The sequence below is a fragment of the Arachis stenosperma genome, chromosome 2 (assembly GCF_014773155.1).
Source record: "Arachis stenosperma cultivar V10309 chromosome 2, arast.V10309.gnm1.PFL2, whole genome shotgun sequence".
NCBI classification, from domain to species: domain Eukaryota; kingdom Viridiplantae; phylum Streptophyta; class Magnoliopsida; order Fabales; family Fabaceae; genus Arachis; species Arachis stenosperma.
The window spans coordinates 4,377,321-4,449,409 of NC_080378.1; the positions used below are offsets into that span (position 1 = coordinate 4,377,321).

Below are 72,089 nucleotides of genomic sequence, written 5' to 3' on the forward strand. Positions count from 1 at the left end.
CAATGCCAAAAGGGGCATTGGATGTACTGAGTGTTCTGCTACATGACAAAACTATTTTAAGAATTTCTATTTTGTTTCTTATGCCTTTTCATCATAATATTATGCTGGGGCAGCATTCACTGAACTGAATTTCCAGACATTCAGTTTATCCCCATTTTTTGCATGTTGTAGGGTTTGTATTTTATATTTTTGGCGAAGTCTCTGGTGTAGAAGGTGCTGCGCTTTCTACATGTGTAGACATGGCGTGGTCGCTAGCAGCTTGTGACAAGTGTATGAGTTGAGGGACAGATGTGACATGTTGCAGTATTGGTCTCCTCTCATGTTTAAGTCTACTGCTAACATGACGTGATATGAAAATATTGTTAGCTTCTGTAATTACTAATTACATTAACGATAATTTTTTTTTTGGAACGATAGTTAATTAGTGTGAGATGAAGTTGGGCCTAGTTTTGTTGGAATTTTTTAACTTTTGAAATAACTATGGTAGTGAAACAATAGAATAAAGAAACATGACAAATTTATTAACGGACTAAAACATTAGTGAACTTAAAAATATAATTTAAAAAATTCATTCTAAAATTTAAAAGAAAAAGACAAGTTTAGACTTTTGCTTTTAAATAAAAAACATATAAATACATACCCAAAAAAATATTTTATAACATTAATTATTGTGCAATAAAATTTTAATATTAAAAAAATATACATTTTTTTTGAATTTTAAAATATAAATACTTAAATTAAAAAAATGATTACAAAATATTATTATGTACTCTTCTATCATTCAGTATAATAATAAATAATAATGATGGTTTCATAAACCCAAATTAAATTCTTATACCAAAAATTTAACTAATTCAATTTAACTGATTAAAATTTTTTTAGTCTATTTATTTTAATAAAAACATCGTAAAATGATACATAGATATTGAATCAACAAAATACAACAAGATAGTGGAGCAAAATAAAATAAAATAAACACATAAATGTTATATTTCTAGCCGTTTATAATGGTATTCAATTTTTCATAAATATTTATACATTATAAATTTATGATTGTAATTAATTTTCACATACATTTTTATGCTATATAGCGATTTATGTATAAATTTTGAAACATCTACACTCTATAGCAGAATATTGATACTTTCTAAAATTTATATAATTATATAATTTATATATTTCGTTTTCTATATACTACGAGTTAACCCTAAAATAGTCCATGAGATTGGTGCTGCATTAAAAATCATTCTTAAGGATGTTATTGGTGCAATTAGAATCTCAGGAATGATTTTAATGCACAATACTAATCTCATGGACTATTTTAGGATTTAGCTCTTTAGTATATAGAAACGAAATGTATGAATTATATAACGAAATGTATGAATATATAAATTTTAGAAAGTATCAATATTCTGCTATAGGGTGTAGATGTTCAAAATTTACATAAATCGCTATATAGCGTAAAAATGTATATCAAAATTAATTACTATCATAAACCCCTATAATATGTAAATATTTGTAAAAATTGAATACCATTATAAATGCCAGAGGATATAATATTTATGTGTTTATTTTATCTTCTTTTACTCCACTTATTGTATCTCGTTGATTTAATCTATGTATCATTTATATTTTTTATTAAAATAAATAGAATAAAAGTTTTAATCAATTAAATTAAATTAGTTAAATTTTCGATATGATAAGAATTTAATTTGAGTTTAGGAACCATCATTATTATTATATTATATATAATGATAAAGGAGTGTATAATATTTTGTATATTATTTATAATTTAAGTATTTTATATTTTAAAATTAAAATAATATGTATATAAATTTTTTAATACATTAAAATTTCATTGCACAATAATTAATGTTATAAAATATTTTTTTTGGTATGTATTATATGTTTTTTATTTAAAAACAAAAGTCTAAACTTGCTTTTTTTCCCTTAAATTTAGAATGATTTTCTTAAATTATATTTTTAAGTCACTAATATTTTAGTCCCTTAATAAACTTGTCATGTTTTTTTATTCCATTGTTTTACTATGGTAGCAAATTGAGCTCCACTAGTTTTCCCTAGTCATTCCAAAAATTAAAAAATCCCAACAAAACTAGGCCCAATTTTATCTCACACTAATTAACTACCGTTAATCTTATGTCCAAAAAAATTACCGTTAATGTAATTAGTAATTACAGAAGCTAATAACATTTTCATATCACATCATGAGAGGAGACTAATACTACAACATGTCACATCTGTCCCCCAATTTATACACTTGTCACAAGCTGTTAGCGACCACGCCATGTCTACACATATAGAAAGCACAGTACCTTCTACACCATAGACTTGGCCTATATTTTTATTCTGTTTCTTATTCGTGGGGATGCTCAATCTATAATAAAGACATTGCTCAAAAGGTAGAGGTTCAATTTTGATTGTAAGTAGGCAAGTTAAAGTTAATATCACCCTTTTTTTTTTACTTGAACGAAAAAAAAGGGGGTAAAATACACACACTAAACTTAATATTACTTATCTCTAAATAATTGTTAACCTTAAAAACGCATCTGGATATTTATATTCGACGAATAGGTTATAAAATATATTGATTTTGTGAAGAGAATGTATCATTTACCTCTAAAGTTATCGGTTGTTCATCTCCTTTACAGGAAGAAACTTAAATAGACTTTTTTTTACTTTTTACCAATGCATTATAAAAAACAAAGTTAAAGAAAACGTTTGCTTCAATTAATTGATGATAAATATGCTTATGATTGAGAAGTTCTTTCCTTCTAATGGAGGAAACTAACCATCATCTATTTATATTAAAAATGAATAAACAAGGCTCATTAGAATTACTTCATACTAATACCTACAGAGCAACAACTTGCCTCAAAGTGAAACCCTTGATTGAAGAACCGAAATTTGATGATCAAAAAGGCTCAAACCACAACCTTAGATGTACATGATCTAATTCATGAAGTGAATTAATTGCCCAGAACTGAATACTAACCTTTCAACAGCACTACTAGATCAGGCATCAAACCACACCAACATTCTTTCTAATGATACAAGATGAGATAATCAATCACCAGTGACCACAAAACTAGAACCAAACCTATGACTATGCTAATAAGGGTCTTATGGCAGAGGGGTAGATTGATAGTTTCCCTTCTCTTCCTCCCAAACTATCCAAACACACATAATCTATGTCAATTAATCAACTAAAATTGAAATACAATCTCAAAACCATACAACAAACATCACAAACAATCGCATCATCAAACGCTCCAAAACATACCATATCACAAAAAATCCAAACATCAAAAAGATAACAACATAACTCAGCTATTATTTCATTCAAATTCCACCAAATCCATATCCATATCTCACAGTACACAACTAAAAAAAAGCTCCAAGCATTACACGAAAATTAAAAAGTAACAGCAGCAGCAGTAATAATAATAATAGTAATATTAATAAAAGTAACACAATAGTAATTCTATTGTCGTCTTCTTCTCATTCCCAATTTGCGCTATTAGGGTATCCCCAATTTCAATTTCAATTTCCCGAAACCCTAAAAACCAAACCTTTGTTTCCATCCCCTCAAATCTTATCGATATCCTCATCCTCAAACTCGATGTAATCATTACCAGTACCATCATCCTCCTCATCAAGGCCACCACCGATTCCTTCGTTAAGCCTAACACCATCGGGAAGCTCACCGTACGCCTTCAGCAACCGAGCCTCGTCGGGCATGTACTTCAAGATGACGTCAGCCTTATCGTCCTGATAATCCCTGAGACCAACGAGGATGATGTCACCGGCGGCGATCCAAACCTTCTTGTGCATCTTACCACGGATATGGCAGAGACGCTTGGTTCCGTCGATGCACATGGCTTCGCAGCGACCGTTACCGAGCATGCGGAGAACCTGAGCGTATTCCTGACCGTCTTCTTTGAAAACAAGCTCGCGCTTCTCGTCATCGGCTTCGTTCTTTCCTCTCTTGCGGTTCTTTCCTCCCTTTCCCTTGTTCTTCGGCATGCTTGTTGTGGATGCTCGAGGTTCTCGAGCTTTCTCTCTCTAGAAAATTGAGGGGATTCTCTCTCTGTTTCTCGCTCGCTCGCTCTTTCTGTGTTTGCGTTTGTGTGTTTCTCACTTTCTCTCTCTCTGAAACCCTAAATTTTTACGATTGCGGAATTTGGGGATTGTGTTTGGGGTTGACGCGATTGTTCTCGCTTTTGTTCTCTTTTCCGTGAGTTTGCGTAAGGAATAATAATAATAATAATAATAATAATAATATTATTATTATTATTATTATTATTAAATAATTAAATATTGACACTCTTGTTTATTTTATTTGTTATAAATTTATATAAATATACCATATAAAATTTATCGGTTTCGGGATTTTTCTAAGTGGATGAAATTGGGCATGTATTTTGTGGATGGAAAGACGTTTTTGCCCCTGGTTTGCATCTGGATTTAACTTATTTTGGGTCTAATGAATACAATTTTCGCAAGATGCTAGGAACTTTAGTCTTTATAAAAAATTATTTATGTAAATTTTATGAATAAAGATAAATTATAGATGTTAATAATAGGAAAATTGGGACAAAGTTCTCTCATAGTATTTTTTTTGAACAGTACAGTAGTATGTTATTATCTTACAAACTTCTTAATCGTAATTTAGCTGCATTTTGGATAGAATATATTTTTATAAGTTCTTTTATATTATCACCTAAAATTGATGCTTCTCATAATTACCTTTACAATAAACACATTTTAATTTTGTTAGTGAATTATATCTCAAATAATAAGTCTTTTCATACTTATCAAAAAGTTACGGATTCAAGTCTCACTCCTAATTTTAAAAAAAAAAATATACGTTATAATTTCTAATAGAATTAAGTATGATTTTGGTCCTTATAGTTTAGATCAAAAAAAAATTTTGTCTCCAACTTTTTTGTATATATAAAATCGTCCTTACAGCTTAACGCAGTTTTAAAATCATCCAAAAAGACAGATTCATTTTTTAAATGATAAAAATATCTCTTTTTTTTTACCACCCTATTCACTACCACTCCACCCATAACCATCTCATCACCATTTATACCACCCCATTCACTACCATCCCATCACCATTTGTTAATGAATCCAACAAGAAAACCCAATCTTTAACAGCAGTCTCAAATAAATCAAAAGCAAAATAACAATTTAATATCAAAACAATTATCATTAGCAAAAAACAAAAAAAATTACCATCGTCATCGTCATAACAAATATTAACAAGAAAATTAGACATTAAAGAAAACAACAAACATATTATTTTTTTTCTCCAATTTCTCTCAAAAACCAAAGAACCAAGAAAAACAACAACAATCCATGTTCGAAAAATTGAGTTTGTGAAGAAGGAAAAGAGAGAGAAAAAAAGGGAATTAAAATTTTTCAGTTAGCTCACTCATATTCTACAAGAATCACAATGGATAATAGGAAGGGATGAGAAGGGGAAGGGGAAGGAAGGCGTGGCGGTGATGCTGAAAACGAAAGAAACACGACTACTACCACTACCTCCCCGACAATGACGAGGAACACGAGACAATGGCGAGGACCAGGCGCGTCGCTACGAGGCGAGGGCGAGTCGCAACGGGGGGAGGGAGCGAGTTTTGCAACACCTCAATAGCTCAACTAATACCCCTGCTCTAGTAAGCTTTTATATATATATATATATATATATATAGAGAGAGAGAGAGAGAGAGAGAGAGAGAGAGAGAGAGAGAGAGAGAGAGAGAGAGAGAGAGAGAGAGAGAGAGAGAGAGAGAGAGAGAGAGAGAGAGAGAGAGAGAGAGAGAGAGAGAGAGAGAGAGAGAGAGAGAGAGAGAGAGAGAGAGAGTCTTGGCCTTTCAGCAAGAAGTTTTACTACTGTGAAGTCCTATTGTATCAATTCATTCTTCTAACATGGTATCAAGAGCAAAGTTGTGAAGATCCATAACGTTTCTTTTTCCAAATTCAACCTCTACTATCAAGAATGTCCTAAACCCTAAACCTTAAATACTTGACTATCATTCGAAAATTGGTGGATTCTCTTTTAGCCATTGGATATCCTCTCACTGAGGATGATCCATGATCATATTCAAGCTATCTTAGATGGTCTTACAGAAGAATATCATGGATATATTACATCGGTAATGTCAAGGATGTCAAATTTTACAATTTAAGAACTTGAGTCCTTTTTACTTGGCTATGAGGATTTACTTGAAAGATACAAGAAATCTGACCAAGGAATTGTTTTGGTCAATTTAGCATATACTCCTTTAACTCCTTGGTATAACTTTAACAGAGGAGCTGGTGGAAGAAGAGGGCATGAAGGTAGGCTTGGCCGTGGTGGAAAGTTTGGTACTCAACAACCACAGTGTCAATTATGTGGCAAACTTGGCCATATCAATATGGTGCAGAATTGCTTCTTTAGATAAGATCCTCAATACCAGAATTCACAACCTCCAGTAACTAACTAACCAACACTAGCTAATCATACAAAACTAATTTCTTGAGTCTTTACTTCTCAACAAGGGCAACGGCGAGGTGCGGCAAGGGCGACGGCGAGCCTTCCTTCTTTGTTTTTGAGTTTCTATTTCTCTCTCTTCTGAAGGTGTGATGGAGATGATGACATTGATGGTATAATTATCAAGGACGATTTTAAAATTAAGTTGAATCTCAAGGATGAAATTGAATGCAAAAAAAGTTAGAGACGAATAAAATTTTTTATCTAAACCTTAAGAACTAAAATCGTACTAATACATTTAAAAATTAATTGCTTTAATAATTTAGAGTATTTACTCATTTTAGTCCCCAAAGAATTTTGGACCAGACACTTTATTCTCCAATTAAAATTAATTATTTGATTTGTCCTTAACAATTAACTCCGTCAGTCACTTAGGTCCTTTGCTCTGTTAATCCTAACAGAGGATAAAATGGTCCCTAACCCCCTCTGATAGGAAACGGCACTGTTCTCCCTCCAATTTTTATCGTATCTCGCATAACCCTAATAGTCTAATACTGCAACTTCAAGCTACAGAAAGCACACTCTGCAATTTCAATGTTCACAAGAAGAAAAATCCTTAACTTGTTCTCAACAAATTCATACTAAGAAAACTAATGACTATGTCGCTCAAGTACTTGTCGCCTTCGATGAATCTCATGAATCTAGACAGCAAGTCCGATTTGTTAAGACCTGTCGTCTTTGTCGTCGCCATCTCCCTCCTCCTTTGCCCTATTATCTGCATGACCACATTGTCCACTACTCCGATCGCTTCCTTTAGCTTCTTCTCCAAACGTTCAATAATCGCTTTAGTTTTCATATGAGCGGCGAGAACAACATTGGTCACTGTACTGATAGCTTGGATGCGAGGTTGAAGTTGTCTGCCAGTTTGGACTCGAGAGAGAAAGAATGAAGCACTCGAGGTCCATTCCAAATGAGAATTTGCATATGATGTCGAAGGAGGAAGGAGAAGACAGAGAAAAAGATTGTGAAGGAGAAGAAGAAGAATATAAATGTTAGGGTTAATCAAGATATGATGGAAATTGGGGCAGAACGGCGTCATTTCCGAATAGAGGGGATATGGACTATTTTATCCTCTGTTAGAGTTGTCAGGGACTATTTTGTCTCCCATTAAAGTTGACGGAACAAAAAACCTAAGTGACTGATAAAGTTAATTATTAGGAACCAATCGATTAATTAATTTTAGTTGGGAGACTAAAGTGTCTGATTTAAAATTTTTTGGGACCAATAATTTATGATTTTTTAAGAAAAATCTTATTCAAATGGCGTAGTGAAATTTGCAAAGTAACCCCGATAAATTGAAAAAAGACTTCTCCAATCACAAACTAGCAGCTCCTTATCAAAGCATTCGTGTTTATTTTTTCCAAACAAATCTCTAACAATATACCCATGACGTGTTCACTAAGAACGAATCAAATTCCTCATTGAATTTTATTTTTCCATCAACAGCACTCGCATGTTCCATAGGCTTGGTGTGACTACAATTATTTAAGCATTATTTGTGATTTTGTTCGAAGTCGCATTTTCTTTATCCTTTTTTATTTTTTTGTGGTCATTAGGAACTTCCATTTCATTTCGCATAAAGAATCAGATTCTACATCGTTCACCACAGACTTCCCGAATTTGAGATCCTTAATCCTTAGTTTGAGCTATTATTAGAGTAGGACTCAAGAATAGCATAAAAAAAAGCATGGTTAATTTACACAATATCCTTGTCGCCAAGTATAATATATAATATAATATTCACACTATTCTCGAGTCTAAGGCATAGATAGTCATAGTCCTAACTTTGCAAGAATGACTAGTTTCTAACTATGAACATAGATAGTTAGATACACTAATCATCATTCAAGTAACTAATCAAAAGTTCCAATGAATACTTTGATCTCATGCAGCACTAGCCACCTATTTCCCATTGCCTGCATGTATTAAACTTACAAAATGGTGAATATACTATAGCTAGTCATCAGAAGACTAAACCAAAGAAGGTTTTCAGTTTCTGATGGTTAGCTCAGCTCTAAGGTGTAGGACACCATTAATGAAGTAACGACAATCCTCAGCCATGAATGAAGTCCATGGAATGGCAAACAAATTTCTATAGCCAACAGCCTTTCCTCCTGTGAATGTATAGCTGCCTTTGTATTTGCTTCCGAAATCCTCCATCGGTTTAGACCTCACCGCAAATTCATACTCGACGGTAAAGCCAACTGAACCCTTTTCCTGCATTCCAAGAAACAGCCCAAAGCAATGGAAAGAACTCTGTTGATCCATGTTGCAATGTGCTGACAGAAAAAACCCTTGTCCGCCTAAATGGAATGCCTGAGAATACACCCGGCCGGATGGGAACAAATTCGCACATTCCTCCCGCTTCAAGTCCAAGTATACAATACACTGCTTATGGGGAAATTCAAATTCTACTACCTTAACTGGGCGATACTTGAATGCCCGCTCAACAAAACGATGGTACAATGAGGAAGAATCTCCTGCAGCTAGTGACCGTTGGCGGTGTGGAACCTCAACCTTGTAAAAAAGGGCCTCAAGTACAAGATTGGATGCAACCTCATAATCAAAGTCCTTACACGTTAAGACCTTTCTAAGTTTCCGGGTGCTCATGTGAGGGAACCGGATAAAATGTGAGAGCCGATTACTCAGGACTTGTCGCCTTTCTTCCAGTTTGCCGTAGCGACTTCTAGCCCATTTCAAGATAAAGTCATATACAACATCTTCAGATGCAACCTGGAGATCATCACTAGAAATTACTGCTTCTATACCAGCTAATGGCAAGGTCATTAGCTCCTCTTGATACCTGCATGAGTTAGCATTCAAAGCGAAAAGCAACATTAGACAGAAAAGCATGCAGAATGGCATGAAAAGAAACAAGTGTTCTACAAAAGAATGGACGGAAACAAATTGAAACTGAAAATTTCACCAGCAAACAAAATGGATGTACAGGAGGAAATAGTAAATCACAGATACAAAAAAAGAATAATAAAAAACAATTCACGGTTCCCGGAATATAAGATAACACAATCTTCTGTAAAATAGGGTAACCCTTACTTGGCTATATCCTTGAATTTATTAACAAGAAACAGCTTTGCTGCATCACACAATGGTTGGACTGTTTCAGCCATTTCGACACTAGAAGGAAGATCTATATATAGCAATGCAGAGTCAGCTGTCATGGGCATATTCCGCAACAACGAGCTACAGTGTCTCATGCATGATGCAACTTTAAATTTATCAGCAACCATCAACACATCCAGCACAGCTGGCGCTGAAGTATTGGTCAATGTACTACTATACATAAAATTCAGTAACTGCATAAGAGCACCTTCTTCTGTAACAAGCGAAAGAAACATGGCATTTGTAAGAAAAAATTATTTGGGGGAACGCTCAATAAATAGGTACTATAAAGCTTTTATGTTTTATACCAGAGGCATTAATTTTCAGGGTGACATGTCTTTGTTCTGACTGCTTCGTCTTATTTGAAAAAAGCTGCAACATGGAAACAAATAGCTCTAAGCAATTGAAAATATTTTTAGCAAAATTAGGTTTGGTTTGGTAAAGCTTTTCCAAGAGGTGCTTATGCTTTTAAAAATAGTAAAAAGCACAAGCACATCATTTTGCGTTTTGGTAAATTAAAAAGCCCAAGTGCTTGTGCTTGCGGCTTTTAAAAGTTAGGGGTGCTTTTGAAAGCACCTAAGCAGGAGCTTTTCAAAGCTGGCTTGTCCTTACCAAATTTTATTTATTTTCACGCACATATTTCTCGCTATTGTATTGCCATTGAAATCCTTGTATATTTCTAACTTCTCATCCTAACCTTTACAAATTCTAATAGTCTTCATATATTTTTTATTTTTCAACCTAATCTTCACAAATTTCAACACAAATACATCTCTATCACATATTAAGTATGAACTTCTATCTATTTATATTATTTTTTTGTGCGTCGTTTTTGTATTTTTTCATAGATCTATTATGTTTGTTTTTTTTCTGTTCTTTGAAACATGAAGAGGTAGTTGACTTGATTTATGAAAACCAATCATAAAATTTTACTTGCATGAACATTAGTTAAAATTATAATAACATGTATATACATATGTAAATATAGATATATAATCATAAGAATAGTTTATTTGAGATATGTGTCTTATTTTCTGTGATCTGTAAAGGTGAGCCAATATATATAGGTGGGTAATGGACGTACCTAGTACTAACATTGGATTACATACAAATTTTATTATTGACTAATGATAATTCAATTTATATTAGTACAGAGAGTGAATATTTAAACTATTGGTCTCTAGAATTTTAGTTAGTATCAAAATAAAGTTTCCATCGATTCAATTAGAACTCCAAAATTTGATTCATGAATCATATTATCAGTTTATTGTTTCTCGTGGTTTTTTTAAGTAATGTTAATTAATTTATCTTATTATTCTTTTGTTTTTATAATATATCTGGTTCCTGTGTTATTATTGGCCTACTAGAATAGAATAATATTGTATGTTTATTAGTCTTATACAAAATTTTAAAGTTAAAAGATAAAAGAGTTTATTTATTATATTTATGTTTATTATAAATTTTTTATTTTAAAATTATTTTATTTTAAAATATTATATGAAATTTTAAAGAATTTAAAAAAAACATTATTCTTCGTTATAAACATATTTATTATAATTTTTTTAAGTTTTAAAATCTGTTTTACCAAACGCAAATACAATAACTTTTATACTCGCTTATTAAAAGTCATTTATAATTTGATTTTGCCAAACGCAAATACAGTAACTTTTAAAAAGTACTCTAAAAAAATAAAAGCTTTACCAAACCAAGCCTTAATGAGGACAAAAGAAAATCTACCTCGTAGAAATAGGGACTTTTAGCAGCCAAGATAGGGGAACTCATATGTAATGTTTTCACAGAGCGAACAAAATTCCAATCTGCATCAACGGTTTCATCACCTACATTAGCAAAAACCATAATTAAAAAAAATTGTAAATTAGTGCAGAACCAACAACTTCATTATTAAGCAGAACATATCTATTATCTAGTCAATAGGTGACATTTATACTCTTTGCAAAACACTAATTTCTAGTTCCAGTTATACTCTTGTTTATATCAAACAATACATTTATAATTGATTAATGTTTCAATGCAATAGACTCAATAATCGATAACTGAGTACAGACTCCCCAAACCTCTTTTTTTCAATGCAATAGAAATACCTGAAGGGGATTCTTCAACAATCACAACAAGATCATCGTCTTCCTTTTCACATTCCAAAAAATCATCTGCATCAGGTTGATACTTGTTCAAAACTTGTTCCTCTGGCAACATAGCATGATCCACATCTGCCACAACAGAAAGCACAATACTTTATTCTCAAAACACTGTGCCTCAAATTTTCTACAAACAGTTGGCATGCATGTAGCAAATTCGAAGTCATGAATGATTAACATTTGTTCTATTTTATTTTTTATATAATGAAAATTTTCATAAATTTTCTGGCTAAGAAATATTTTCCAAGAGAAAAAAAAAATTACGAATTTTCCACTTCTTAATTTTTCCGAAAAAACAAGTTACGCATTTCACCCTATACACCTAAAACGCGTAACAAGCAGGCACAAAAGCATAAAAATTCAGTTAATTTTCATCATCGACCAAAAAAAGGATTGCAGAAGTGATTGTGGTTTTAGTTTAGGGTTTTTCCCATGCCGTTTTCCTTTTTGATGTCCTTGCGGCGGCGCTTGCGGTGGCGAACCCAGTCAGCGATGGTGGCGCATGCATCGGGGTCCGGTGGGGCGTCGACAGGTCCGTCGTCTGTGATCTCGATGCGGCGGATACGCTCGTCGACAGGCTCGTCGTCGGTGATCTCAATGCGTAGGATACGGTCGGAGAAGTTAATGTCGTTGAAGGCGAAGCCAAAATCGGCTTCAGAGGCCATAACGGCTTCGAATAGATCAGAATTCGAAACGCTAACAATCCACCGAATTAAGAAGAAGAGGAAGAATAAACCCTACAAATGCATTAATAAGGTGAAGAAGAAGGTGTATCAGAGAGAAAGTGTGACAGAAGAAATCAGTAACTGCTTATTTTTTTTTTTGGTGACTCAGTAACTGCTTATTTTGTATTTATGCGTAATTATTGACTCATTCTTAAAACGTTTCTTACTTGCTTATTTGTACAAAAAATACTTATTTATTAAATAACAATATTATACTTTTTGCTAATTAAAAATTTTAAATTTATAGTTCAAAATTTAAAGTTTAAAATTTTATTTTTAAGATTTAAATTTTCGGAGAGTTCATAATTTAATTTTAAGAATTTAAAATATGAATAATACTATACATCTATGTCTTTTTGTTAACCAAATTCAATTAAGTTTGTCTAACATAAAAATAAGTTATAACTAGTATTATTCCAAGTCTTATTGTTTAACTTGGTTGAACTTGGTTCATAAAAAAACTTAGATGTGTAGCATTACTCTTAAAATATATTGTACTACTTACTCGGCTTGGAAAGTGTTAGAAAGATAAGAGAGCAGTAGAAAAAAGATTTGTGTCTATTCAAATTGTATGAAAGGATACAATATAAAAAGATATTTATAAGTGTTAAGAGAATCCAAATAATCAAATAATAAATACATGATATCCTATAATAAATATTTAGATATACTAAATAATTCTAATCAATGTTAATTGATTCTAATATATTCTAAGTTCTAACACAAAGTATTAGTATTCGTTGTAATTATTAATTGACTTAATCATCTAAAATATTTAAAAAATAAAAAATTTTTAAAAAATAGATTTTTATAAACGGTTAGTATAAAATAATTCTATATAAACAAAAATTATGAATTAGCAAATCAATAAAAATTAATTTTTTAACACATTGTTTAAACAGTCATCTAAATGCAATAATAACGTCACCAAAAAAAATGCAATAATAACCAAATTTTAAATTTTTTTATGAAAAGTCATTACCTAAGTTATGTTTGGTTAGAAAGAAATAAAACAAATCAGAAAAGAGAGAAGAAAAGATATAAATTTTTATGTGTAATTTATGAAAGAAGTTTTATAATTTTTCTTTCCTCCCTTTTATTTTCCCACTACTTCTCTCCAAACAAATATAGGCTAATTTTTTTTATATGAGACCAAGTTTGGTGTAATGCTGGGTTATGGAATTTGGGGGAGTTTTACATCGTTGTGACGGCGTTCAGGTGAAGGGAAAAAATCGGACGGTCCGATCTATTGCAGTTGAAAGGGGACACAAATCGGACCGTCCGATTTGTGGTTTATGAAAGGCAGTGCATGGAAATCGGACCCACCGATTTCATGCTTTACATTCAAATTTTTTTGGGTCCAAAGAAATCGGACCCAACAATTTCTTTGCTGGATGAGAAAAAATTTTACAAGTCATGAAATCGGACCCAGCGATTTCCAAACCATCACACTTACGTAAAGAACCATGTTCTCTCATACTCATGAGATACTCCATCTTTCCAATATGAAAAATAAAAAAGTGACAAATATAACCTTGGAATTGGAGAGAGAAAAGATCACAATGTCTCTTTTTTCTTTTTTTAAGGTTGTTTATCCCAAACATGTGTTAACAATGCCATGATTCCAATCATTCCATCACCATGAGTCCATGGAAGTAGGAAGGTAGCAACCCATTATCTCTAAAGATGAATATTTAAGAGTCTCCATCTAATTATCAGTGAACATAATACAAACACTTTTAGATATCCATAGAAAGCACACAATATGTTGAAATAGCATTATTGCTGATCATATATCAACATGCATTCGTGAAGAATTAGATTCCACAGCCTTCACCTCAGAATTATGTTTTCCTATCCTTTATTCTATTAATAATCAGAATAAGATTCCCCCATCCAGCAATGAGAATAGCATAGCATAGAATCAGAGTTTGCTTTCTTAATTCTTCCACAACCTTGCCTCTTACAGAATACTAACATTTTCTCTCTTAATAATAATATAACACATAATTAGATGCAAGTGCAAAACAATTAACCTCATTTTATGAAGAAAACACATTACCTGCCAAATTAAGAATAGCTCAATGACAACATCTTAGTGTGAAATCAGATCAAAGATTTGGATTTTGAGATTCCAGGATCATTTGGAAACCTGGATTGTCTAAACATTATCTAAATAATGTATCAGTAAGTCCTAATTGACCCTTTGATCTCACACAGCATTAGCCATCAATTGAACATTCCTTGATATTGAGATACAAAGTACTATAGCTAGTTACAGAAAATGAGATACTGATGGCTGAAGAGCATAGACAGGTCAGAGCTACCCATTGAAACAAAAGATTATTAAATAAAAGGAAGGACTCAATGTCTGATAGTGAGCTCCGCTCTAAGATGTAGGACACCATTGATGAAATAAAGGCAATCCTCGGCCATGAATGATGTCCACGGAATGGCAAACAAGTTTCTATACCCGACGGCCTTTCCTCCTGTGAATGTGTAGTTGCCTTTGTACTTGCTAACAAATTCCTCTGCGGGCCTAGACCTCGCTGCAAATTCATAGTCCACAGTGAAGCTAACAGAACCCTTTTCCTGCATTCCCAAGAACAGCCCAAAGCAATGGAAAGAACTCTGCTGATCCATGTTGCAATGTGCTGACAAGAAAAACCCTTGTCCCCCCAAATGGAACGCTTGAGAATAAACCCGGCCGGATGGGAACAAATTGGCACATTCCTCCCGCTTCAAATCCAAGTACACAATACACTGCTGACGGGGAAGTTCAAATTCTACCACCTTAACTGGGCGATATTTGTATGCTCGCTCAACAAAACGGCGGTTCAACGAGGCAGACTCTTCTGCTGCCAGCGATCGTTGCCGGTGTGGAGCCTCGGCCTTGAAAAATAGTGCCTCGACTACAAGCTTGGATGCAACCTCATGATCAAAGTCATTACAGGTTAAGACCTTCTTTAGTTTTCGGCAGGTCATGTAAGGGAAGCGAATCAAACGTGCCAACCGTGCACCCAGGACCTCCCGCCTTTCTTCCAGTTTGCTGTACTGATTTCGAGCCCACTTCAACACAAAGTCATATACAGCATCTTCAGATGCAACTTGGAGATCATCACTAGACAATATAGCTTCTATTCCAGCTAATGGCAAGGCCATAACCTCTTCTTGATATCTGGACACATAACGTGACATGACTTAGTATTCAAATGGAAATGCCAACGTTGAGAGTGAAAACAATCTAGAATGGCATGGAAAGAAACTAATGTTTTCCAAAAGAATTGACAATCAGAAATTTATGTTGTAATTTCATTGGTAAACAGAAAGGTGGGCCCCACTTAGTATAAAGGAAAACAATAGTCACTACAGAGCTTATAATGTTTGTGTCATATATGAAGTGATTGAAACTAATCAAAGAACTAAACACTTACTTGCTTATATCCTTGTATCGACCAGCAAGAAACTGCTTTGCTGCATCAGTCAATGGTTGGACTGCATCAGCCATTAAGACACTAGATGGAAGCTCTAGGTAGAGCAATGCAGAGTCAGGTGTCATGGGCATATTCCGCAATAACCTGCTACAATATCTCATGCATGACGCAACTTGAAATTTATCAGCAGCCATCAACACATCCAGCACATCGGGTGCTGAAGTATTGGTCAAAGTGCTACTGTACATAAAATTCAGTAACTGGATGAGAGCTGCCTCTTCTGTAAAAGGCAAAAGAAATAAAGCATATGTAAAACAAACTATTTGAGGGGTCACAGAAATGACTGAAAACATTCTATGGAATTTCTACATATGTTAATACCAGATGCGTTAATTCTTAAGGTAACATGCCTCTCCTCTGATTCCTTCATCCCATTTGAGAAAAGCTGAAAAGAAAAAGCAAATAAACTTGCCTAAGCAAACATAACTTCCAAAAAACAGGAAAAAGAAAAACCAAAGTAAAGAGACATCTACCTTATAGAAGAAGGGGCTTTTAGCAGCCAAAATAGGAGAACTGATATGCAGTGTTTTAACTCTCACAACTGAAGTGCAATCCATGCTCCAGTTTGAATCAACACTGGTCCCAGCTTCATCACCTACATTAGCATTAACCAGAATTAACAAGCGAACAAACAAGTTCACACTTGAGAAAAAGATGATACTCTATTCACTTTACAGGATCCAAATCCATTTCCATAAATATCATATTCCATATTTGACCATTACAAAGAGAAAATAGAGAAAACCAGAAAAAAACACTATCAGAATCCTAAATATAAAAGACTCCATATATGTATACCTGAAGGGGATTCCTCAACCATTGCAACAGCCTCTTCGTCTTGATTTTCACATGCTGCAAAATCATCCATATCAGGTTGATTCCCGTTCAAAACTTGTTCCTCTGGCAACAAAGCAAGATCCACCGCTGCAGCCAGAAAAAGAAAGCCATATGCACAAACATCAACAAACCCGAAAGCGGAACCAAGAAAAACAAAACACAAAACAAAACTTTCTAGCTTCTACGTTCTATCTCACAAACAACTACCCAAAACAGCAAAACCATACCTGATACCGCTTCTTTTGTTCCTACATATTGAAAACACTTGCCCAAAATATGAAACACAAAGCACCTAGCACTTATACTGAAGCCATAACTCATCTTCTATAGATAGTAGCGTTTTCCATTATAAGAAGAACCAAGAAAAGTTGAACAATTCACACAGCACAATTCAATTTGAATTTTTTATCCCCCTTAATCTCTCCAAAATTAGGCTAATCATGTCACAACTAAACTAACCCTAGAAACCTAAGAGCTACAGCAAGCACAAAAACTCATCTAATTTTTCAAAACCGAAGAATAATTTTGCAGAAATAGATAGTTTTCTAGGGTTAGGGTTTTATTATTATACCATTCTCCTTTTTGATATCTTCGCGGCGGCGCTTACGGTGGCGTGCCCAGTCAGCGATGGTGGCGCAGGCATCGGAATCTGTTCGGGCGTCCACTGGATCGTCCATGATCTCAATTCGGAGGATCCGGTCGGAGAAGTTGCTGTCGTTGAAGGCGAACCCAAAATCAGCTTCCGATGCGGCGTCGCCGCCGCGAGACCACTCTGACTCCATAACCATAACCGGGTCGAATAGATCCGAATTCGAATCCTTCATTTACGCTAAGAGGAACTAGAAACAACGACGAAGAACAAAATAAAGAAGAAGAAGAAGATGAAGAAGTAGTTTCTTTTTCTCTTTTTTTTTTAGTTTAAAGTTTAGTTTTTTTTGTTAAGGGTTTGGTTTGAAAGAGGTTAAAGAGAGAGAAAGTATGACGAGGCAGAAAATGATAATAAGCTGGCAGTTATGGTTATTTACAATTTAGTACCTGCAAAAAAAATATTTATATTTAGTAGCTGAAAATAAATAATAATAAATTCGATAGTAATTTATTAATTTAAATTGGAAGCGAGAGAGTAATAGATTTTAAATTTTTTAATTCAATAAATACATAATAAAATTTTTTGAAAAATTTAAACTTTATTTTTCTTATAAATTATTTTTTAATTATTTATTTATTATATTTTTTTAGAATATATGTTAATTAAATCTATAATAAAAAGTGTAAATTTGGTCCATATAATTGTATATGACTCTTATTGATAAGAGCCGTTAAAAAAAAAACAGCGCATACACGTCTTTTATTATAATCCTTTCTTTTTAGTGCCTAAAATTTGTGGAATAAGATAATTTGATGTTTGACTATTTAAAATGACTAATTAAATCTTCAATTTTTATAAATGTAACCTTTATTAATTTTTATCTGTCTTTTTTGCCAAATTTTTTGTTTCACATCTTGGTTTAATACTAACGTAAAATACCTTGACAATTATTTTAGATAAATACTTTGTGGTTTATAATATGGTATTTAAAATTGGTTTATAACCTTAATTAAATAAACACTAATTAAATTACGTGAACTAATTTCAAATTTCATATTGATTACACTTTGAAAAAATATCAGTATCTACTAATTAGTATAATGTTATGATAATATTTAACTATTTGCATTATACTAACAGTTGTGAAAGGAAAATTTATCGAGCAACTAATTGGAGTCAAAATGAGAAATTTAATAAAATAATTTATCTTTGGTAAAAAATTTCTAAATAATCCTCTAAATATTATTAAATAAATAAACAAATAAACAGTTACAATCAATATATATAAGTGCCTCTTCAAAGATAATTAATTTCTTCTTTATTTAATAATTTTGACAATATATTTTAGATGTATCGATTAGGAGGATATATAGAGTCTGTTTAGGGATAGACCCATTTAATTGAATGGTTCTGATTTAAGAGAAAAAAAAAACTTATTATAAAAAAGAATTAGTCTCATTCTCTAATGACATAGGGAGGGTAATACCCCTGAGAAAGAAAAAATATGTATTAATTAGTTTTATATAAAAAAAAGCATAATATATATATTTACAATCATTTGGTTCAATGTGAAATGTGAATATGTGATTATGTGAGTGAAGTTACACATAAAAAAATAAGGATGTATTTAATTTGCGTTTTTATTTTTTATTTTTATGTTTAGTATTTTTTTATTTTTTTCATAAAATTTAAAATATAAAAAATATTAAAAATTAAAAATAAAAACACAAAACAAACGCATCCTAAACAATTCGATATGCTTATTAGTTTGAATAAATTTACATTGCTAGTCGACAAGAACCTATAGAAAAATAATATCACAATATGTAATTACTTATCATAATTGAACACTTAAACCACAATAATCATTATTTAATTTTGGCACCCACTGATTCTAGACGAACTGACTTTGTATAAATTCGGGTAAAGAGAAAAGAATTGTGATGAATGAAAAACAAACGAACTCCAAATAAAATCAAAATACAAAATGTAAACTTAATTACTTAAGATCATACTAGTATACTACAGTGCTGAAATGAGTTGGACACACTGTATAAAAGACGTGTGTTGGTTTTACTGTGACAAGGAAAACATTAGCTGAGCCGAAACAATAGTAAACAGAATGTTTATCGAAGTGTAGGGAGGTAATTATATGAGGTAGTGTGTTAATTTGAGAATTTAATCCTTTGTAAAAATTGAATTAATCTTTTTGTTGCAGTTGGACTTTTTTACTAGTAGATGGACTAGATTCGTAAAATAAAAAATTGATTCAATGGTCAACTTACTTATATATTAAGTGTAAACCCCGATTAATTAGTAGATAATTAGTTAATAAATTAGTTTTTAATAAGGAGGATTAGAAATGTGAATATTATATCAAATTAGGACAGAGCTCATCGAAACGAGAATTTTGACACCAATTTCGAAGAAAACGGTCCAAAATTAGACCGAACGGGCCGGACCGGTTGAACCGGACCCAAACCGGGCCCGTGGGCCCAACCGGCCAGCATTTAAATGAGCCTAAAAGCTCATTTCTCTTCATTAACGTAACAGAAGCAGCAACGCTCCCAGGGAGGAAGAGAACGCCAAACCTAACGGCAACCTTCAACATGCCGTAACTCCTCCGTCCGAACTCCGATCGCCGCACCGTTTGCGGCCACGCGTTCACCGCGTCGAGCTCTACGTTTCTACCGGAACAATTTCATAGGTAAATTGCTATTTCACTTCAGCCTCTCATTTCCCCAATTTTCGAGTTTTGAGAAGGGGTATTGAATTTCTTTGATTTCTGATGTTTTAGGATCCAATTAGCTTGAGAGAAACGTTCACTCTTGCTTATGTGAAGCTTGGGTAAGGTGAGGATACGATAATTCTATTTTATTTTCTTTGAATTTGAGCTTTGAGTATTAAATTGGATATATATGTGTTATGAATGTGTATTAGGTTGTGAATAAATAATTGGAGCTTGAAATTGTGAATATTGGAACTTGGAGGAAGCTGATTAGTTGAATTTTGAAGGGGCTGCCTTGGTTTTAAATAATTTGCTTTGGTCGTTACGGGGAAATCGGCCAAGGTATGGTTTAGGTTTCTTGCATTTAATATATAATGTTCTGTGAAAACTTAGGCTAGATGACCATAGGATAAGTTGGAATGCAGGTGTATGTTTAATGTTTAGTAATTTGTTGATGAATATATTTAGTTGAAGTTTATTGGATAATTAGTTACTAACTTTGGATGGTGAATGTTGTTATGTTAATTTGGAGAGAATTATGGTTGAATATTATTGTTGATGAACATGGTTGGTTTGGTGTTTGTTGATTAACTAATAATTTGGTGAATTATTAATTTGAGGTATTTTATGTTAAAAGCCTAGGATTTGTGAACTATGACTCTTAGTTGAATTTTGGTTGTTGGATTTGAATATTGTATGAGTTTAATTGTTGATCTGAAGTAGATTTTTGTGGAGATTGTTATGATAATGAGGAAGGGTATGTTGAATTGAAAAGAAAGCAGGTTTGGACCCGAAAAGGGTGGCAAAGTCCGAGTTTTAGAGGAGATGCTGCCGAAATTTTATAAAAATTAGAGATTTTGTTTATATGATTATTTAAAAAGATTTAGATTCAAAGGTTATATGGTTTGATTTAGAGTTATTAAGAAAATGAGCATGTTTTAAGTTTGATTCATTTAGAAAAGAATGAATTATATTTTGAATTGGAACTATTGATGGACGGAATGGGAGGTGTGATAATGAAGGATAAGGATTGATATGATTGATGTATGATGATGAATGAGATGTGAATGAAAATGATGTGGTTGTTGATGAATTATAATTGAATTATTTATATGGCTTATGAATTTGAATGATCTGAGATACGAGATTCCCTGGATAAAATGCCGTGGCTTGCCACCACGTGTACCAGGTAGAAAACTCGATACTCTGTTGACCCTACGACGTAAGTGTGACCGGGCACTATATAAATTCCCGGGAATGTTACCCCCATTGAGCAATATTGATTATTTGAGAAAAAATCTATGCATAGACTCTTGGGGATGCACGTCGAGGGACAGTCTAAGGACAATTCAGACTTGTCGGGTTGGCTGGATAACCGACAGATGAGCCTCATCAGCCATAGGACAGGCATGCATCATATGCATATTACTTGAATTACTTGCTTGTGTATTAACTGGGTGTGCCTAAATGTACTTGCCATGTTAAATGTATATTTGTTATCTGCAGTAATTGTAACCTTCTTGTGTTTGCCTTTATCTGTCTATTTGTCTGTGAAAATACATGATGGAACTGGAGGTATGGAGGAAAGGCAGTATGGGACTTAGAGATTTAAGGTTAAGTTAAGTTAGGTTTAAATATCCTTAGTAAACCACCTTTTATGGCTTCTGTTTAATACTTTAAGCTCTATAATCTGAGTGTCGGTGTTCTAGGATTGCCTCTGGCATTCCCAGGACCTTATATATTATGTGTGTGGCACCTTTACCATACTGAGAACCTTCGGTTCTCATTCCATACTATGTTGTTATTTTTCAGATGCAGGTCGAGAGGCATCTCGTTAGGCGTCTGGACTCTTGAGGCGGAGTGGTTACTGGGATATTTTGTTATGCTATGATGTATATATATGTACTTAGCTTTCTCTCCGCATGACTTATTCTTTTTTATCCTCTTAGAGGTTTATGGAGAGGCAGGATTGTGTATATGTACTTTTGGGTTTTTGATATGTATGTATATATGTGTAAATATTCTCCGGCCAGTCTTGACTTCGCAGGCTGAGTTAGGAGCTTGTTATTTTGTATCTTTGGTATTCTACCCCTACTTCTGTTATCTTATGTTTAATAGTTATGGTTTTCTTAGCACGCAGGTTAACTCGTTCCTTGAGTGTTGCGCTTTTATTTCGCGATTTTTGTTTCCTCTATTCTTCAAGGCTCCTAGCATATTATAATTCTTCCGCTATTATATGTACTTATTTTATTCAGAAGTCGTAATACCACACCACCTCTGTTTTACGACTTAAGCGTAAAACTTAGTGTGGTAGGGTGTTACATTATGGTATCAGAGCAGTTCGTTCCTATAGAGCCTGAAAGACGGACTGATTGTACTTCTGTGCATTCTCTGTATATGTGTTTATGTGCTATTAGGATATCTGACTGATATATATGGCATAAACGTTTGTGAGCATGCATTTGGAACTTAAAGCATTAGACCTGCGATATTGAGACTGATCAACTTAATATCACTTGTTTGGTGTGTATAAGGACCAGATGTCGACTCGCAGACGCGGTCGCGGGCGAGGTAGAGGTAGGATAGGCATCGTTACTCCTAGCCCGGTAGGGAATGATCCAGTAGACTTTATGGCTGCCCTGGGAAATATGGCTGCAACTATGCAGGTGACAGCCAAGGCACTGGGTAATAAGATAAACCAGGGTAATCACGGGAACAATAATGATGAGGACGGTCCTATGACACTTGCAACGTTTCTGAAAGTTCACCCTCCTACTTTTAGGGGAACCTCAAATCCCACTGATGCAGATAATTGGATCCAGGCTATGGAAATGGTGTCGCAGGTTCCTGAGGAGCATTGGGTTGAGTTTGGAACTTATCAGCTGCAAAGCGAGGCTCAGCATTGGTGGTAGGGAATACGACGTATCCTGTAGACAGATGATGCTAGGATAACCGGGAGGTTGGTTATCCAAGAATCATGTTTTGCTTGATTGTTCTGAGAAGTTAGTACAGTTTATGCCAGAAGGGTCAGAAGCACCGGTTGTGGTGAATAGTTACTATTTGAATTCTATGATAGTAAACTGTTCTGGAACTGGATGTCAGGGTGTTATGTTATTAACTGTGGGAGTACCAGGTGATGATCAGAGTTTAGAGCAGATTTCGGTTGCATGTGAATTTCCAGATGAGTTTCCAGATGATATTAATGAATTTTCATCTAACCGAGAGGTTGAATTTGCAATCGAGTTGGTACCTGGATCTGGTCCAATTTCAATTACTCCTTATAGGATGTCACCTTTAGAAATGGCTGAACTGAAAGCTCAACTGGAAGATCTATTGGGTAAGCATTTTATTCGACCAAGTGTTTCTCCGTGGGGAGCACCAGTGTTACTAGTAAAGAAGAAGGATGGGAGTATGCGATTGTGTGTCGACTATCGGTAGTTGAATAAGATCACTGTGAAGAACAAATATCCATTGCCTAGAATCGATGATCTAATGGATCAGTTACAGGGTGCCGGTGTGTTTTCTAAGATTGACCTGCAATCCGGGTATCATCAGATAAGAGTTAGAGATGAGGATATTTCAAAAACTGCTTTCAGGACACGTTATGGTCATTATGAATATACGGTGATGTCTTTTGGATTAACTAATGCTCCGGCCGTATTTATGGATTATATGAACAAGATTTTCCGACCGTATCTGGACAAGTTTGTTATTGTCTTTATTGATGACATTCTTGTTTATTCTAAGTCTGAAGAGAAACATGCTGAACACTTGCGAACTGTGCTGCAAATTCTGAGAGATAGGAAGTTATATGCTAAGTTATCTAAATGCGAGTTCTGGAAGAGTGAAGTGAAGTTTCTCGGCCACGTGGTGAGTAAGCAGGGGATAGCTGTGGATCCTGCTAAGGTGGAAGCAGTGATGAATTGAGAGCGATCAACTTCAGTGACAGAGATCAGGAGTTTCTTAGGTTTGGCGGGGTATTATCGCAGATTCATTAAGGGATTTTCACAGCTCGCCATACCTTTAACTAAATTGACTAGGAAGGATACGCCTTTTGTCTAGACTCCGGAATGTGAAGAGAGCTTCCAAGCATTAAAGCACAGGTTGACTACTGCACCTATATTGGTATTACCTGAACCAAGTGAACCGTTTGAAGTGTATTGTGATGCATCTCTGAAAGGTTTGGGGTGTGTTCTAATGCAGCACCAAAATGTTGTAGCATACGCCTCACGGCAGTTAAGGCCGCATGAGATGAACTACCCGACACATGATTTAGAACTTGCTGCTGTTGTGTTTGCTTTAAAGATCTAGAGGCACTACCTCTATGGCGTTAAGTTTCATGTTTTCTCAGACCATAAGAGTTTGAAGTATCTTTTTGAGCAGAAAGAGTTAAATATGCGTCAGAGGAGGTGGATGGAGCTTCTGAAAGATTATGATTTTGAATTGAATTATCATCCAGGAAAAGCGAATGTTGTGGCGGACGCTTTGAGTCGGAAATCTTTATATGCAGCTTGGATGATGCTACAGGAGGAAGAGTTACTGAAGGCATTCCAAGGTTTGAATTTGGGAGTTAGAGAAGAATCTGGAATCCTGTGTTTGAGTCAGTTGTAAATTTCTAGTGATTTTAAATCAGAACTTCTGAAGGCTCATCGAGATAGTGAAGCGTTACGTAAGGTATTACCAGCAGTTGAACAGAAAAACAGTGGAGAGTGTCAGAAGGTCAGGATGGTTTATGGAGGTTCAAGAACTGGATTATTGTGCCTAATATTGGAGACCTGCGACAGAGAATCTTGAAGGAAGCTCATAAGAGCGGGTTTTCAATTCATCCAGGGAGTACTAAAATGTATCAGGATCTGAAAGCGATGTTCTGGTGGCCAGGGATGAAGAATGATGTGGCATTACATGTATCTAAATGTTTAACGTGTCAGAAGGTTAAGATTGAGCATCAGAGACCATCAGGGACCCTTCAGCCTTTAGAGATTCCACAATGGAAATGGGAGAGTATCGCAATGGACTTTGTGATAGGTTTGCCTAGGACCCGATCTGGTTGTGACGCTATTTGGGTGGTTGTGGACCGATTGACGAAATTAGCTCATTTTCTTCCTATCCGAATAAGTTGCACAATGGAAGAATTAGCTCGAATGTATATTAAAGAGATTGTCAGGTTGCATGGCGTGCCTTCTACCATTATATCTGACAGGGATCCTCGGTTTACATCAAGGTTCTGGGGAGCTTTTCAACGTGCATTTGGAACTCAGCTAAGCTTGAGTACTGCGTATCACCCTCAGACAGATGGTCAGTCAGAAAGAACTATTCAGACCTTGGAGGATATGCTAAGGGCTTGTGTTTTGGATCAGCCTGCGAGTTGGGATCGGTATATGCCATTAATTGAGTTTGCTTATAATAATAGCTATCATGCGAGCATCGGAATGGCTCCATATGAGGCTCTGTATGGCAGAAAATGTCAGTCTCCACTATGTTGGTATGAAACTGGAGAAAGGAGTTTGTTAGGGCCTGAGATGATAGCTGAAACTACTGAATAGATAAAGAAAATTCGTAGTCGAATGCTTATAGCCCAAAGCCGCCAGAAGAGCTATGCTGATCAAAGGCGGAAGCCTTTGGAATTGGAAGAAGGAGAACATGTCTTTCTGAAAGTTACACCAACCACTGGAGTGGGAAGAGCTATTAAGACTAAGAAGCTGAATCCCCGTTATATTGGACCATTTGAGATCCTGAAGAGAATTGGGCCAGTGGCTTATAGAATCACCTTACCGCCATATCTTTCGAATTTGCACAACGTGTTCCATGCATCACAGCTTAGGAAGTACACTCCTGATGCAAGTCATGTTCTAGAACCAGAACCAATCCAAGTAAGAGAAGATCTAACACTTCCAGTAATCCCAGTGAGAATTGATGATACTAATATTAAACGATTACGCGGAAAGGAAGTGTCATTGGTAAAAGTAGCTTGGAGTCGAGCTGGGATCGAAGAACATACTTGGGAACTCAAATCAGATATGCAAAAGGACTACCCACATCTCTTTTCAGGTAACTGAATTTGAATTTTGAGGGCAAAATTCTTTGTTAGGTGGGTAGAATGTAAACCCCGATTAATTAGTAGATAATTAGTTAATAAATTAGTTTTTAATAAGGAGGATTAGAAATGTGAATATTATATCAAATTAGGACAGAGCTCATCGAAACGAGAATTTTGACACCAATTTCGAAGAAAACGGTCCAAAATTGGACCGAACGGGCCGGACCGGTTGAACCGGACCCAAACCGGGCCCGTGGGCCCAACCGGCCAGCATTTAAATGAGCCTAAAAGCTCATTTCTCTTCATTAACGTAACAGAAGCAGCAACGCTCCCAGGGAGGAAGAGAACGCCAAACCTAACGGCAACCTTCAACATGCCGTAACTCCTCCGTCCGAACTCCGATCGCCGCACCGTTTGCGGCCACGCGTTCACCGCGTCGAGCTCTACGTTTCTACCGGAACAATTTCATAGGTAAATTGCTATTTCACTTCAGCCTCTCATTTCCCCAATTTTCGAGTTTTGAGAAGGGGTATTGAATTTCTTTGATTTCTGATGTTTTAGGATCCAATTAGCTTGAGAGAAACGTTCACTCTTGCTTATGTGAAGCTTGGGTAAGGTGAGGATACGATAATTCTATTTTATTTTCTTTGAATTTGAGCTTTGAGTATTAAATTGGATATATATGTGTTATGAATGTGTATTAGGTTGTGAATAAATAATTGGAGCTTGAAATTGTGAATATTGGAACTTGGAGGAAGCTGATTAGTTGAATTTTGAAGGGGCTGCCTTGGTTTTAAATAATTTGCTTTGGTCGTTACGGGGAAATCGGCCAAGGTATGGTTTAGGTTTCTTGCATTTAATATATAATGTTCTGTGAAAACTTAGGCTAGATGACCATAGGATAAGTTGGAATGCAGGTGTATGTTTAATGTTTAGTAATTTGTTGATGAATATATTTAGTTGAAGTTTATTGGATAATTAGTTACTAACTTTGGATGGTGAATGTTGTTATGTTAATTTGGAGAGAATTATGGTTGAATATTATTGTTGATGAACATGGTTGGTTTGGTGTTTGTTGATTAACTAATAATTTGGTGAATTATTAATTTGAGGTATTTTATGTTAAAAGCCTAGGATTTGTGAACTATGACTCTTAGTTGAATTTTGGTTGTTGGATTTGAATATTGTATGAGTTTAATTGTTGATCTGAAGTAGATTTTTGTGGAGATTGTTATGATAATGAGGAAGGGTATGTTGAATTGAAAAGAAAGCAGGTTTGGACCCGAAAAGGGTGGCAAAGTCCGAGTTTTAGAGGAGATGCTGCCGAAATTTTATAAAAATTAGAGATTTTGTTTATATGATTATTTAAAAAGATTTAGATTCAAAGGTTATATGGTTTGATTTAGAGTTATTAAGAAAATGAGCATGTTTTAAGTTTGATTCATTTAGAAAAGAATGAATTATATTTTGAATTGGAACTATTGATGGACGGAATGGGAGGTGTGATAATGAAGGATAAGGATTGATATGATTGATGTATGATGATGAATGAGATGTGAATGAAAATGATGTGGTTGTTGATGAATTATAATTGAATTATTTATATGGCTTATGAATTTGAATGATCTGAGATACGAGATTCCCTGGATAAAATGCCGTGGCTTGCCACCACGTGTACCAGGTAGAAAACTCGATACTCTGTTGACCCTACGACGTAAGTGTGACCGGGCACTATATAAATTCCCGGGAATGTTACCCCCATTGAGCAATATTGATTATTTGAGAAAAAATCTATGCATAGACTCTTGGGGATGCACGTCGAGGGACAGTCTAAGGACAATTCAGACTTGTCGGGTTGGCTGGATAACCGACAGATGAGCCTCATCAGCCATAGGACAGGCATGCATCATATGCATATTACTTGAATTACTTGCTTGTGTATTAACTGGGTGTGCCTAAATGTACTTGCCATGTTAAATGTATATTTGTTATCTGCAGTAATTGTAACCTTCTTGTGTTTGCCTTTATCTGTCTATTTGTCTGTGAAAATACATGATGGAACTGGAGGTATGGAGGAAAGGCAGTATGGGACTTAGAGATTTAAGGTTAAGTTAAGTTAGGTTTAAATATCCTTAGTAAACCACCTTTTATGGCTTCTGTTTAATACTTTAAGCTCTATAATCTGAGTGTCGGTGTTCTAGGATTGCCTCTGGCATTCCCAGGACCTTATATATTATGTGTGTGGCACCTTTACCATACTGAGAACCTTCGGTTCTCATTCCATACTATGTTGTTATTTTCAGATGCAGGTCGAGAGGCATCTCGTTAGGCGTCTGGACTCTTGAGGCGGAGTGGTTACTGGGATATTTTGTTATGCTATGATGTATATATATGTACTTAGCTTTCTCTCCGCATGACTTATTCTTTTTTATCCTCTTAGAGGTTTATGGAGAGGCAGGATTGTGTATATGTACTTTTGGGTTTTTGATATGTATGTATATATGTGTAAATATTCTCCGGCCAGTCTTGACTTCGCAGGCTGAGTTAGGAGCTTGTTATTTTGTATCTTTGGTATTCTACCCCTACTTCTGTTATCTTATGTTTAATAGTTATGGTTTTCTTAGCACGCAGGTTAACTCGTTCCTTGAGTGTTGCGCTTTTATTTCGCGATTTTTGTTTCCTCTATTCTTCAAGGCTCCTAGCATATTATAATTCTTCCGCTATTATATGTACTTATTTTATTCAGAAGTCGTAATACCACACCACCTCTGTTTTACGACTTAAGCGTAAAACTTAGTGTGGTAGGGTGTTACATTAAGTAAGTATTGAGAATTTGAATCTCGTTCTATACAGCAACTTATTGGATAATAACAAATCTTTAAATGAAACTTAAAATTGCGATGAATTAGTTCTTAACTTGTCGAGTTGAAGGATACTGTAGATAACAAAAAAATTTAAAAAATAATAATAATAATAATAATAATAATAATAATAAAAAGTTATCAGAATTTATTATTTTTAAACAATCAACTCAATTCTTTTAATTTAGTTATTTTAATCTAATAATTTAATAACGTATTTTATCCTATACTTTTAAATATTAATGATTGATTGATAGCCAAAATAATAAATTTTGATAATTTTTAATATTTTTTAAATAATAATAATAATAATAATAATAATAATAATAATAATAATAATTCCAAAAAAACTATCACCTTTATCTAGATTCTAGTGAAAGAAAAGAATGACCCTAAATGCTAATCCTAACTTCCAAATATGCCTTCACCATGTCACATAATGCTTTTTTTTTATTACCTTCTGTTAGGAAGCTATTCACGACAAAGTTAATTAGCAATAGTTTCAAATTTAAAAAAAAAAATTTAAATTTTTTTAATTTTAATAATTTTAAAGTTTAAAATCTATTTTACTATTCTACTTATTTTAAATGTTATAATTTTACACTAATAATACTATTAGCTTTATATTTTGGCTTAAAAAATTACAAATTAACATCAACTTTAAAAAATTTTAAATTTTAAATTCTAAACCCACGTTGATTAAATAAAATTTGTGAGATCTTTAATTAACTAAACACAATTTAATTTATTGTATTTTTAAATTACAATATCAAATTTTTTAAATTATTTATTTTTAAATAATTTAATTTATACTAATTTTTTAATTTTAAATTAATATTCACTAATTTAAACTTTATAAACTAATTTAAAAAAATCAAATACACATCACTAAACTCTTAAACATAAATCATAAATCTTAAATGTAAACCTTAGATCTTAGAATCTAAACTCTAACACATGACCCCTCAACCTAAACTCTCAAGAACATGTCCTAAAACCTAACTACAAATTAAAAACCTAATCCTAAAGACCTAAACTATAAATTTTAAACTACAAATCTTAAACACTAAATATTAAATAAATAATTCTTAAACACTAAACCCTAACATATAATTTAAGTCTTTGAATTTACTCATAAATTCTAGTCCTTAGCTCTAAAATTTAAATCCTTAATCTTTCAAATCTAAACCAGAAACTATAAACCATGTAACGACAATAACAAAAACAACAATAATAATATTTTTTGTTATAGAAATGAAAATCTTCATTAATTAATTTTACAGTTATTTATATTTTTACAAATAAAATATTATTTTAATCCTATTTATTTTTATTTTTATTTTTTTAATTTTGTCTAGAAAAAACACTCCCACCACATATACTCATCACTTTCATAAATTTTTTTTGGCTGAAATAAACTAAACAAAGAAAAACAAAACTAATAAAGAGGGACAGTCCCATTTAAAACTTTTCTTAGACTTTTTTCAAGGTGAAGAAAGTTCTACATGAGAAAATTATAACTTCATTGTCATCTTTGTCATAGTATCTGCCACCGTGTTTGCATCTCTCATAATCAAACGAAAGTCAACACGCCAATTCCAATACATGATATCTCTTATTTTAAGCACTAATGGATCGATAAACCCAAAACCATCTTGGTGATTAGTAACAAGATTAAATGCTTCCACACAATCCGTCTCACAAATAACATCTCATTGACCCACATCCCAAGCTAAGAGATATCCTCTCAAAATAGCAAACAATTTCCCTTGAGAAATACTATTACTCTCAATCATTCCCAAACATCCCCTTTTGCCAGCTCCCATTACAATCTCTAATAACATAAGAAAAACCAACACTATCACCCGAACCAAGATAACTAGCATCACAATTAATCTTAAAAGTACCAATGGACGGGGAATTCCAAAAATCATTTAGAGTAGAAGGAGGGGACATACGTTGTAATTCAAAAATATTCCTAAACTCCTTTTCTGAAGTTAATGCCAGACAAATCACTTTTTTTGGAGGTCAAGTTTCATGAGAATTAAAATGTCATTATTCCTTACTCGCCATATCCACTAAAATTCTGAAAAGAACTTGAACGGATGCTCTTTGCCATGATACAAGAACCAGTTCTTCAAATTCAAAGAATGACAAAAAATATCTAATTTATACCATACAAGCTGAACTTTTGAACAATCTCAAATACAATATAAAACTGATTCCTATCTACTCCACTGCATAACATACATGTATTGTTAAGTATTTGAAAAATTTTATAATTGTCTGAGTGAGTTTTAAAGAAGAGAAAGACTTGATGGCGGCGGTGGTGATTATGTCTTGAATTTCTTCCTTGGAAGGAGGTTTAGCTGCGGTGGGTTCCGCTTTCGAAGTACCTGTCCGTTTCCACGAAATAGCTGAAATCATTATGAGACTCAAAATCAAATGAAAGAGGAAAATGGTGTGCATGTGTGTAGAACGGTGGTGGCAGCAGTTGGTTAGCAAAAGTAAAGAGTAACGAGGAGGGAGAGTGGATCCTCTTCAATCTCTATTGGAAAAAAATTGGATGATATTCAGTGTTTGATCTCATTTTTTATTATTCTCTCTTTTTTATTTATTTTTGGCCCCACTTATAAAATTAAAAGTAAAAAATTATACTTTATTCTTTCAAGTGTTAAAAAAATTAGAGAGAATCTATTTCCACAAGGAGGAGGAGGAAACAGGCCTTCAAACAAACTCAACCCAGCCCAATAAAAGCCCAAATGTTTGGAAGCCCAAACTGATTCGGCATCGGAAATTTCTTTCCTCTTTTCACTTTTCATTCCCCGCTCCTTCGCTCCTTCCTCCCTCCCTCTTCCCTCTGTTGTTAAGTTGAGCTGCTTGGTTAACTCTCAGTCTCAGTAGCTGCGTCCTCTTCCTTTCTATTTTTTCTGTGAGTATCTTTTTATTCATTCAGCTTCTAGTTTCCAACCGCTGTTACTTCATATTTAGTTACTCTGCAATTTTACTGCCATCTATTTTCTTTTTGCCGTCTCAAATTGATGTTGCGATTCCGCTCAATGTCTTTGTAAATCTAGTTTTATTGTTCGTTTTTATTTCCCTCTATTTCTACCACTATTAATATATATTATTTCTGTTTGTGTATTTCTCCCTTGTCTATTGGTATAGTGGATTTGGGTACCGCAAGTAATTGTGTAAGAATTATTCATTCATGAGATTCGTTTGATAAAGGATCAGGTGCTTTTTTGTGTAGTTGTTTTACAAATTTAATTTTTCTAGTATAAACCTTATAATATAATCCCTTTTTTGTTAGTATTATTAGTTTGATATGCACTATACCTTGTGTGTCTTGTAGGGATGTCTTTTTTTTTTTCCTTCTTACTATTCTGTCCTAGAGGTTGTTGTGTAGGTGCTTTTTTTTGCAAAGTCCAATCTGATATGCTTTTTGTATATCAGGAAATTGTGTTGGATTTGTAACTTTTGAAGAGCAACATGTCAGTTGTCACTTTGAGATGGAATTTGATGCAGGAAGCTTCTTTGATTTGTGCACTGTGCATAACTGCAAAAAAAAGAAGGGCTTCAAAGGGCTTAATTACTCCACTGAATGAGAGCGTGAGAGAAATGGAAGCTTCCTTGCCAATTTTGCACTCTCTGGTATATAAATGGGTAATGAGTTCAAGCCCTAAACACCAGATGATATAAACAATCGGCTGAGAATTCTGGTAAAAATGAAAGGCTAAATTTACATGAAGTTGTTTAAAATTATATGGTACATAGTCTATATGGTGCATACAACAAGAATTCACTTTATATGAAGAATGAATCACATTCAAAGTTTTATTTCAAAAAATTTAGGCAGCAAACACTCATTAATGAAGTCGAGTTTTTTAAATATAGGCGTACTGACGAACTATGAAGAAAAAAAATGTGTATTAGACAATAAATTTATTGTTCCGTATAATTCAAAATTGTTGCTGAAGTTAGGGTGCCATATAAATGTGAGCCAAACAAATTTAATTAAGTATCTATTTAAATATGTATATAAGGACAATGATCATGTAACAGTTAGTCAACCACCCTATACAATACTGGTGATTTATCAAAAGCCACACAAGTTGTTGATAAAATTAGAAATTACTATGATTATAGGTACATTTCAGCATGTGAGATAGTTTGGCGTTTATTTAAATACAAAATCCAAGAGAAAGAATAATTTGTGATTAGACTTCCATTCTATTTGGAGGATAAGCAACATGTGATTTATAGTGAAACTTCTAATGTGAATGATATCGTTGAAAGAGCATAATCTCATAAGTTTATGTTTTTGGGATGGATGACGACGAACATATCATATTCTTATGCTCGAAATCTGACTTATGCTGAGTTTCCAACCAAGTTTGTTTAGAAGGAAGATGCTTCAAAATGGTTCCCTCCAAAGCAAGGCTTTACCATTAGAAGGTTCACTCATCACATTTATTGTTTCTTTCATAAACAAATAAACAATAATATAACAAATTTAAAAATTATTTCTTTTTCATTCTTTTTGCTAAAATGTCATATACTTTAGGAATAAGGGTGCATATGATCTGGCCTGGCTTGAAGATCCGACCCGACCTCAAATATTTTAGGAACTAATTTGGTATGATTTTACTATATTTAGGATCAGGTAAGGGTTTCAAAAATAAATTCGGTCATTATTTCGGGCCGGTTTCGGGTCAATATGAACATGGCTTTACCCGACCCTTGTGGATCCTAAAGAAACTAAAAAAGGTATATATGTTTTAAATTAATTTTAATATTATGTTATATTAATTATAAGCTTATTATTTTATTTTTAATCACACTTGTTGAATTAGAAAACAGATCAAAGAAGCATCAAATTAGAATTTATGAATAAATTCAAGTTCAAATATGGATATCAACTTTTCGGTAACAAGTTTCTTCTTTATAAATAAGTGCATCATAAATAAGTTTATTTGTAAATTATTGTTAAAACTTTAAAGATCCGGTTTTCATCTAGTTTGAATCCGGTATAGTTATGGTCCAAAAATGTTTAGGTTTCATTAGATCTATGGTCGAATTAAGATTTGAAAAATAGGCCCGGTATATATTTAAGGTCGAGTATGAATTCGGACAAATCCGGTTTCACCCGACCCATAAACACCCTTATTTAAGAATATATTTAATGTATTAAGCGCAGGAAAAGGACTCTCTTACCCACACGGCCACACTAATTCAAAACCAATTAATCCTTTTTTTTCTAAATGGTAATTTTTTATTCACAATGACATAGAAAAGAACAAAAAAAAAAATCTTTTTCAAGATCTGAGATTTTAAAAGTTATAGGGCTCCCAATACTTTTTTTCAAATTCTTCACATCCTAATATGACTTCTTATCTTACATAAATTTTGAAAATGAAAATAAAACAAATAAATAAATAAACAATAAAGACAGAGCATAATCAAAATTAAGCATTGAGTAAAGGTCAACTATAGAATTAACCATCACCAAGACTGAAAACAAATTCAAATAATAAATCCAAACCCTAAAGCTACCATTATATATCTTTTCAAATATGATTGTGTTGTAACTAAGTTTTTAATTAAAAAAAAAAAGAATTGAGCTTTTATGCAACTGTATAAATTGATGATAAATAAGAAAATCATGGACGCAGCACAAAACATTAGTAGTCATCACCAAAACCCAAATATAGTATAATGAATAATTTAGCTCAGCTAACCAAAACTGCTAATTAATACAATGTTACCTACCTAACATATATATGAAACCAAGAAGTAAGTCAATGATAACTTAAATCTCAAAGGGACATTAGTCCATTCTAGTCACACTTGTAGATAAAAAGGTGTAGATTATTATTAACTACTACTAAAAGAAACACATATATTAAGGAAGAAATTATTGAAGCCTAAAAAAGATTTAAGAAGGGATTATTACATGAAATTATCTATGACATATGCGATATATGGAAGGAATTACATGAATTAAAATACAAGAGTCATTCAACACAACTTGAAACACAAAATATTGCATGAAATAAAATAATTTAAAAAGGAAATACCTTATTTATTGCAACGAGCAAAAGCATTCTGGATTAGAGTCATTATCTCATATGGTATTGTTCGAGTAAACGACTTCAACTTTTGGTTTTGCCTATTATTGTCTATGATTTTTTGGTTTTTAATACATTGAAAGCAATGAATTCAGTTTTTTGTTTTGCACTTTGATATTTGACAATCAAATCAATTCTTAAGGCATCATGTTATAAAAGTTATGTAACTAATTTGGTTATATTTTTTGGACTAATAATTTTTTTCTGTTTGAAAAATAATAAACAATTAATGCAAATAAATATAAAAATAAAATTTATACAGAATATAGATAACAAGACAAATAAACTTTTAAATATAAAAATAAAATTTATATTAAATATTAGATAATAAATTTACAAACTTATCAAAATAATAAATAATCCTCTAACATAAAGACTCAAGACAAGATAAATAACTAAACTTAGACTTATATTCGTTTAAATTGTAATCCACTAATAATACTTAATATTCAACGTAACGTAATTAAATAACCTACTCATACTCGTCTAAATAATCATCCGAGTTATCATGATCGTCAGAATCGTCCTCCCTAAAAAATAGGCTCTGCTGACCACTCGATAATGCATGATCTGCCAAAAGCTTCTGAAGGACAACACCCAAGCTATGTAGAGCACTCTTAGCATTCAATTTCCCACTCATTGCATATCTGCAATAATAGTAACATAAAAAGAATAATATTTCATTATTATTTCTCCAAATTGTTCCAAATTGGTACTACTAGTCTTTTCTAGGTATTGCACATAAAGCATGAGACTAAATTCATATTAAATGAAAGGGAATTGATACGAAGAACTTACCCTGGTGCATCATTTTCATCTCCAGAGTTAACTGTAGTTTCTTTCAGTTCATCCCCAGAGTTAACTGTTGGAAAATCAGCATTTTCTACAGCAAATACATGATTTGATGATCCTATTGAAATCAAGAATATCATCAGAATTTAAGAACTTAATTGAAAAATGTCATCAATTAATGATTACCATCAATTTAGCAAATCAAAACCCCACTCTATCCCTTGTTAATGTTTTTATTTTCTTAGATTGTTTCGAATACCATTTTTATTTTTTAAAATAATTTATTAAATTTATTATATATGAAATTATATTAAATTTTTTAAAAATAAATCTAGTAAGACAACAATTGTGTTTGAAACTGTTTTCAAGAATACACCTAATTTTAAATTTTGAAAGTTATTAGTATAAGATTTAGAATTTAAGGACATGATTTTTCTATTTAATAGGATAAAATAAAGGATTTGCACTTTTAAAGAATATAAAAATAGCACACCAATTCTTCTTTCTTGCTGGCTGAAGAAATTCCAAGTTTTCAAATGATGAGGCTCCTCAAATCACTGCTATATACAATACTAGGCTATTTGCAAAAGTTTCAGATTTATTCGTACCAGTTTATCAAAACCCAAAATAGTAAGAATTGAAATTCTAGGTAATTAATAATATAAACAAATTAATTGGGTAAGTAAATAAATAAATAAGAAATAAGAAAAGTATTAATTATTTCAGGTTTTATTTTAAAGTAAAAGATGATAAATGAAAAAATAATATTCACTATAAAGAATTTGGAATAAGATATACTTTTAATATATTAAGGAGATTTCTCCAAACGTATATGTATATATACTTTAATTTATTTGAACTAAAATTATTATGCATAGTTGATACAACTAAAAGAGAATATGTAAGTATATAGCTGAATTAACATACCTCTCTTCATATTCGGATAACCATGTCACATAGTCAGCACCGAAGTACATGGAAACAAATGGATTGTATAAATCTTTAGGGGATTCAAGTTTATAAGCCCTATAGCCCAATTGCCTAAGAAAGCAAGATGTTTTACCATAATTGCCTCAAATCAGCTTAAATTTAAATTGGATAAAAATTTGAATATATTCATTCTTTGCTTTTGAACCTTCAAATTCTTGATGGAAAAGATCTAATGCAAGCTAAATTAAGTAATTCATGCTTAACAAAAAATTCATGAAAATGAATTGCTTATCATAACCTGCAGAAAAACATTACAAAAAGTAGAGAAGTTTGGCTTAGAAATTTGAATATGAGGCTGGGATACACCTTTCAGCCAGTTTAGCAGGGCCTAGTTTTGCCAAAGCACGCTCCACTTCTTCACTGACCTATATAGTTCATAAGGGTTAGAAGAATCAAAATGGTACCTTACAAAAAACATCATAAGGACAGAAGATCTTGATTACTTCCTTTAAATGATTCTTCCATATATATAGCTACGTCCAAATAAAACAATAAATTTAATATTGAATTCTTTAGATCAAACGAAAAACCAATAATGCGTCAAATCAAGTGAAGAGTGTTAGCCTCAATTTGTTCTGAAAACTATTATAAACTCAATTCTGTTTTAAACAAGTATTCATGCATAGTGGGAGTGATCTAATGGGGAGGGGTTTGGGTAGTATGCAACGCACAATATTAAATATTTTTGTAGGTGTGATTAAATATGCAAGATTTAATACAAAGGAAGAAACTATAACTCAATTTTTCTGAGTAGAGGTTCCAGAGATGAGCAAAGTCTCTGCAGACTATCCACCTTCAAAGCTTACACAATCACACTATAAATTTTAAGTAAAATCAATGGAGTTAGTTCGAGGAAGCATGAATTATGGAACATATATGGAATTAAAATTAACATGTTTAAATTGAAATAATCAACCAATGAGATTTGTTATTTTTTCTTCTTCCCTTCCCCAAACTGGTTGCTGAAAAGTAAATAAAATCTAAATTGGCTGAATTGGCTATCAATTTATGGTAATGATAGCAACACATTTTCACTGCCCAAGTCCACCACATGATCAACACCAAGGGTCTTCAAAATATGCATATTTTCAGCTCCCCTGAAACCGAGTTATGCAAAACAATAAACATTCAACTCCAAAGGATACCTAGTAAATGGAAATATCAATCAAATGCAGAGTAACTACTAACAAGATGTGGACATATATTGCGTATTATGATAACAATTTGATTAAATATAAATCCAAGAATGGCTAAGCTGAGTAGCTTAAGATAACTACTAAAAAATTTTTACCAATGTTTGAATCAGTTGTCAAGATTATAGGTACGGCCTCTAGTTGGTACCAGCCACAAATTTCACCTGAATCCATATATTAGAGATGATTAACTAAAGAACAAGAATCCATATATAAAAATTTAATTTGCATGAAACTTTCTCACATCTTATGAGAATGAAATAATATGTAACGTGAGTTCAGAGAAGGCATTGAAGTAGCTTGAAGAGGCAAAGAAGAAATATCCAATAGTTTCATTATTCCATAAATGATTGACCTGTTAGATGTCACCAAAATGCAAATTGTTTGCAAGTTCTGGATGCTTTTCCTATTTAGTAGTAATTAAATTATAGCTATTAAGCCCTCTCTACAAACACACTTCATTCATTCCCAACTCTGATTAAGCTTCCAAATTCTACATTGTTAGAGGATGGCAAAAAAAATTACCCTATAATAATATTAATATAACAAAAGGGTGTAAATGTAAATGTAACACTATTATAATTAGTCATTCCTCCCCGTCCTCATCTTCTTCACAGCCCCAACAAAATATAATAAACTAGAGTAATAGGAAGAGCAATTAGCATCCCAAATATAACCCTGCAACAAAATAAACACAAAGCTTTCAGATTTTCAACACATTTCAAGATTACTAACAAGAACAAGATGATGAACAAAGTTCAAACCCTGGGCTTAATATATCAGGATGAACGTTGTATTCCTTAGCAAACACAAAGGGTACAATTCCTTGAGGCAGGGCAGCCTGAAAATATGCACATTACATTGAAGAATCAAATTGATTATAAGACTATAAGATTACAGAACAAAACATTCATAATCAAATTTTTGTTTAAATTATTATTATTTACCTGTACAATGGCAATGTGCAACAAAACTCCCCTTAGTCCTACCACAATTGATGCTACAGCCATTACTGCAGGGCCGGTGAGGAAATGAATCGCCATAGCGAATGAAGCGACCGTGTTTCCACAGGCAGTGATCTTTGGTAGCAATGCCATAAATAGCCCTGCAAATTCCACCAAGGAATTCAATTATCCAACAACCGAAAATCAAACAATGTCATGAGTTTAAAAGAAAAATCATAGTAATAAAATCATACCAAGGCTAAACATGGCCATGCCAAGGCCTGCATCAGATAGAATTGATATTGATTTGGCAACAATGGCAGGCATAACAACATTCCACCTTCAAAGCACACATTTGTGAATTTTTCATATCTTGAATAGTACTCAATAATTAAGAAATAATATTTAGAGTAACAGATCAACAGTGCCAGATGACATTGAGCCGCATCAATAATACAAACATTTATATTCTCAATTGATGCTTAGAAAATAGAAGATTATGATTAGGTCATAGTTTACACCCGAAATAGGGGATTTCCAAATGAAACTGAAGTTGACTTTGAAAACGATACCTGGTTCTTGTGAGCTCGATTGAGAGAGAGCGGAGAAGGACCAAGGTAGGAGGAGCGACGACGGCAACAGAGAGAAGGAGCGACGGCGGCACGGCAACAGCGAAGCGACAGGCGGCGCGAGCAAGAAGAGAGACAGTGGCGCGAATGTGGGAGAGCGACAGCGGCACAGCAGCAACAGAGCGCGACGGCGGCGCGAGCAAACGGAGTGACAGCGGCGCAACCGTGACACCGTCAGCGGAGAATGAGAGTTGGTGAATTTGGCGTAAAATGAGAAATTTTGGCTAGAACGAGGGTTGGTGAATTGGTGAGGAAATGGGAGATTTGGGCTAATATTGTGTTTCTGAATTTGGAGCGGGAAGTGGGCGCGGGGTTGCAGTTTTTAACAATAAAAATCGTCGGTACTTTTTGTCGATTATAATTAAAAAAAAAAAAACGTTTTTGGCCTCTATTTTATACATTAAATCCACACCGTTTATTTGATTTTAAAAAACAATCTAGATCGTTTAAATTTATCGACAAAAATGTTGTCGATATTTTAAATATAAAAATAGACGTCCTGTCCGTCGATTTTAAAATAAAACTATTTTCGTCCTCTGTTCCATCGACAACATGACAGTAGTTGACGAAAGATTTAATATGTAACACCCAACCTTTAATACGTCATGATCGTACCAAAAATAAGGCGTTACTAACCTGCTTTCCTTACTAACTATTTAATATTGAGCCTTTAGTTTGAACTCGCATTTCAATCTTGAATAAAATACCAGAAAAATTGCTTGGTATTCGTTAAAAATCATACATTAAGCATCACCAAATATTAATAATAACATAATTACCTATAATAACAAATCTTATACAAGTAAATCAAAAGAATTGTTCAGATACAACACCTATCCCTCTGTATAAAATACAATCTTAAGCAACAAGCGAGGGAACATTATAAAAGCAACTTAACTCATATATAAAGCCAATAATCACCCACAGCTTCAAACTGACTCTTCGAACCTATCACTGAAAAAGGTGGAAGATATTGGGGTGAGAACAAACCACACGTCCTCAGTAGGGATGGGAATACCATCAAAGTAAAGAAATACTTGCAAATAAAATTAACTCCATAATAAAGCAGTTTATTCTTAAAATAGCTTTTGGAAAAGTTTAGTGAAAAACTTATTTTAAAAGGGTGTTTAAAGAAAATTCTTTTAACTTACAAATCAGAAGGATTAATAGCTTAAAGAAACAAAAAGACCAAAGACATGCCTAGTGACTTTCTATCCAATTTACTTCGCTCACTGCCATCTAAGTGGTACCATACATTAGAATACTCAAGCAACACCTAGTCTACCTGCCCCAACCTTCACTACCATATACCATGAACCACCCTCTTCACGCCTCCACCGAAAAGGGTTTCTCAAATAAACACACACATACAAGACAAACAAAGAAAATCACAGATAGGATTCAAGTACAGCAAGTAAGACAAGTAGCAGATAAACATGGCTAAGCAATTAGGCAAACCAAAACAACTGCACATTCAATCAAAACATACAAATGCATATGATGCATGCCTGTCCTATGGCTGATGAGGCTCATCTGTCGGTTATCCAGCCAACCCGACAAGTCTGAATTGTCCTTAGACTGTCCCCCGACGTGCATCCCCAAGAGTCTATGCATAGTTTTTCTCACATAATCAATATTGCTCAATGGGGGTAACATTCCCGGGAATTTATATAGTGCCCGGTCACACTTACGTCGTAGGGTCAACAGAGCATCGAGTTTTCAACCTGGTACACGTGGTGGCAAGCCACAGTACTTAATCCAGGGAACCTCGTATCTCAGATATTTCAAATTCATAAGCCATGTAAATAACTTAAAGTTCACATATCAACATTCTCAACATCATAATCATTCATCAATCCAAATCCCATTTCCAAGTTCATTTTAAAACCGTATTTCATTTATCACAAATCTTGCCATCAATATCATAACCAATGTCATCGACCTCAATCATCACCCCACAACATTATAATTAACCAGAATCATCATCAGATCTCAAACAACCTAATTGTCACTAAATTTCACCTTAATTTCAAGGATAACCCTCAAACAACTCACTAAATTCACCTCTAAACCAATACCACAGTTATTTCATCTTATTTCTTAAAATAACTTTCTTCCTCTTAACGGTTATATTCAATATCATTAACAACCTTAAACTCACCTTCCTATTCCCAAATCCTTAAATTTATACTCAATTTACTATTTTAAAGTATTTTTACTAGTTAATCAAATCTCATTTCATCACTAGAAAACAAATGAGTTTTAAAACCACAAGTTAACCAAATCATAAAAAAATCCAAATCTCTTTAATAATCTTTTTAAACATTCAAAACATACTTCTCTTATTAAAGATACTTAAATCAAAACCATTTTCGAAATCACGGTCAACTTCTTCGAAATTCTTAGAAAATTTTCGGCAGCACCTCCCCTAAAATTGGAGTTGGCCACCCATTACGGGTCCCCTCATTTCAACTTCGGCTCAATCAAAACCAACATTTCAAATTAACATTTCCAAAACCATTTTTTGCATAATCAATAAAAATCATTTTCAAACCAAGGTTCAAAATCAACCTGTTCAATCATTTTATTTTTGCCAGAAACTAAAAAAAATGATAAATCAATAATCAATTCAGCCACAATTTCAATCACAGCAGAAAGTCATTTTCAGCACAGAAATTAATTCACTTGCATTAATCCACTAAACTCATCAGGTATTCAACCCCAAAATATGTTAACTTTGAAACAAACCCCTACCTCAAAGTGTCGAAATCCAAGGAAATCAAACGCGACGATCCCCTTCCCTTTTCGTTTCATGGCAGCAGTGGCAATAAATCCACGACGGTAATGGTAATTACAGCAGAATAGAAAATCCAATTGAATGGGTATCAAAAGTGAACACAACCCTGAGAATTTCAAAACAGGGCATATACTAGAATTAAATCAAAACAAGCATGGGAATGACAATAAAATCTACAAATGGAATGTAATCAAGGAGAAGAGCAAACCAGAATTGAGGTAGCAATATCAAACTTGTCAACAGCAGCTCTAACAGTTTCCTGATGGCCTCAACACCACCATAATGGTTCTAACAACAAACAGGAAAACAGAGTAGCAGTACTAAACAGAGACATAGGTTCCCTTAGCTAGAATAGGAGAAAAACAGAGAAACAGGATAGAACCAAGACAAGGATTAAAGCTTACAGTCTCTACAATGGAGGAATTGGGACCGAATCAACCACTTCCATGACAGCTCTGGGAACACAGCAACAATTTTGATCCCAATTGACAGCAGTGGCGGTGGTGGCATCTTCAACGGCGGTGGCTAGGGTTCCGATCGGCGGCAGGACTTGGCGGTGGCTTGGCAGGAGCGGTGCGATGGAGCTGCCACGAAGCCCCCCGCTCTCTCCCTATACGGGTTTCCTTTCCCTTAGCTCAAGCCGGCGGCGGATTCAACCCCATCGACGACGGCCAGGGCTCCAAGGCGGACCGGCAGCGACGGCGACAGCTCGGCTGGACGGACAGCAGCAACGGCGACATGCTTCCCAGCTATGGATCCTCATCGGCGATGGCAATAGTTTGCAACAACAGGGACGTTCCTCCGCGACGGCACTAGCGCGGACTTCACGGACGGCGACGGCAGGGTTGACGGCAGCGAGCTTCTCCGCCCCTGGCGCTGCGCTCCCTTCCTTCTCTTCCGTCGGTGAGTGCGGAGCTGTGCGTGTGTGTTGTATTAATGAGAGGGTAGTGAGGCTGAGTATGTGTGGAGCTGAGGTGAAGGTGTGTGAGGGGGTAGCAGCACTGAATTAGGGATTGTGGGTGAGTAGTGTTATACTGAAAGGGATGAAAGAGGGGTGGCGGTGCAGCTGAGGCAAAGGAGTTTAGGGTTTAATTTAATTTGGGGCAAGGCAAATGTGAAATTAGGGGTTTTTAGATAAATTAGAATTTGGTAATTTTAATTAAATTAGAGTATAGAGTATCAATTAAAAATCTCATTTAATCCATTAAAATTACATTGAAAAATATTATTTGATTGTCAACTTACTGATTGGCATTTAATCATGTATTCTAATTTAAAATTAAGAATAATATAATTAATTTTCTTTGTTTATAAAAATTAAAGTATTAAATTTCAAAATCTCAATTATTTAACTAAATCGTATAAAATTCTTGTTTTATTACAACTGTTAAGCTATATAATTTAAATATAGAAAATTATTCAATAATTATAAAATTAAGTAAAATTTCTAATTTAATTATCAAAACTTGATTTAATTACTTTTAATAAAAAATAAAGTCTTTAATAAATAAGTAAATTGAAATTAACTCATAATATTATTTTCCAAAAGTTCTGGGTCTTACATCCTACCCACCTTATAAAAATTTTCGTCCTCGAAAATTAAAGTTATATACAAGATATTTCATAATTTTAATACTTTACTTTTGCATAATTTAGAAAAACAAGAAATCTTGACTTATATATAAATTTTCAAATACTGGATAAAAATACAGTGGTATGAAATATCAATAAATCTTTAAGATAGGTGTTTACAAAAACAAACTGGTATTCAAAGTGACAAAAGGTTGAAAAATAAGTTGGTATAAACAAACGGAATAACGTTTGCAAACAGATCTTGTACTAATTTTAAAGCTTCCACCTTCTAACTCCATAAGGGCATATCTACACTATTCCCAACTGTGCTTTATTGGGCAACTCGTCCAAAAGTTTTCAACCTCATCAATTATTCCACACACCTACTATTGGTCACAAGTCTAACATCTACAAAATCCTTTCGCATGAAGCAACGCTTCACAATATCTTGTGTCATCGCATACTTGTAAACTTCACATTCTATGTCTGCAAAACGTGTCCTAAAGAACTAGTGTATCGCTTGCTATATCTAAAGGACGCACTGACATTAAAACAAATTTCGAGTTTACTTAGAAGGACACAAGACCTCAGAAAAAAAAGACAAGTGACAAGAACAACCCTTACAAATATTTGAAGAACTATTGAGATCACAAGCAAATAAGGATATACAAACAATGAGATTACTAGAAATGAATCAATTGGCAACTACAAGGGTAACTCTTGAATCAAAGAAATTCGATAGAATTAATAAGAAGAAAACAGCGCATTAGTTTGAAGCAGATTCAAGTTGAGTCGAAGAAGTATGAGATTTTATAAAAGAAGAATGACTAAGGACGGTAGTGATGCATCGTAATAGAACAACTTCGGACAACCCCAAGGGTTTTATAGCTCATGATAGAATATAAGATCAATAATTGTGCTGCAAGAGTCTTAACATAGAAGTGTAAACAGATCAAGATATGTGTAAGGTACAAATTATGAAGCAAAGAAATATAAATTACATCTCAAGAAAAGAAAAAGAGCAAACGACACGTCAAATTACACGGCACGATTGGAACGCACAAGCCAATATGGCCTGATTAAAAGGAACACTTAACATTTTCAAAGATTCAAGGATTGATGTTGTACGGAATAAAATTTAATGTCATGTCAAAGAGTATAGAATTTATATAAGGAAGTGTAATAACCAGGATAGATACTCATACAGATTCAATAGTATTTTATAAAAATAAGAGGCGGATGTATGAATAGTTCAAACAACTTCAATGGAGACGATGAGAAAAAACGATACATTCGTTAGAATTGAATTCAAACTGAATTTAAAGTATAAGACTCATAAGAAGAGAGTGACCAAAGTCAACGACGTCGTTTACAAAATTTAAGACAATGTTTAGGAACATAATTAAGTGGAATATCTACAAAGAATAGATGAATTTAAGAAGAGGATTATCTTACTTTGTAAAAAGGAAAGATATGAAATAAATATTTAAAAGAACTAACAAAAGTATAGATGTTTGCGTTGCTTCAAAACATACCTGGGCCGAAATATATTACTGAGGTTCATAAAATGAAGCAAAATCTTCCTTCAAGAATCTCAAAATATGTTTAAGCATATAACCAAACAAAATATGCATAAATTGCAATAGGATTAGAAGGAAAATCAAGTTCTTGTACATCAGAACTATTCTTAAGGTAAAGATAGAATATATGAAATTTGAAAGATGGAATTTAATTAAGCTAAGAACCAAAAGTAATTTCTTAAAAATTCATAAATATTTGGTCAATTAGAGATATATAGTGAAATTGCAATAAAGTTGAAAGGAATCCAAATCTTGTTTCAAAAAAAAAAAAAAATTTGAGGTAAAGTCTCAAAATACATATGCTTTCAAGAACTCATATGAATAAAAGTATGCTAAGTTTAAAACATCTTCATCAGATTAAAAAGAGGGCTATGGACACAATTAGGCAAGAAAAGATTGACTTGAAATTTCTTTAAAAAGACTTAAAACCAAAATTCCAAGGTATTCTTGAAATCGCAACCTCATAAGGATATTTAAGGACATTGAGATGCGCTAAAAAGGAGAATCAAATCGTATTTCAAATAAGAAACTTAAATCAAAAGAATTTGATAGGACCAACAAAATGAAAAACAATGCAATATTTTGAAATGAGTTCAAGCTGAATAAAAGGAGCATGAGGTTTGCAGAAAAGAATATCTTAAATCCAAAACAAGGTTCACATAACTCAAGAGTACGATTAAAATACTTTTAAATGCATCATTCATAAAAGAATGGAAAACTTGTGAAAAATTCATTTCACGGCCTAAAAGAAAAGATAAGTAGCAAACATCTTTCAAAAGAATAACAAGAACTTGAACATGGCTTTATTCCAATATAAATTCAATTTGAAGTAAACTATGCAGAATTTCAAAAAGAAAAGATTTAATTTGGGTAAGAACAAAATTATATTTTCTCAAATACTTTGAAAAAGGTATTCAAATATTGACTAAATAAAAGCATGCATGAAACTGCAATCCAGTTAGAAGGAAACTTGAGATAAAGTTTTGCTCATAAAAAGGAATAGAAAATGCACCGTTCAAGTAAAACAATGCAAAGTCAATAATAACTTACACAAGAATAAACCAAAAGTTCTTTTTTTTTTTTAAATTTAAAACAAGAGTGAATAGGACACTTAAAATCACAACCTTATAAAGATATTCAAGAGTATTGAAATGTGCAAAAAGGAAAATCAGTTCACAGAATATGACAATTCAAGCAAATTTGCAGCTAATTAAAAAAATGCAATACTCTCAAGGAAAATAACTTAATCGATAGCAAGATCGCAAAGATCTCAATGATCACTCTGTTATTTCAAAGTACATGAGTTAAGAAAAAGAGTTTAAACAACATAAATCAAAAAGCATATAAACGAAGGGATAGGATTGGAAAATAGTCAAATTATTTTTCAAGAAAGGAATCTCAAACAAGGACTTCAAGGCACATCAAGGAGGAACAAGTCACATGTCATCAGCAGAATTTCGAGACAAATAACAGAATAACCTAAAAAATTAACTCCTAACGTTCCCAAATCGCATTACAAGCGTTACCTATTACTTCTATTTCGTCTATGATAACCCGTTAACCTTTCCGTACACAAAACTACCAACATTAAGTTGGCCAGACTTAACATCAACAGATATGTAACGGTAAGCTAACAACGTTAATCAATAGACAGTCATGTGTACAAAGCTCTAGTTCTTGTTATCTGGACAAGACCTACTACATGACAAACACTCAGAGTATGCAATGAAGCATAGTCAGTCATTTCCCAAGGCTCTAATCAGGATAAACTGCTCTGATACCATAATGTAACACCCAACCTTTAATACGTCATGATCGTACCAAAAATAAGGCGTTACTAACCTGCTTTCCTTACTAACTATTTAATATTGAGCCTTTAGTTTGAACTCGCATTTCAATCTTGAATAAAATACCAGAAAAATTGCTTGGTATTCGTTAAAAATCATACATTAAGCATCACCAAATATTAATAATAACATAATTACCTATAATAACAAATCTTATACAAGTAAATCAAAAGAATTGTTCAGATACAACACCTATCCCTCTGTATAAAATACAATCTTAAGCAACAAGCGAGGGAACACTATAAAAGCAACTTAACTCATATATAAAGCCAATAATCACCCACAGCTTCAAACTGACTCTTCGAACCTATCACTGAAAAAGGTGGAAGATATTGGGGTGAGAACAAACCACACGTCCTCAGTAGGGATGGGAATACCATCAAAGTAAAGAAATACTTGCAAATAAAATTAACTCCATAATAAAGCAGTTTATTCTTAAAATAGCTTTTGGAAAAGTTTAGTGAAAAACTTATTTTAAAAGGGTGTTTAAAGAAAATTCTTTTAACTTACAAATCAGAAGGATTAATAGCTTAAAGAAACAAAAAGACCAAAGACATGCCTAGTGACTTTCTATCCAATTTACTTCGCTCACTGCCATCTAAGTGGTACCATACATTAGAATACTCAAGCAACACCTAGTCTACCTGCCCCAACCTTCACTACCATATACCATGAACCACCCTCTTCACGCCTCCACCGAAAAGGGTTTCTCAAATAAACACACACATACAAGACAAACAAAGAAAATCACAGATAGGATTCAAGTACAGCAAGTAAGACAAGTAGCAGATAAACATGGCTAAGCAATTAGGCAAACCAAAACAACTGCACATTCAATCAAAACATACAAATGCATATGATGCATGCCTGTCCTATGGCTGATGAGGCTCATCTGTCGGTTATCCAGCCAACCCGACAAGTCTGAATTGTCCTTAGACTGTCCCCCGACGTGCATCCCCAAGAGTCTATGCATAGTTTTTCTCACATAATCAATATTGCTCAATGGGGGTAACATTCCCGGGAATTTATATAGTGCCCGGTCACACTTACGTCGTAGGGTCAACAGAGCATCGAGTTTTCAACCTGGTACACGTGGTGGCAAGCCACAGTACTTAATCCAGGGAACCTCGTATCTCAGATATTTCAAATTCATAAGCCATGTAAATAACTTAAAGTTCACATATCAACATTCTCAACATCATAATCATTCATCAATCCAAATCCCATTTCCAAGTTCATTTTAAAACCGTATTTCATTTATCACAAATCTTGCCATCAATATCATAACCAATGTCATCGACCTCAATCATCACCCCACAACATTATAATTAACCAGAATCATCATCAGATCTCAAACAACCTAATTGTCACTAAATTTCACCTTAATTTCAAGGATAACCCTCAAACAACTCACTAAATTCACCTCTAAACCAATACCACAGTTATTTCATCTTATTTCTTAAAATAACTTTCTTCCTCTTAACGGTTATATTCAATATCATTAACAACCTTAAACTCACCTTCCTATTCCCAAATCCTTAAATTTATACTCAATTTACTATTTTAAAGTATTTTTACTAGTTAATCAAATCTCATTTCATCACTAGAAAACAAATGAGTTTTAAAACCACAAGTTAACCAAATCATAAAAAAATCCAAATCTCTTTAATAATCTTTTTAAACATTCAAAACATACTTCTCTTATTAAAGATACTTAAATCAAAACCATTTTCGAAATCACGGTCAACTTCTTCGAAATTCTTAGAAAATTTTCGGCAGCACCTCCCCTAAAATTGGAGTTGGCCACCCATTACGGGTCCCCTCATTTCAACTTCGGCTCAATCAAAACCAACATTTCAAATTAACATTTCCAAAACCATTTTTTGCATAATCAATAAAAATCATTTTCAAACCAAGGTTCAAAATCAACCTGTTCAATCATTTTATTTTGCCAGAAACTAAAAAAATGATAAATCAATAATCAATTCAGCCACAATTTCAATCACAGCAGAAAGTCATTTTCAGCACAGAAATTAATTCACTTGCATTAATCCACTAAACTCATCAGGTATTCAACTCCAAAATATGTTAACTTTGAAACAAACCCCTACCTCAAAGTGTCGAAATCCAAGGAAATCAAACGCGACGATCCCCTTCCCTTTTCGTTTCATGGCAGCAGTGGCAATAAATCCACGACGGTAATGGTAATTACAGCAGAATAGAAAATCCAAATTGAATGGGTATCAAAAGTGAACACAACCCTGAGAATTTCAAAACAGGGCATATACTAGAATTAAATCAAAACAAGCATGGGAATGACAATAAAATCTACAAATGGAATGTAATCAAGGAGAAGAGCAAACCAGAATTGAGGTAGCAATATCAAACTTGTCAACAGCAGCTCTAACAGTTTCCTGATGGCCTCAACACCACCATAATGGTTCTAACAACAAACAGGAAAACAGAGTAGCAGTACTAAACAGAGACATAGGTTCCCTTAGCTAGAATAGGAGAAAAACAGAGAAACAGGATAGAACCAAGACAAGGATTAAAGCTTACAGTCTCTACAATGGAGGAATTGGGACCGAATCAACCACTTCCATGACAGCTCTGGGAACACAGCAACAATTTTGATCCCAATTGACAGCAGTGGCGGTGGTGGCATCTTCAACGGCGGTGGCTAGGGTTCCGATCGGCGGCAGGACTTGGCGGTGGCTTGGCAGGAGCGGTGCGATGGAGCTACCACGAAGCCCCCCGCTCTCTCCCCTATACGGGTTTCCTTTCCCTTAGCTCAAGCCGGCGGCGGATTCAACCCCATCGACGACGGCCAGGGCTCCAAGGCGGACCGGCAGCGACGGCGACAGCTCGGCTGGACGGACAGCAGCAACGGCGACATGCTTCCCAGCTATGGATCCTCATCGGCGATGGCAATAGTTTGCAACAACAGGGACGTTCCTCCGCGACGGCACTAGCGCGGACTTCACGGACGGCGACGGCAGGGTTGACGGCAGCGAGCTTCTCCGCCCCTGGCGCTGCGCTCCCTTCCTTCTCTTCCGTCGGTGAGTGCGGAGCTGTGCGTGTGTGTTGTATTAATGAGAGGGTAGTGAGGCTGAGTATGTGTGGAGCTGAGGTGAAGGTGTGTGAGGGGGTAGCAGCACTGAATTAGGGATTGTGGGTGAGTAGTGTTATACTGAAAGGGATGAAAGAGGGGTGGCGGTGCAGCTGAGGCAAAGGAGTTTAGGGTTTAATTTAATTTGGGGCAAGGCAAATGTGAAATTAGGGGTTTTTAGATAAATTAGAATTTGGTAATTTTAATTAAATTAGAGTATAGAGTATCAATTAAAAATCTCATTTAATCCATTAAAATTACATTGAAAAATATTATTTGATTGTCAACTTACTGATTGGCATTTAATCATGTATTCTAATTTAAAATTAAGAATAATATAATTAATTTTCTTTGTTTATAAAAATTAAAGTATTAAATTTCAAAATCTCAATTATTTAACTAAATCGTATAAAATTCTTGTTTTATTACAACTGTTAAGCTATATAATTTAAATATAGAAAATTATTCAATAATTATAAAATTAAGTAAAATTTCTAATTTAATTATCAAAACTTGATTTAATTACTTTTAATAAAAAATAAAGTCTTTAATAAATAAGTAAATTGAAATTAACTCATAATATTATTTTCCAAAAGTTCTGGGTCTTACATAATACATCATAAAAAAATCGACGATTAAGCCGTCGATTTTATTATTTTATTTTTAATTATCTTTTTTTAAAATATCGACAGCAAGCCGTCGAAAAATATCAACGGGAGAGATAGCCGTCGATTTTTTGCGTCAAAAAATACGCTTTTTCTTGTAGTGTAACTTCGAGCTGATTTATTAACATTCATCTGAAAGTTTTGTTAAATTTCATGTCAAAATTCTCTTATAGAATATATAAAACTTAACTTATGACTCAAGTTAGAATAAATGATATGTATAAATAAACTAGATGTCTTAGGCAGTGCCTATGTTAGTGCCCATCAAAATAATATTTTGCTTACACATTACAACCATAAGCGTATATACAACATCCACACCTACAACCAAACAAATAGCTTAGAATACGAATTGTACCTGAATAATGCAATCAATTATAAATGAATACGCAATAGAACCTTTATTTCCCATGCATGAAACGATTGCAGCATTTTGATCATGTCCTTCGTATGCATCTTGCCATTTTGTATATAACTTCCTTCTCTTGACTGCTTCATGTAACCAATAGGGTTTAGGGTTTATAAAAGCAATTATCTATGACTAATGCAAAAAAGATTATTAACTTAGTAGACTAATGATTGATTGGCTTTTGTTTATCTCCTAAGAAGAAAAAATAATAAATAAAAAGAATAAAAACACAAAATTAAAGAACAACATTATTTCATCTTTGAGCATGTAAATTATTAACAGAACCTGTGCTACAGCAATAACAGAGAGAATAATCTAAGTTAGCCATAGGCATGGTTTTGGCCATTGACATAGTCATCAAAATCTTTTATTTTTTATATTCATGGATTAGATTAAAGTTTTTTTATCAATGTATTTTTTTTATCAATTGCACTCATTATCTTTTCTACTTTTTTATACTTCTTTTAATTTTTTTTACCTTATTTTTAATTTCTTATTTTACTTTTACTACTCCTTATAAATTTTCTATATTTTACTTCATCTTAATTTCAATTTCATAGTTATTTTTCAATTTTGTAAAATTAAATAGTTACTTTTAAAATACTTTTAAATATATCTATTATATATCATATTTAGGATTATCAAACAAATATAAATCGAAAATACAAATTTAACTTGCATTTAAATTAAAACTTGAATAAAATATCGAGAAGATATCAACTAATTTTATTTTTAATTTCTTTATAATTTTATTTAACGGTGAAGTCTATTTATAGCCAATAATAATGTCAATGAAAAAAATATTATAAATGTGTGTATATATATAAAAGATAAATAACATATATATGTAATTTTAAAATTGTCAATATAGATTATGAACAAATTTCTAAAAAACAATTCTTATAAATTAACGTAGTTTGATTACCTCTAAAAAAAAATAGAGTTAAATAGTCAACTTGTAAACTAAACTGGCTTCATTGATTTTATTTTATTTTATTTTTATATTTTTCCAAAAAAAATCAAAACTCTTTTCATTAATATTTGATCTGATTCAAATACTCAATTTATCCCAAAAAAAAACTAGTTTATTCAAGGTTTCTGACCCAAAGTAACTTTTTTTAACTTTAAAATAGGTGTTTTTATTTAAATTTTTTAAAAAAATACATAGTTCAGACTTAAAAGTTGAGACTTGTGAAAAAAAAAATTGACTAAGACTTTGTTTAGTAAATTTTTTTGAAAAGATGTCTGTGCTTTTAAAAATAACAAATTTTTTATTTTGTATTTGGTAAATGAAATAGATAATGTACTTATGTTTACCGCTTTTAAAAGATGAAAGTGTTTTTGAAAGCACCTAAGGTGGAATTTTTTAAAAATAGCTTGTATTTATTAATATTCGAAAACATACTTGTCAAAGTTTAAAATCTTTTAAAGATCATTTTGTCAATAACAAAAGTCAGGTACCATTTTGTCAGCGCCAGAATCTTTCGAGTATCGATTTGGTATTTATCTTATTTTTAATTTTTTAAAGCTATTTTACCAAATGCAATTAGATTTGATTTGGTGAAATTTTAACTTTTCAACTGTAGCTTATACAAGTTAGGTTTTAAAATATAGTTCTTTAAAAGTTATAGCATTTATGTTTGTAAATCAAATTAAAAATGACTTTCAATAAGCATAAGTAACAACAATTGCATTTGGTAAAATAACTTTTAAAAATTTAAAAATATTATAATATACATAAATATAAAAGTTAAATTTTGAGTTAATTAATGTATGAGGTCATATTAGACTCTCGCGTTCAAAAGTACCTCTATCTTTTAAAAAATACAAGTACAGGTACATGGTCTTTTTTTATTTATCAAACACAATATTAAATTTGTGCTTTTGAAAAGTACAAGCATTTCTTTAAAAAAATTTTCCAAACAAAGGATTGGTTTGGTGAAGTTTTTATTTTTTAAAAGTAGCTTATAAAACCAAGCTTTTAAAAGATAATATTTTAAAGAGTAAAGTATTAAATTAGTCCTCTACGTTTGGGAGTAATCCTATTTTAGTCCTTAAAGTTTAATAAAGTGTCTTATTTGAATCCAAAAAAGTTTCATTTAGTTTCAATGTAGTATTACCGTGAAGTCAAAGTTAAATAATTAACGAAATGTTCTACATGACAGTAGTATAAGAACAAGATCGATAATTTGGAGAATAAGTACAAGCTCCAGAAGCACAAATCAACCGTGAATGCATCAATACATTTATTTATCATTCTCCTTAGTTGTATAGAAAATATTTCATTTAAATTGTAAGAAAAATAATAAATAAATATATTGATATATTCACGATTGATTTTGTGCCTTTGGAGCTTGTATTTATTCTAAATTATCGATTTATTCTAAATTATCGATCTTGTTCTTGTACTGCTGTCATATAGGACATTTTGTTAATTATTTAACTTTGACCTCATGGTAGGACTACATTGAAGCTAAATAAAATTTTTTTGGATTCAAATAGGACACTTTAAACCTTAAGGACCAAAACAGGATTACGCCCAAACGAAAAGGACTAATTTAATACTTTACCCTATTTTAAAAGTTGTAGCATCTATATTTGGTAAATTAAATTAAAAAAAAAAGACTTTTAATAAGCACAAACAACAACAAATGTGTTTGATAAAATAACTTTTAAAATTAGTAGTATAATATATTTATATTTTAATTTTAATTTAATTTTAATTGTATTTAGAGAATGTCATATTACATATTTTTATTGTCAAGTTTGTAACTATTTATTGATAATAATATATAAAAGAGATAAAATGGATAAAAGAATGAGAGAAATAAAAAAAAGAGGAGATAATTTTTTAATTTAAAAAAAATTCAATTTCAATTATAATAAAAAAAATAATACGTACATTTTTTGTCGTAAAATTAATAATATATAATATGTTCATTTAAAAGAAAAAAAAATTAAAAGACATCAACATCACATGACTATCTTTGGTGCCACTAAGACTTGACTTGATCCCAACTTAGAAGGAGTCTTTTTCCTCAGTGAATCCGAGTAGAGTCTCTCAGGCCAGTAATGTAGTCCTTTGGCATTCCAATGTCCAACAAATCACTGTGGCTTTTCTACAAATTTCTCAACTTGTATGTCCAAAAACAAATTAAAACAATATTAAATATCAAATTCAAATAAATCAACTTCTTTTAAGAGAAATATTCAAGTGGATATTCCTTGATTTGGTCACTAAAACTAGTACCGCCACAAATGTTTAGAAAAAAAAAAACATGATTGCAGAACTAGAATCCACTCAATTTTGACAATAATAAAAAAAGCTTCACCTGATTTTTCTTCCTAATTTAATATTTAATGTTGTTTAAATTTATTGTTGGAAATATTAAATATTATTTATTTTTAACAAATTCCGTAACAATATATGTATATATAACAATGGGTTGGAATTATTAGATAGAGGAAAAAACAAGGGAAAAAAAATTAGGAGCTTCCTTCACTCCAATATCAAAAGATCAAATAAACTTCAATTCTTCTAATTCATGGAAACCTTTGAACTCCAACCGAACTTTGTTTATGAAGCCATAGGTATCCATGAATGAGAAGAACATATATGCTTTCTTTCATTTTCTTCAGATATTGAAGTAAAGGAAGCTCCTATATCACACCTTTACCTAAATAATTATAATATAATAATAATAATAATAATATAATAACATGTAATTAACATGTAACATATAAAAATATGTGAAAGATTATTTGTTGCATGTTTCCATGGACCAAGATGACTCGATTTATATAGGCTAGGAAAAAGGGTTCATTGCAATCAAGACCATTAAATTTGAGAAACCGAATATGTTAGAAAATCTCAATTTGTGATAACAATTGGTGAAACATGAATAATGTATTAATTACAGAATCGTTTTCTGATTTGGAATTGTTTCAACGCCAAAATAACTTTACAAATACAGATTACATATTACAAGCAATATATATTGAGTAATAGAAAAAGGAAAGTTTTTACTGAAAATTCCTTTTTTATATATTTTTTATTTATTAATTTATTAAATATATTAAAAACATCAAAGTTGTTATTTTTAATATTCTTCTTAACAAGTGTCCTAGAAATATTTGTTAACTAATTCCTTATTTTATTCAAGATCCTACCCAAGATTTGTTTCTAAAAATTGAAATTGTTTTATGTTTGGGATAATGGTTTATTTTTGGTAGATAATTTTTTATATTGATATGATCCCAAGACCGAGTTTTTTGGTTTTTTTTTTTTGGCCAGTGGAAAGTTCATTAAAAGATATACCTTATAATTATGGTTAAAAAAGATTATATTAATAAGATTCTTATTTTGATATTTGTTTAACGAATTAAATGCACTATTTTCAATAAAAGCTACAAAAGTTAACCCGTTTTTTGATAAAAAAAATTAACAGGGAGTATGAAAATACTATAAAGGTTAAGGTCAAGAAGAGTTCACACAGAAAAAAAAATGAATTATGATAAATATATTTTTAATTATATTAGTTTGACATAAACTAATTTATATTGTTAAAAATATTAATTGATCTGTATTGAGTTATGTCAATATGACACTATCACAACTAGAGTAGTTATTTTTTGGATTATTAAAATATTGTTAAACTTATCTTGCATTGTGACTATATTAGTTTTTTTCTTTTTAAGCTCAATAAATTAATCAATCCTTTATATTATTTGTTAGAAAAGGATAAAAGAGAATGACAGAAAAAATGTTTGTGTATATTTAAGTTGTCGAAAATAACAATATAGAAGGATTTTTATAGGTGTTAAGAAAATCGAAATAATAAATACATAATATTTTATAATAAATATTTAGATATATTAAATAATACTAATTGATCTAATTAGTCCTAATTATACTCTAATATTCTCTCTCAAATCATGTGGCAATTTGAGTTAAAAAAATTTTTTACCAAAGATATGAGACTCGAACCCGCGACCTCTTAATTGAGTATGGAGAGACTATGCCATTTGAGATATAACTCATTGGTGAGTTTGAAACTTATTTAAAACAATGAAATAAAAAAAATGCATAAACTAATAAAACAGGTGCAGACGAAACTGTTTGAAAAAAGCACAAACGAAACTGTCAAAGAAAACGCAGACGGAACTGGCACAAAGAAATGCAAATGGAACTGCTACAAGGAAGCACAGATAGAACTGTCAGAAAGAAACGCAGACGGAACTATCGAAAGGAAACGCATATGAAACTGATACAAGGAAACGCCGACGGAACGATCAATTAGATCAATTAGCATATCTGAATATTTATTATATGATATTACGTCTTTATTATTTCGATTCTCTTAATACCTATAAGGCTAGAAATACATTTCTATATTGTATCATTCCAGATAACTTGAATACACGCAAACCTTTTCTCTATCGTTCTCATTTATCCTTTTCTAACATGCTATCAGAGCTATGGTATCTTCCTTGAGGATGATAAGTTGATTTTCTTTTGGTGAAATCATCGTACTTGTCATACTTCTCTTCCGTGTCATATTTTTCCTTATCTTTTGTCAATGCTCTAATACTTTTCATACCTCATCGATTTGCTCATTCACTACTTACTTATTCTCATGGAGAAACCATATGTTTTTCGTCACCTTCCAATAGTTTGTCATCTCTTCGCACTTTGTCACTTTTTAGCAGTTTCCGTTCACTTGAGTTTGAAACTTATATAAAACAATGAAACAAAAAAGATGCATAAATTGATAAAACAGATGCAGACGAAACTACTACAAGTGTGGCCAACTGTCAAAAAAATGCTGAAAAGATGGCGAACGGCTGGAAAACTGGTGAAAAGTGACAAAGTGCGAAAAGATGACAAACTACCGAAAAGGGCAAAAACATATGGTTTCTCCATAAGAATAAGTAGTGAATGAGTTAATCGGTGAGATAAGAAAAGAATTAAAGCATTGACAAAAGAAAAGAAAAAAAAAGCACAAAAAAAAGTATAAAAAAATACGGTAATTTTACCAGAAAAAAATCAACTTATCCTCCTTGAGGAGGATAACATGACTCTAATATCATGTTAGAAAATGATAAAATAGACCAATAGAAAAATGTTTGTGTGTATTCAGGTTGTCGAGAATGATACAATATAGAAGAGTATTTAATTATTTATAGGTGTTAAGAGAATCGAAATAATAAAGATATAATAAATATTCAGATATATTAAATAATGCTAATTGATGTTAATTATATTATACTCTAACATTATTTATTATTTTATTCTAAAGTATAAAACAATATCAAATAACTCTCATGCATAATATGCCAATGAGTTATAGCTTAAGTGATATAATTTTCTTATATTCACTTAAGAAATCGCAAATTTAAATCTTTTTATCTTTGATAAAATAAAAAACTCTCATGCATGATATGAATTATTACACTTGTTTAGATTATAGCTGTTAAGAATTTTTTACTTTTTTATTTTTATCATTTTTTTTTGGCATTAATATGTAGAAGAATATAACCATAATGGTATAATATATTAGTAAGCACCCACTTAATGAACAAGAATAGGACATAATGGTTGAGAATAAAGTATTGGTTTCGTTGTTATATCTTTTTTATGTACCTCTCATTCTCAATATAATAATATGCAAGTAAATATTCTTAAGCATAGCATCATCATCACTCTTCTAATTATTTGGAAGTATATAGATATAGATTACGGTTGAACATAATAATATAATATCCTGCCACTTTGGAATCTTGTCATGATTTAAAAAATTATACAAGATTTAAATTAAAATTTATAGAAATTACTCTATATTGAAATTAAAGTAACAATGTAAAAATAGAGTAATACCTAAATCAGTTTTTAAAAAATTTTTAGTTAAATATTTTAATAATTATATTAACAAATTTTTAATTATAAAATTAATTTTTTATTTTTTATTTTGTTAGGTAAATTAATCTTTACATTAAATTTTAGGCAAATTAATTTTTATTATTATTTAACAAAGATATAATATTTTTTAAAAAAATCAAATTTTTATATTAGTCTCCTTATATAAATGAATAATCTAAGTATAGTGACTGTTTTATTTAACAAAATAAAAGTTTCAAAATCTATTTAGTGCGCACTTAGATATTTTGAGTATTATTCCTAATAATATATTGTGTATTTTACTTTATAATATTATATATAGATATATATACCTAGTATATATCGGTATTATGCAAGCACTTTATTTGTCTGCCACGATTAATTAACAAAAGTGTTTACGTTTAATTTTTGATATATAGATACCGTTTTGGGAGAATATTCAATCTTGTTGCTGACATCTTTAATTTTTTCCTTAACTTGAAATTGATAATTGCTCCATAACCCTTTAAAAAATAGAAATTAAATTATCCTTTCTAATATGTACGAATATTTATTATATGAGAAAATACCATTTTTCTCTTCTGAGAGATGTTAAAATGACACTCCTCTCCCCTTTATTTATAAAATATACATTCTCTTCCTCTATAACCTTTAAAAAAATCCTTCTTTAATCCATTTTAAATTTTGTGTTAACTAATGTTAACTTTATTCTTTTTTTTTTTTGAAAAACAAAATTATTTTTACAAAAATATCCTTTAGTAAAAAATTTTATTTTTGTCATTAAATTTTGCTTACTAAAATACCCTTTAATAAATTATTTTTTTATTGATTAAATTATATTTTTACTAAAATATTTTTAAAAAATTAATAATTAAATTATTTTTTCTAATATACCCTTCCATAATTTTTTAATTATTAAATTGTGATTTTACCAAAATTTTCGTTAATAATTATTTTTATATTTTACTATTATTTTAACATTAAATAAAAAATCTTACCACTGCTAATATGTATATCAATTAATATTGATAAATAATTTGTTTCATAAAACTATTGAAATTTATTAACAACTTTATCAAAATTTAAAAACAAGTCGAGATGAATAAATCCCAAATTTAAAAAATCATCTCATTATCTTCAACATCAAATCTTTTCATTATCTCACCTTCATTCTCTATGTTAACTTCTACTTCACTTTCTTCCTCTGAAGTGTAGTCATACTTAGCTTTTAAATCGTATTTTGTTTTAATGTAATTAATATCAACAAGATGAATAATAATTTACCCGACAAAAATTTTAAAGCGGTCCTTGAGATTTGGCGAGTTATCTATAATCGTTCTTGACTTTTAAAATTCTCTAACAGTATCTCTCACATTTAGTTTCGGGACCCATAGTTGTCCTGCGATCTTTTCCGATGCACAGTCAGCAAACGGAGTAATAATCTAGCACCTCCCAATCCCATGCAATGCTGGAGCCAAGTGAAACGACGCAGTATCAATTTGGCGCCCAATGAAAAAGTAAATGACGTCGTTCATGCGTTGGAGCCCTTGAAAATGGTTTGCCTTCACCATATTTGTTTGAACACTCTCACACTTCGTCTCTTCTCCTCCACGCTCAGTTTTCATCTTCTCGTTCTCTCATCAATGGCACTGAGTTAGCTTCATCTTCCCCGTCTCCTCCAGTGTCACACTTCGTTTGAAGAGTTTGGTGTTCCTTTGGAGGCAAGTGGTTTCTCTGTCATCTGCGTCGTTGAAGGTATGTGTTGGTTGAAATAATTTTCGAATTTATTTTCTGAATCAATATATAATGAAGGTGTATCATTGCGTTGTTAGTGTTTTGGGTTGTCCTAAAATTTTCTGTATTACCTTAAAGGATTGTATTTAAGGATTTTTGTTAGGGCAAAGGGTTTGGTGTGTATATGCTCTGTTTTTTGGCAATAAAACAGATATTTTTTCAATATTTGGTTAATGCATGATGGTGACTGTGATATTAATTTATAGGTTTTTAATATGATGTTGAAATCCTTTGTTACGATTGTGTGTGATTTAATGGTTTTGAGTTGTTGGTGCAGATGGACGTGTTATTGGATATAATGTTTCATCATGGAGGAAACTTTGAGAAAGATGATGTAGGAAAATTGAGGTATACCCTGATAACTTAACTTGCCTAGGTGATTTGAATGAGAATACCTTAGACGTTTTCTTCATAAGAAATTATTACAAGGAGTTAGGCTATGACAAGATCTTTCATTGTTGGTGGCTAGTCCTCGGGAAGACGTTAGAAACTGGATTAAGGAATCTAAACAGTAACGACGAGCTTAGGGAGATGTGTTTCCTTGCTCACAAGAATAATAGATTGGTGAATGTGTATTTTGAGCATGGGGTGTCATCTCCATATTATTTACAAGATCAGGAGAAAAAAGTAGACACGGACAATACAGGAGTAGATGTTGCAGAAGAAGAAGGTGTTATGGTCACTCCTAATGACAAAACGAGGAACCCCAGCAATCAATCCCCCCAAAACAAGCCAACACCTGTCAACACCATTGACATTCCGAACCCTCCTATCAATCCAATGCCTCCTACTAATCCAATACCTCTAATTAAGCCAGAATATCTCATGAATCCAAAACCTCTAAGTCAGGAGAAGCTTTTTGTCAATCCAAATGATCAATCTCAGGCAAAGTCTCCTACTAATCAAAAACCAAAACCTCCCACTAATCCAAAGCCAAAGCCTCCTATTAGTCAAAAGCCAAAACCTCCTACTAATTTAAAGCCGAAACCTCCTACTAAGCCTATTCTCCCTAAAAGTGCGTCAACAGCAACACCCAACTCCACACCCAAATCCACCCTCAAGAAGAAAACGACAACAACCACCCATAATTTTGGGCCTTGTACGAGGAGTGTTGCTAAGGAAAAGGCAGTGATGCAAGCATGACATAAGGGAGGTGATGCACTATCCTCTGATTCATATGATAGTGACGAAGATAGTTTGTATAAGCCAAGGATCGAAGATAATTCTTCTGATGATGATGATTATGATAATGATGTTTGTAAGGTTAAGACTATTAAAAAGACATCAGATTTAAACATGCTCCTGCTGCTGTGTTTGCTATTGAGGATGATGCATTTATTGAGAAAGTCTCAAATGGAGATGTGGACCTATACTTCATGGGAGGAACAAGGAATGATGCATATAATGCATACGATCCAGGGACTGACTCAGACGAGGCAAATTCATGGCATTCTAAAGAAGTGAAGACTCCCCCAAATTCAGAGGATGAGGGGACAGATGAGGAGTCTGAAGATGTTTGTCCTGTGTTTAGAGAAGGTATAAGGTTTGGAGAACTGCAATTGGAAGTTGGCATGAAATTCAACACAAAATGAGACTTTAAGGAGGCTGTTAGGGAGTTCACAATCTAAGAGGACAGACGGATTAGGTTCAGGAAGAATGACAATATGAGGATGAGGGCTACTTGTAAAGTGAAAGGATGTCCATGGGTGGTGTATGCATCAAAGGATCATGAAGATACTTGTTGGCAAATAAAGACCTTCGTTAATGATCATACATGCCCAAAGGAAGATAAGAACAGGACAACTAACAGAAATTGGGTGGCAAGTAAACTAGTCAAGAAGGTTAGGAGAAGTACCTAAATTTCAAGTATTGTGATGCTGCCACTTACTTCAAGTCAAGGTTTGACTTGTCCTTGAACAAGAACTCAATATCAAGGGCCCTCTTTGATGCAAGAAATATGGTGTTCGGAGATGAAAAAGAACAGTACAAAATGCTGAGAGATTATGGTCTTACATTTCTTAAGACTAATTCTAGATCAACAATTGAAATTTGTTGCACTCCCCAACCAGAATCTGATCCAGTATTTGAGAAAATATATGTGTGCTTGAATGGATGCAAGAATGGTTTCAAATTCGGATGCTGACCGTTGATTGGACTGGACGATGCTTTCCTGAAAATTCAATTTGGTGGGCAAATTCTGTCGGCAGTGGAGGTAGGATGCTAATCACCATATCTACATCATAGCATGGGCAATTGTTGATGTAGAAAATAAGGAGAATTGGAAGTGATTTCTTGAGTTGCTACACCAAGACCATGGAGACTATAGACAACATGAGTGGTGCTTTATCTCTGACATGCAGAAAATATTTTGTTATTCATGAGTATGTAAGAAAAAAGGTGCATTGTTATCCATGAGTAGAGTTTCAAATTGTATGCATTGTTATCCCTCCCATGCAAGGTGCTAGCTCTGGAACAGCTGCAAGACTTGGCAATATCCTCAAGTTCATTTTCACTCCGGGATTCAAGACACCTAGAAAGAAAAATTAAAGACTTTTGTATAACATACTTGTTGTTTTGGAAGTTATTTTGTATAAGACAATTTGAAAGTAATTTTATATAACATACTTGTTCGGTTAGGTTTACTTTGTGTTTATGACTACTTTGTTACCAGACATATGGTTATATTTATTTTGTTAGCAGCACCTTGCTTATGGCTTTGTAAGACAGTCAAAACTTATGACTCATGACTTTGTTGATTTAAAATGATTAATATATTTTGTTATTGCTATATATCCAGATTACCTTTAGTGGTACAAAAATAGTTAATATCTCCAAAAGGTTGGCTAACACAGTTAGATGTTGAGCAATTTTTTTTCATTCATGCAAATATTACACATATGATCTCAATCGCATCATTACTCAACATTGAGTTCAAAATTTGCAAAATACCACTAGTAAGAACAACAACATTATAAAAATAACCAGAAACAATAATTTGATTATAAACTTTTGACTCCTAACATCAGATTCTAATTTTTCCAGCCTCCAACCTTCTGTCATCTTCTGGTCATCATTGTAGTTAACACTTTCTGATTTTGCAGGCACAGCCTCTTGACCAACATCTACCCAAACAAACAAACCACACCATCTTTTACCAATTGTCTGCAATCAACGAACATTTCAATAACCAAATTAGAAGTGGGGAACGAATGAAAAATCAGGAAAAACCAACAATTGTAGCTAACATTATAATTTGGGCACCCAAAAAGGGTTTATTTGGGTTGAAATTTGTCCCAGACCACCGAAGCACAGGTCGGCAGTCGCAACCACACCATTCTGGTACACGCATAGCCCTGCTACGATTTTGGGTCTTCGTCCTATATCCATTGCTTGTTGACTTTATCGAGCTTCCACTGGCTTGCTCTTCACCTCCAAATATTGCTTCAGAACTTCAATAGAATCTCCGTTAAATCATAATGATGGACCACAATTATGGGACGAAAGAGAACGGAAGAAGAAATACTACATATAATAATTATTCTTAGCTTTTAGGATTTTAATGAGACCAGGACCATATTGGGTAGAAAATTAAGATTTGCCACGTTAGTTAGCCATTGCTGGCTCCAGCATGACATGAAAGGTACCAGATTATTATTCCATTTGCTGATTGTGCGTCGAAAAGGATCGCAAAAAAATTCTAAGTCCCAAAACTAAATGTGAGAAATACTGTTAAAAAATTTTAAAAGTCAAGAACGATTATGGATAACTTGTCTAATCTTAAAAATCACTTTGAGATTTTAGTCCAATTTACCCTCATGAAGACATTTTAAATAAAATCTGGTTAAACTCACGTATGAATTACACTAAGACAAATCGATTACAATCTTTTTTTTTTTTTTTATAAACAACGGCGCTAATAAACGTCTAAAGAAAGAAAGACTATACTGACGAAGTTATAGGAAAAAGCTACCGTAACAAAATTAAATCAGCAAAGCAACAAAAAAAAAAAGACAATAAAATAATATTAATTAGTGAGAGGTGGGATAATTTACCTGTTAAGTACGTAGTAGTAGTGTCTTTCATTTTTTTTTAAGTGGGAAATTCAAAAGGAAGGTCTATATACTTTAATAATTTTAAAATAAGCACCAACTAGATGAGAATAACAATATATATAATAATGTTCACTTTTATATATATATATATATATATATATATATATATGCATTATTTATAACAAGGATATACCCTTTTTATAAGCATTGATCGGTGGAATTATTTTTTCTCACAGTATTTCTAAGGTTGATAAATTAATGATTAATTCGTCGTAAATTTAAATTTTATTTAAAAATTATTATTGATTAATAGATTGTTTTATATTTAAGCGGATAAATAAACTAATTACTTAGCTTGATAAATCCAAATTAGTTGATATTTTTCTTTTTACCCTCTCAAGACACAACTTAACTTCAGAGTTAGGTTAGGCAACAAATCTTTTTCAGTTATTAGTGTTCTTTAACTTTTTAGCTTTTTATAAAATATTTGAGAAACGTCGAAATCACATTATCGTCACCCCAAAAAAATTTGCATAATTACACTCATGGTCGTAACTAGACCTTTTTTTAAGAGAAAATATTTTTCATCTATGTTACAAATATAGATGTAGATATTTTTACTTGGTGCGCTATGCACCAAGTATATACTATTCTATCTATAGCATTCAATAGTGGGGATAACTGTTTTTTTTTTCTAATACTTGTTATTTTAGTTAAAAATATCTATAATGTTTAATTTTATTAAATTTTATCCCAAATACTTTTTATTTGTATTAAAATCAACGTCTTCGATTTTTTTTCTAATATTTTAGATAGATTTTTAACATTATTTTTTGGCAAGCCAAGCACTAATTTATTTAACAATTTTTTGGTATAAAGCAGAATTCGAATCCCAACACTTGTTTAAGCGAATTAGTGAACTAATTACTAGAATAATTCAACTTATATATTGTTTCACGTATTTGTATATAAATATATATTGTTTAACTTATTTTTAATTTATATTTTGTATATTAATATATATTTTATATCATTAACAGCTAATTTTTTATGCACACATAATATCATTGAATTAAACTTTACTTCTATTAGGATTAAGAGCCTAATCAATTATCGAAAAATATATAAGTATGATTTGTTAAAAAAAAGAATATTGTTGTGTTTCTATATATTAAAGATAATATCAAATTATTGTTTAAATTATTAATATTAAATCTAATTTATTCAAAATATATTATACTAATTTGTTAGGGTTAAGTTCAATATAATTTAATTATTACTTTATTAGTGTAGTCACATTCAACACAATTTTAAATCATCAAAAGCAAAATTCCTTTTTGTTTTTCAATAATTAATAATTAATTGACCAAAAATATTTAATAACTAAAATAAATTAATAAAACAAACTGAATTTATTTTATTTAATATTCATTCATTGTTATAATTAGTGATGCAAAACTTTATTAGCTTCCTTGGTAGTGGGAGGTGGGACAATCAAGTTCCAATTCCCTTCAAAATGTTTGCGTTGAAATTTGATTCTAGTCTTGGATGATTTGAAGTATATAATTGGAAAAAGAAACCTCTAGCTAATATATATATTTGTCATAATTTGTACTCAACTTTTATAAATATTATTTATTGGAGATTATATAAAGACTAATTAATATCATAAAGTTTAAATTAATAAAAAAATACATAAATAATTATATATGTAACACAAATCAGACATATATATATGAGCTTGCTAGATCTCATCCTTTCGAGTTCTTCGTCATTTCAAATCTTCATTAATAATAGTCACACTTTTTTGCTTTAAATTAAACAACCTGAAAAATAAATAACATAATTATACAAACAGAAAGAGTAACATAAAAGCCAAATAATAATAATAATAATAATAAAGAATAGAATTTAACTAACTTGTGCTTTTAAGGGCTTTTAAAAATACAATAATAAAATTTTTTAAATATTTTTTATATATTTATAATATATTAAAAAACTTAAAAAAAACTATAATAACTTTTATAAAATATTTTTTTATGATATGCTTCACCTATATTCTTTCCACACAAGGTACTAAAACCCTAAAAAATATGCAAAACATGAAAAATTGAAGAAGTAGTTATTATCTCTCCTTAATTATTAGTATGTAGTATGCACACGTTTTATAGCTCTATTATATTGAAGAAGAATAATGATATAATAATAAATAAAATTAAAATAATGAACACATGCATGCATGACTTTCATAACAAATTTGTATCTTCTAAAAATGAGTCATAAGAGTCATGTCTAAATGACATAATTTATTTCGTGTAATAATAATCACATAAAGCTCTTCTAAAACCACAACCCTAAAATTTATTTGACTCATTATTGTAATCTAACCTCATGTAAACAAAAGAATAGCATACACCGAAATGTATAGAGTAGATAGGTTATTATCATAAAGAACAAATAAATGCTATTATAAAATTATCATATAATATAAGAAATAATAAAGATATAGATAAAAATACTCTATGTGGAGCTCCCTTCACCCCAATACAAAAAAGATCAAAGTAATCATTATCTCCAAATTCATGCAGACCCGTAATCTTCGCGAATATTTATCTTTTAATGCGAAGTTATAGGTTTTCATGAATTAGCAGCTAAGATCACCATCACTTCTTTTTAGACTTGGAGTAAGGGAGCCCCAACTTGAGTTTGATATCCAAAAATTTTTATTTATCTAAACTAAAATAAATTAGCAACATAGTTGTGTATTAATTTCTTAAATAAGAGAATTAGAGGTTAAAAGGGGAGAAATTTTTGGAGGTAAAGAAAGGGTTTGTTTGATTATTATTATTATATGTACTAGCTAGGGGATTGGACCTTAGGTTTTCCCAAAGATTATATATATTGTGTATTTCTTAATTAAGAGAAAATGTATAGAGAAATGATTTGTGTGTTGATGGTTATTATTAGGAGCTTAAAATGGGTTTATATAGGCCTAGATCAAGGATTGTTGTCTAATGTGAGCCATTAAATTTGAGGATCGAATAAAATTTGATAGAAAATCTCAAAAGCAGGATTCTAGAGCTTGAGGATTGGTTAGAACTGTATAAAATATTTTAAAATACTAAATATATTTATTTTTTACTATATTTAATACATAAAAAATATAAGTTATTGACAAATTAAAATTGTAAGGGAACTTTTTTTATATTAGAGAAAATTTTACTTTTCTCTCTTAAAAAATGCTAAAATAACACTCTCCTTTCTTTTATTTATAAAATATACATTTTTCTCCTTTATAATTTTTAAAAAACCTTTTTTTTAATTCATTTTTTACTTTTTTATTAACTAATGTTAACTTTATCTATTTTTCAAGAAAAAATAAATTATTTTTGCAAAAATACCATTTAGTAAAAATTTTATTTTTGTGTCATTAAATTTTGCTTACCAAAATACCTTTTAATAATTTATCAATAAAAATTTATCCATTACATTTCACTCACTGTAAAACATACAATTTAATCAATAAAAAAATTATTAAAAGATATCTTGGTAAACAAAATTTAATTTAATGTCAAAGAAATAAAATTTTTGCTAAAAGATATTTTTGTAAAAAATAATATTTTTTAAATATAGATAAAGTTAACATTAATTAATACAAAAAATTTAAAATGAATTAAAGACAAAAATTTTTAAAAATTATAAAGGAGAAAAATATATATTTTACAAAAAAAAAGTATTATTTTAGCATCTTTTAAAAAAAGAGAGTGAAATTTTCTCTTTATATTATTACTCTGAAAGAGAATAATATATCATTTATCACACACACATGAAAAATTAACTCCTTTTAGTAAATATTAGCCAATTTTAAATTTTAAAAATTATGAGTCTAAACCTTAAATATTCTAAACAAATAAAAACAACAACAACAAAGTCTTATCCCATTAGGTAGGATCAGCTACATGGATCAAACGATGTTATTAAGTTCTATCATATATTATGTCTACAGAGAAACCGTTTACATGTAAATCTTGTTTGATCTTCTCATGGATGGTCTTCCTAGCTAAGTCTTCTATCTTTTACCCTTTGTCCATTTTCCATCTCATTCACCCTCCTGACTAGGTTTTCTGTCAGTTTTCTTCTCACATGTCCAAACCACCTGAGACGTAATTCTATCATCTTTTTCACAATAGGTACTAGTCCAACTCTCTCTCTTATATCTTCGTTCCTTATTCTATCCAATCGCATATGACCACTCATCCATCTCAACATCTTCATCTCTGCTACACTTAACTTATGTCCGTGCTCCCTTTGGCCGCCTAACACTCTGTACCATAAAGTTTACCTTTAAGTATCTATATATAGTCGGTCTGATAGCAGTGCGATAGAGTTTACCTTTAAGTTTTAAAAGCACTTTTTTATCATATACAAAATCAAATGCATTCCGTCATTTTGACCAACCTGATTGGATCCTATGATTTACATTATGTCTAATCTCTCCGTTATCTTGTATGATGCACCTAAGATACTTAAAACTTTTAACTTTTTCTAGGATATTTTTTCCAATCTTCACCTTTTGTATTAGGGTTTTCCCTTCGTCAGCCGAACTTACATTCTATATATTCTATCTTGCTACGACTTATGCGCAGACCATACACTTCTAGAGCTTCTCTCTATAAATCCAACTTCTTAAGCATAAGGACGATATCATCGGCAAAAAACATGCACCATGGTACAGGATCTTGGAGATGCTCTGTGAGTACTTCTAAAACTAATGTAAAAAAGGTATGGACTTAAGGATGATCCCTAGTATAATCTTATACCAATAGAAAATTCTTCTGTCATACTACCTTGAGTTTTCACACAATCACACTAATTATAGCTCATCATATATACATGTCATTAATTGCACGAATATATGTGATTCTTATTCCCTTCCTCTTCAAAATATTTGATAAGACCTCCCTTAACACTCTTTCGTATATTTTTTCCAAATTAATAAACATCATATGTAGATCTCTTTTATTACTATAATACCTTTTTATCATCCTTTTTAATAGATACATCGTTTTAGTGGTGCATCTACTTGTCATAAAACCAAATACTCTAAACAAATAATTAAAAAAATAATTTTACAATAAAGATAATTAATATTATCAATTAAAAATGAATTCTTTATGCTTATTTTTATGACTAAGCAATAAGCACTCACTTAAGATGAACAATGTTAGTTGAGAATAAAGCAATCGGTTTCCCTGTCATCTTTTCTTATGTACCTCTCGGTAGTATATGCTAGTAGGTTATTCTTAAGCATAGCATCACCATTCACCACTCTTCCATTTATTTAGATTCGTTTAAATGATTATTGAATATATATAATATGCTAATTTTGGAATCTTGGGGCTAATTTTTTTTGTTATGGAGATAAAAGTGGTGATATACTTTAATATTGTAATTTTTGATATTTTGTAAAATTGGAAAAAGTATATAAATCGAAGGGTCCGATTTCTGTACTTCAAAATATTTATTTTTTTTTAACACAAATCGGATGGTCCGATTTGTGTATCTCTCACAAATCAGACGGTCCCATTTCTGTACATCTACAAATCGGACGGCTCAATTTGTGTACCTCTAAAAATCGGACGGTCCGATTTCTGTACTACCTTTAATAAATCGGATGGTCCGATTTCTGCTTCTCTAGTTAAACGATTCCACATTTAAAAATAACACCCCAATAATCTACATTTTAAAAAAACACCAATACTACTCCAATATTAAAAATGAAAAATTCGAATCTTTGGTCATGATTTGAAAAATAATACTATTTTTAACTAAAAATGTACTCAATTCTTGTTATATACCTAGTATATATCGGTATTATGAAAGTACTTTGTCTGCCATGATCAATAAAAACTAAAAGGTGCTTATTACATTTGATTTTGACGAGATACCATTTTGGAGAGAATATTCAATCTTCTTGCTGACATCTTCTTTTTTTCCTCTTTTGATTCACTAATTATTTGCTGACACAGTACATATATTCCTGCTCAATAATATAATGCACATACACATTATTATTGCTTCCTTAATTATTATATAAGTTTAAATATAACATTGGTTAAAAAAATTGAAATTATTTCGGCAAATAAAGAAAAGAATTTTTTTGAATTTTTTTAAAATAATTAATTTATTAATATATTTTAAAAAAACATTGAACTTAAATAATAATATATTTATGTTAGTCAGTTAGTTTAAATAATTACTTTGTAAACTAAAAGAATTCACGTTCTTCCTGTGAGTTATAATTCTTCCTGCAAAGAGCTTTGGATTAAAATATATAATGATGGAAAAATATATAATATTATACCACTAAAATATTTCATCCCCCCCCCCCCCCTCTTCTATTTTTAATTTTTTTAGTTTTTTTTTTCTAAACGTTTTCCTTATTTATTTTTACTACCTCCCCATCATCACTTTTCATTTGTGACTTTTTTGTTTTTTTATACAACTATCAATTCTTTAAAAAATTTCAATTTTTTTAAGTTATAGATCGATGTTTATTAAAGGAAATAAGTATAGATAACTAATTTTTAATTAGTCAAACTCTTATTATTATAAAATTATTATTTTTTAATTTTTAAAAAATTATTTAGGATTTAAAATTTAAAATTTTGAATAAAAAATCATTTAAAAAAATTAATTAATATTTACTGAAAAAAATATTCTCTAGTTAAACTCATTTTAAAAAAATTACCACATTTTTATGCAAAATTGTGGTATATAAATAGCAGTAGCAATATTCTATAATGATTAGCCAGTTATTCTGAAGTATAGAACAAAACATAAAATCATTATTAGTCCTGTCATATTCAAGGGTATACATACTTTAAAACAAAAGCAAATTCCCTTTTTCTTTTCAATAATTAATTAACAATCACAACCCACTAATATAAGTTTGGATTTGTTCCAACTTTAAAAGCTTTCTCTGGAGTGGAGGGTGTAGGACAAGTTTCATCATTTGAACTATTTGGTTTGAAATTCGATTCTAGTCTTGATGCTATGGTGGTATATAATTATTAGAATTTAGAGCTTAGAAGAAAGGAATCCTTTAATAAGAAAGGGTTTTCAGAACTTCCCAAAATGATGAAGTTAAAATATAATAATATTAATAGTAAATAATCATATTGTCACTATATATATATATATATATATATATATTGTTCTTTTGTGATAATTAAGTAATAAAAAATCTTTTTAAGTAATGTGAGTGTAGTTTGGTACAGCATATGATTCATTATCTTATTATTTAACTAGGATATTACAAGTTCAAATTTCACTTATGGGAATGGCAAATAGAAAGTATACATTATTTTGTGACGAATTGTTTGTGTCAAAATACTATAGTAAATACGTCGAATAGCAGCAATTTAAAACCGCCACAAAATTACATTCTAGTGGTTCATTGATTGACATGGTTTGAAGTGCGAGCATTAATTTTTATGGCAATTTTTAGCAATCATTAATATAAACTGCTATCAACTAATAATATATAGCATCTCTTCTTAAAATTGTGGTAAAAAG

General features: G+C 31.8%; 5 protein-coding genes and 2 long non-coding RNA genes across 17 annotated transcripts; 2 read left to right on the plus strand and 5 right to left on the minus strand.

The window, feature by feature from the left end:
- Positions 1 to 3,332: 3,332 nt before the first annotated feature.
- On the minus strand, positions 3,333 to 4,254 carry LOC130961270 (eukaryotic translation initiation factor 1A). The gene has a single exon (XM_057887040.1). It carries the CDS (start codon positions 4,042 to 4,044, stop codon positions 3,607 to 3,609), a length of 438 nt encoding a protein of 145 aa, XP_057743023.1. The 5' UTR covers positions 4,045 to 4,254; the 3' UTR covers positions 3,333 to 3,606.
- Positions 4,255 to 8,211: 3,957 nt separating this feature from the next.
- Positions 8,212 to 12,667, minus strand: LOC130961265 (BTB/POZ domain-containing protein POB1-like). Of its 2 annotated transcripts, none has more exons than XM_057887036.1 (6): positions 12,275 to 12,667; positions 11,785 to 11,910; positions 11,420 to 11,499; positions 9,991 to 10,054; positions 9,617 to 9,896; positions 8,212 to 9,365 (listed from the first exon to the last, which is right to left on the minus strand). In XM_057887036.1, exons 1-6 carry the CDS (start codon positions 12,501 to 12,503, stop codon positions 8,552 to 8,554), a joined length of 1,593 nt encoding a protein of 530 aa, XP_057743019.1. In that variant the 5' UTR covers positions 12,504 to 12,667; the 3' UTR covers positions 8,212 to 8,551. The 2 variants fall into 2 exon arrangements, with proteins under 2 accessions (XP_057743019.1, XP_057743018.1); XM_057887035.1 differs by having other exon boundaries at positions 8,213 to 9,365; positions 11,420 to 11,520.
- Positions 12,668 to 14,658: 1,991 nt separating this feature from the next.
- On the minus strand, positions 14,659 to 17,869 carry LOC130961332 (BTB/POZ domain-containing protein POB1-like). The gene is made up of 6 exons (XM_057887158.1): positions 17,466 to 17,869; positions 16,856 to 16,981; positions 16,531 to 16,652; positions 16,379 to 16,442; positions 15,998 to 16,277; positions 14,659 to 15,741 (listed from the first exon to the last, which is right to left on the minus strand). Exons 1-6 carry the CDS (start codon positions 17,716 to 17,718, stop codon positions 14,928 to 14,930), a joined length of 1,659 nt encoding a protein of 552 aa, XP_057743141.1. The 5' UTR covers positions 17,719 to 17,869; the 3' UTR covers positions 14,659 to 14,927.
- A 7,085-nt stretch (positions 17,870 to 24,954) lies between these two features.
- Positions 24,955 to 28,827, plus strand: LOC130961675 (uncharacterized). Its single transcript, XR_009079604.1, has 4 exons — positions 24,955 to 26,719; positions 26,810 to 26,864; positions 26,953 to 27,082; positions 28,552 to 28,827. It is a non-coding gene; the product is annotated as an uncharacterized LOC130961675 (long non-coding RNA).
- A 6,781-nt stretch (positions 28,828 to 35,608) lies between these two features.
- Positions 35,609 to 43,696, minus strand: LOC130961842 (probable receptor-like protein kinase At2g47060). 10 transcript variants are annotated; one of them, XR_009079637.1, is made up of 10 exons: positions 42,990 to 43,696; positions 42,794 to 42,873; positions 42,543 to 42,691; positions 39,414 to 39,499; positions 39,163 to 39,320; positions 38,980 to 39,056; positions 38,314 to 38,893; positions 36,960 to 38,119; positions 36,039 to 36,150; positions 35,609 to 35,887 (listed from the first exon to the last, which is right to left on the minus strand). XR_009079637.1 is itself a non-coding variant. In XM_057887868.1 (3 exons), the coding sequence occupies exons 1-3, from the start codon at positions 36,967 to 36,969 to the stop codon at positions 35,713 to 35,715; spliced, it is 297 nt and encodes a 98-aa protein (XP_057743851.1). In that variant the 5' UTR covers positions 36,970 to 38,293; the 3' UTR covers positions 35,609 to 35,712. The 10 variants fall into 10 exon arrangements, 2 of the variants coding, with proteins under 2 accessions (XP_057743851.1, XP_057743850.1); XR_009079633.1 differs by having other exon boundaries at positions 38,314 to 38,379; positions 38,460 to 38,893; positions 42,794 to 43,696; XR_009079634.1 differs by having other exon boundaries at positions 36,960 to 37,387; positions 37,760 to 38,119; positions 42,794 to 43,696.
- Positions 43,697 to 47,666: 3,970 nt separating this feature from the next.
- Positions 47,667 to 50,847, minus strand: LOC130960331 (uncharacterized). Its single transcript, XR_009079066.1, has 3 exons — positions 49,948 to 50,847; positions 49,696 to 49,845; positions 47,667 to 47,897 (listed from the first exon to the last, which is right to left on the minus strand). It is a non-coding gene; the product is annotated as an uncharacterized LOC130960331 (long non-coding RNA).
- Positions 50,848 to 60,990: 10,143 nt separating this feature from the next.
- LOC130962404 (uncharacterized) lies at positions 60,991 to 62,051 on the plus strand. Its single transcript, XM_057888620.1, has 2 exons — positions 60,991 to 61,474; positions 61,741 to 62,051. Exons 1-2 carry the CDS (start codon positions 60,991 to 60,993, stop codon positions 62,049 to 62,051), a joined length of 795 nt encoding a protein of 264 aa, XP_057744603.1.
- Positions 62,052 to 72,089: the final 10,038 nt, after the last annotated feature.

Coding starts and splice junctions, on each gene's coding strand:
- LOC130962404 (XM_057888620.1), top strand. CDS start 60,991: ATGTGTTTCCTTGCTCACAAGAATAATAGATTGGTGAATGTGTATTTT. Junction 61,475..61,740: donor TAAGCCTATTCTCCCTAAAA/GTGCGTCAACAG, acceptor ACTATTAAAAAG/ACATCAGATTTAAACATGCT.
- LOC130961270 (XM_057887040.1), bottom strand. CDS start 4,044: ATGCCGAAGAACAAGGGAAAGGGAGGAAAGAACCGCAAGAGAGGAAAG.
- LOC130961842 (XM_057887867.1), bottom strand. CDS start 36,172: ATGATATTCTTGATTTCAATAGGATCATCAAATCATGTATTTGCTGTA. Junction 35,888..36,038: donor GATGAAAATGATGCACCAGG/GTAAGTTCTTCG, acceptor CTATTATTGCAG/ATATGCAATGAGTGGGAAAT.
- LOC130961332 (XM_057887158.1), bottom strand. CDS start 17,718: ATGAAGGATTCGAATTCGGATCTATTCGACCCGGTTATGGTTATGGAG. Junction 16,653..16,855: donor GGTTGAGGAATCCCCTTCAG/GTATACATATAT, acceptor ATGCTAATGTAG/GTGATGAAGCTGGGACCAGT. Junction 16,278..16,378: donor CTTAAGAATTAACGCATCTG/GTATTAACATAT, acceptor TGCCTTTTACAG/AAGAGGCAGCTCTCATCCAG.
- LOC130961265 (XM_057887035.1), bottom strand. CDS start 12,503: ATGGCCTCTGAAGCCGATTTTGGCTTCGCCTTCAACGACATTAACTTC. Junction 9,897..9,990: donor CCTGAAAATTAATGCCTCTG/GTATAAAACATA, acceptor CGCTTGTTACAG/AAGAAGGTGCTCTTATGCAG. Junction 9,366..9,616: donor AAATTCAAGGATATAGCCAA/GTAAGGGTTACC, acceptor TAACTCATGCAG/GTATCAAGAGGAGCTAATGA.